Here is a 72089-nt window from a genome sequence, read left to right on the forward strand (position 1 = left end):
CTTTAATTCTACTCATTGTTGTTACACTCACCTTATAATGCTAGTTCCTTCAAGGTGAGAAAGGATGATTATGACTACTCTATAATGGAATCGGGGGTTCTCGACCTTACGTCACCCCGATAGAGTTATAGTTGGTCCTTGAGTTCTTATGCATGCATTATGATAAGTATATGATGATGAGATTACACCGTGCCTATATGGCCGGGCAGACACCGCTAAGGCGGGTGGCATATACACCATGTCTAGAGGGCATGGGCAGACACCACTAGTGGGCGGCATGAGATGTTACCCCAGACGCGGGAGGCCTGAACGCAGGCTAATGATGATCACACCGTACCTATATGGTCGGGCAGCTTATATATGCATACTTGATATGATGATGTTCATGATGAAAGTTAGTATGCATTATTCTGTCTTAAGTGACATTCGGCTACAAGTTGTTTTCTTATTTGATGTTTCCTTATCTCTTCGATATGTTACTATTGTTCATGCCTTACATACTCAGTACAATGTTCGCACTGACGTCCTTTCTTTTTGGACACTATGTTCATGCCCACAGGTAGACAGGAAGGTGGCCCAGAGTCCTAGGAGCTACTCAGCAGATTTACAGGAGCACTCCATTATTCCGGAGGTGCCATTTTTGAGATATTATTTGGTGTGTATATTTAGAAACGACGGGGTCCTATCCCGTCCTTATGTCTTAGTACTCTAGTAGAGGCTCGTAGATGCGTATGTGTGGGTAGTAGATGTCCCATGATGACTACATTATAGATTCTTGTATATTATTTTAGCAGCCGTGAGGGCCTATGTATATTTATATATTGCTTTGAAGAGTATATGTGTTCAGGTGGGGTATGATGATTAGCATAATGAGTGGTGCTCGATAGTCAGCTCCGGGTACCCGTCATGGCCCCCTAGTCGGGTCATGACAAAAGTGGTATCAGAGCAGCTCCGTCCTAAGGTGTGTCTACGAGCTGTGTCCAGCAGAGTCTCGTTTATGGGTGTAAAGCGCGCCACACTTATAAACAAGAGGCTGTGGGGCATTTAGGAAAAAATGACCATTCTTCTTCTTATTAGATCGTGCCATAGAGCCATGTTATAAGATTTTCTCCTCCCTAATTGTGTGTTATGATTTCAGCGATGCCGGTAAAGAGAAAAGCTACAGCCGCCCAGAAGGGAAGGCTACGACAGAAAGGCGGATGGAAAGGGAGCCACCAACAAATATAGAAGAAGGTGAATCTCATAAAGAGGCTCCATCCAATACCTCCTACACTCCGCCTATTCTAGAAGAACATGAAGGTGTTCCTGCTCCAGCTCCTATGCCTCCAGTTTCACCACCGGGTGCTTCGGGTCAACAAATGACCGAAGTTATTCAGCTATTGACACGGCTAGTTGCCGCTCGAGCACGAGCGGCGAGTACGAGTCCGAGGTGACAGGGCGGCTAGTGCTAGAGCCTGTGATTTCATAAGTTTAAATCCTCCAGAAGTTTTCGGGTCAAAGCCGAATGAAGACCCGCAAGGTTTTATTGATGAGATACTGAGGACGTTGAGAATCATCCATCCCTCCGATACAGAATCTGTGGAGTTGGCATCTTATAGGCTCCAGGATGTGGCGGTTCTTTGGTATAATAATTGGATATCTTCAAGAAAGGAAAATGCACCTACCCCAGTTTGGCAAGAATTCGTAGATGCTTTCATCCGCCACTATTTGTCACCCGATGTTCGTCGGGCCAGAGCTGATAAATTCTTGAATTTGAAGCAAGGGAATATAAGTGCCCGGGAGTATAGCCTTCACTTTAATTCATTAGCTAGGTATACTCCAACTATTGTGGCTGACATGGGAGATAGAGTGCACAGATTTGTTAGTGGCTTAGGGCCACATTTGTTCAAAGATTGTTTGACAGCTTCATTGCAAAAGAGGATGGACATTTCCCGTATTTAGGCTCACGCCCAAAATTTAGAGGAGCAGCAACAGCCGCAGAGGGGTGAGCGTGATATTGACAGAGAACAGAGCAAGAGGGCCAGATCTACCAGTGCTAGTAGTGAGTATAGAGGGGGTCAGCGGCAATAATATCCCAGATATTCGGGCTAGTCCACGACGAGTGCACCTCCACGGTTTGCTAGTAGACAATTTGATCGCCCTATTTATTCGGGTCCGGGTCAGAGTTCAAAAGTCTCCGGTTCTCAATTTGGAGGTGATCCTAGCCAGCGGCGACCACCAGTGCCGCGATGTAGCCAGTGCAGTAGATTACATTCTAGTTAGTGTCGTCGAGGTTCAGATGCTTGCTATTCTTGTGGTTAGGTTGGACATATGATGCGAGATTGTCCATTAATGAGTGGTAGAGTTGGGGTTCAGCCCAGAGGATCAGCGACTGGTTCTTCCTCGTCTGTGCGCCCGACAGGGCAGACTCCCCAGACTCCGGCAGGCCGTGGTAGGGGCAGAGGAGGAGCATCCAGTTTAGGTGGCACTCAGCCCCATATTTATGCTTTAGTCGAACGCCAGGATCTTGAGTCCTCCCCGGATGTGGTTACAGGTATACTATCCATATTCTCTCATGATGTTTATGCATTGATTCATCCGGGTTCTACGTTGTCTTATATTACCCCTTATATTGCTGACCTTATTGGGGTAAAACCCGAGCCAATTAAACCCTTTGAGGAATCTACTCCGATTGGTGACCCAGTAATAGCGAAGCAGGTGTATAAAAATTTTGTGATCATGGTATGCGATCGTCAAACTGAAGTCGATTTGGTTGAGCTAGAAATGTTAGATTTTGATGTTATCATGGATATGGATTGGTTGGCCTCTTGTTATGCTAACGTTGATTATAGAATGAAAAATAGTTTGATTCCAATTCCCGGGAGAACTCGTACTTGAATGGAAAGGTAATACAGCATCCCCAAGAGGTAGGTTTATTTCCTACCTTAAGGCAAGGAAGATGATAGCTAAAGGATATAATTATCACCTAGTCCGAGTTCATGACACCGAAGCAAAGCCACCAACTCTTCAATCCGTCCCAGTGGTGAATGAATTTTCGGATGTATTTCCAGATGAACTTCCAGGCTTTCCTCCGGAAAGAGAGATTGACTTTGCTATCGATGTGTTGCCGGACACCAAGCCTATATCTATTCCTCCTTATCAAATGGCTCCTGCCGAATTGAAAGAGTTAAAAGCGCAACTGAAAGATTTGCTCGAGAAGGGGTTCATTAGGCCCAGTTCATCACCGTAGGGAGCACCCATCCTGTTTGTGAGAAAGAAGGATGGTTCCCCATAGATGTGTATTGATTATAGGCAGTTGAATCGATGATCTGTTTGACCAATTACAGGGTGCCAAGTGGTTTTCCAAGATTGATCTGAGATCGTGGTATCACCAAGTGAGAGTTAGAGAAGAGGATATTCTCAAAACAGCTTCTAGAACGAGATATGGCCACTATAAATTTCGGGTGATGTCATTTGGGTTGACTAATGCTCCGGCGGTGTTTATGAATTTGATAAATAATGTATTCAGGCCCTTTCTGGACCTATTTGTGATCGTGTTCATCAATGACATCTTAGTGTATTCTCGGTCAGAAACAGAGCACGCGGACCACTTGTGTATTGTCCTTGAAATTCTTCGGACTCGAGAATTGTATGCAAAATTTTCAAAATGCGAGTTTTGGCTAAATTCTGTGACTTTTCTGGGCCATATTATCTCAGCGGATGGCATCCAAGTCGATGTTCAGAAAATTGAGGCTGTGAAGACTTGGTCGGTCAGCTTATATATGCATACTTGATATGATGATGTTCATGATGTAATTTAGCATGCATTATTCTGTCTTAAATGACATGTTACACCTTGGGAAATTCCCCGTTAGCGTACAGTGAATAGGCCACCAAAGGGTATAACGGATACGACGTTTTGATAAGCAAGAAATAGCATTTGAGGGTCCTAATTAAGATTTCCAAAGACATTCAAGATAAGGAGAGGAAGTTGTTAAGGAAAGCGAGTCATACGTCGTGTGTCGGACATGATTTACAAGTATCAAGTTAATGATGTTTTAATGATGCTTCGAGGAAGAGTTATAACGTCCCTTAGATTGGTATTGAAGTGTTAAACAAGTGTTAAGAAGGTTCCATAAGGATCGGAGATCAATGAGTCGACGAGAACAAGTCTCGGAAAGCTCGACAAACATACGGCCAGACATACTGGCCGTTTAAACTCTACGGACCGTATGTCCAGCCATAGATTCAGCCCAGAATGGTATGCTTCACTGGACCAAATATACGGTCCAATCATACGGCCAGTGAAAAATATACGGACCGTATGTTGGTCCGTATATTCTGGCCGAGCCTGAACTCAAATAATATAAGGGACCTCTCCTTCATTTCAATTCATTTCATTTTTTTATCTCCACAACTCAAGAAGCCTCTAGAACACTCCAAACACTTAAACCACAAGAATTCAAAGGAAATTGATGATCAACTTCATCAAGCCAACAAGAATCAAGTGTATGAAACCTCACTAAAGTCATCCAAACCAAGAAATCCCAAGAAAGGTGAAATAGGGTTTTGGTGCAAGAGGTGTATTACCATTCAAGGCTTATTCCTCCATTATCTAAGGTGCGTTTCATGATCTTTCCATGTTGTTTGAAGTATTAATAAGTTGAAACACTTGGATTGTAGAAGAGTATAGAAAATGGGTCATAAATGGGTGAATAGTATCATTATTGAGTGGTAGTTTGGTTTGAATCATGAAAATGGATATGTTGAGATTATAAACACGTTATAAATGACATTTAGAACATGGAATAAATATTGTATGAGAAAGAACGCAATAGTGAACTTTGGTCAAGATTATGGAAAATTTGGAGTGAAGTTGTGAAATGTGGACAATGCAATCGAATGATGCTTATTTTTTACGATATTGTGATTGTTGTTATGAATGTTGGGAGTTGATATGGAATGTGGAGGAAAGTAGTATAAACAAAGGAAATGCTGCCCAATTTTCTCTAGCTTTAGTAAGTACGTTCTTATGATTGTCTAGCTAATGTCGATACGAATTCCCTTGAAGGTACAAACGAGTGCGTTAAGGGAGAACGAGCAAGCAATATAGTAGCTAAATGACAAAGGTATGTGAGGCTAGTCCTTTCTTTCTAAGGCATGAATCTTATGGCATGATTTCCTCCTTTCTCATGAATTCCCTATCTTCAAGAAAGCCAAGAGCCTTGTTCATGAATAGCTATATGAGATAAGAGATACGTTACGAGTATGATAAGTTAAGTCTAAGAAGCTATAGCCCATGATATGATGCTACTCATAATCTAGTGATGTTGATTTTTATATACACTCACCTTATGCTTGTTCCTTCAAGGTGAGGCAGAATGCTTATGAATGCTCCATAATGAAATCGGGGGTCCACGACCTTACGTCACCCCGATAAAGTATGACTATCTATGAGTCTCTATGCATGCATTATGATAAGTATATTATGATGAGCATACCATGATGAGCATATGATGATATTACAACGCGCCTATGTGGCCGGGCGGTCCACCGCGGCGGGCGGCTATACACCATGGCCGGATGGCATGGGCGGACACCACTAGTGGGCGGCATGAGATGGTACCCCGGATGCGGGGAGGCACGGACGCGAGGCTAATGTTATTGATTATCACCGTACCTATATGGTCGGGCGACTTATACATTCATGCATATATGACATGATGATGATTATGACGATGGCTTCGGCATGCATTATTTCTTTTATGATTCGATCGATTCTGATTGCTCCTTAATTGATGTCTCCTTATTCATTGATGTCTTATTATTGTTTATGCCTTACATACTCGGTACAATATTCGTGCGACGTCCGTTTTCTTTGGACGCTGTGTTTCATGCCCACGGGTGAACGGGGAGGTGATCCAGACTCATATGAGCCATTAGCTGATTGAGAGCACTCCACTTTTTCGGAGGTGCCATTGATTATTCTTTTGGTATACATGTGTATATATTTTGGGCACGATGGGGTCCTGTCCCGTCCATATGTCTGGTACTCTAGAAGAGGCTCGTAGATACGCTGTGTGGGTAATATGGTCTCACAGTCTTCATGTATACGCATGTATATATATATATATATATATATATATATATATATATATATATTATTTTTATATAGCGAAGGGCTTATGTTATAAAAGTAAATATGTTTCAAATGTTATTAGCTTTTCTATGATCACGAGTATATATATATATATATATATATATATATATATATATATATATATATATTATGAATGAGAGCGAGGGTGAGTAACGGGATGAGCGGTGTTCGGGGGTTAGTCCGGATACCGTCATGGCCGTAGTCGGGGCGTGACAAAAGTGGTATCAGAGCCAGGTTCGGTCCTAGGAAGTGTCTACGAGCCGTGTCTAGTAGAGTCTTGTTTATGGTGTGTTGCGTGCCACGCTAATAAACAGAAGGCTACAAGGCATTTAGAAAAAATGACCATCTTTCTTCTTATGAAGTCTTGCGATAGAGCCGTGCATAAGCTTTTATCCTCCCTAATAGTGTGTTGTGATTTCAGAAATACCGCCAAAAGGAAAAGCTAAAATCGCCTAGAAGGGCAAGACTACAATGAAAAGGCGGGCAAAGAGAGAGCCGCCAATGAACGTAGATGAGGGTAAATCACACCATGAGGCTCCATCTAATGCCTCCTCGCTCTCACTACTCCGCCTATTACGGAAGAGCAAGAGGGGGCTTCAGCTCCAGCTCCTATGCCTCCAATTCCTCCACCGGATACTTCGGGTCAATAAGTGACCGAGGCCATCCATTTATTGACACAGTTGGTTGCCGCCCAGGCACAACGGCAAAATGCGGGCCCAAGTGATCGGTCATCTAGTACTAGAGCCCGAGACTATATGAGTTTAAACCCTTCGAAATTCTCTGGGTCAAAGCCGGATAAAGACCCGCAAGGCTTTTTTGATGAAATGTTGAGAACGTTGCGGATTATTCATGCTTCCAAGACCGAATCCGTGGAGTTGGCATCATATAGACTCCGGGATGTGGCGGTTTTATGGTATAATAATTGGATAGCATCGGGGCAAGAGAATGCGCCTCCTCCCGTTTGGCAAGAATTTGCAGAAGCCTTCATTCGCCACTACTTGCCACCCGAGGTCCGCCGAGCTAGAGCGGATAGATTCCTAAATTTGAAGCAAGGGAACATGAGTGCTCGGGAGTATAGCCTTCAATTTAATTCATTGGCTAGATACGCCCCGACTATGGTGGCCGACATGGGCGATAGAGTGCATAGATTTGTGAGTGGCTTAGGGCCACATTTATTTAAAGATTGCTTAACGGATTCATTGCAAGATGAGATGGATATTTCCCACATTCAAGCCCATGCTCAAAATCTAGAAGGACAACAACCTCCGCAAAGTCGTGATGTTGATAGAGGGCAAAGCAAAAGGGCCAGATCTACGGGCACAGGCAGTGATTATACAGGGGGATCCAGGCAGACACATTCTAGGCACTCAGGTCAGTCTATGACGAGTGCACCTCCCCGATTTGTAGGTAGGAGGTTTGATCGCTCCTTCCGTTCAGGACAGGGTCAGAGCTCGAGGACCTCAGGTCCACCGTTTGGGGGAGATTATAGTCGAGAGGAGACCTCCGTCCGCGATGCGACCGGTGCGGTAGGTTACGTCCGGACGATGCGCCGAGTTCGATACTTGTTACGCACCGCCGAAGTCAGGGAATTATCAGAAGAACGAGAGGAAGAAGGGGCTGAATTTGTAGGGCTTTGGGCAGACAAAGCCATGATTGAAGTTAAAGTTAGTACTCTGGAAAAGAGGGTTTGAATCCTAAGTATAGAAAACCTAAACTTCATGCAAGGAAAGAAATATTTAGCTCGAATGAGGAGATTGAGAAAAGAGTTGAGGTTTGTATAAGGAAGGAAATCTCTGAAACCCAGAAGTCGAGGAGTCATCAGAGATGACGAAACGTCAATGGTCGCATTCAGTGCCTTCTAGTGCTTCGGTGGATTGGCGCGATGTTTGAGGTCTTGTAGCGTTTCGGGATCCGGCGGGTCTTGAATAAATTTGAAATCTCTTCCACTTCCCGAGAAAATGTGGTCAAATCCCGAGAAGTGGAGGGGACTATCTGTATTGGGCTAAATGCGAAAGGTACAGCTGTATCAATACGGTTAGGACACGTGGCATAAAGGACGAGTCATAAGGTGAGTCAGCATTACTACCACCGGTGGTAGCAACATGGTACCGGAAGAGCGCCCAGACCGGTGGTGGAGTGTAACAGCTCCGGAAGCGACTCTAACGCTCTTCCGTTATAAGTCAGTCCAACCATTACAGATTCGGTGCAATCGTGCTTTATGGCCCTCATCATTGTTCATTATTGCCGTGTATTTAAAGCTCATTATGAGCAAGGGCGTAATACACGGAATATGCGCCCCTAGCTCTTAGTATAAATAGGGATTGTCACTTCCATTGTAAAGAACACGAAATACAAGATAATATACTCAGTTCCACTACAAATTCTTTGCTTAGCTTTTTACTTTATTGTGTTCATATTAAGTTCCGGTGCCACGTCGAGACCGGAATAGAGGAAGCTACGGGCCAATCGATTACTGCCCAGGCTTTCCCTTTATTTCTTGCTTATTCTCGCGTGTTTATATTATTTCTATATTAACAGTCTAATCTTACTGGTCACTCTGATCTACGTGTCCCTGTTCACATCTATAAATTCAATTGAAATAAACAATATTAACCAAAAAAAAAAATTAACGTGATATCAAACCAAACGACCTCTTAGAGTGGGGCTTCTTCCCATGAATCCGAATTAATAGTGCCCATTGCCCAAAGCAAATATGAAATTGGGTGGAAAATTTTTCTTTTTATAAATCCGGTACATGAAAAACAGAAATAAAAAATAGAAGAAGAGGGAAAAGGGACTAACCAAACAGCAGGGGAAGTGCAGAGAAAACGCCTAATAGAATTGTTCCGTTGGTGTGGAGGAAGTTGAAATGAGAAATGGGAATTTGGGGGATTAGTGGACGGAGGACGAATTGGCTTGGGCTCTGCAACAACATCATTGGTAGACAGTCATTCAACCAAATTGGTCGAAGACCATTTTCAGACTCTTACACTCTCAAAACTGATGATTCTGTCCTGCCCGTGTTGATAATCGGTGCTGGTCCAGTTGGCCTCGTTCTTTCCATACTTCTAACTAAACTAGGTATCTTCTTCAACCCCTGAAAAATACTTTTGTCAACAATGCTTTACCTTAGAAAATTACTCTCTCCGTCTCAATTTATATGGTACCATTTAACTTGGTACAAAATTTGACATTTACGTGGCTATAAAATCATTTCGAGCTAAGTTGTTTATAATTACACAAAGATGACATTCTTTTTAGACAAACTAAAAAGAAAAGTGACACATAAATTGGGACACATAGAGTATTTTTTTATTTTTTGTGAACAATATTTTACCTTAGAATTCACTTTCTTATAGTAGTATTAGCTTATTCTTGTAGTTTCTTAGTTTCTTGTTCTTCAATTTCTGGTATCAACTGTATTTCTTTTGCTTCGGTTATCACATTATTTCGCGAATGTTATTGTTCTCTCTCTCTCTCTTTTTTTTTTTTTTTTTTTTTTAAGAATGCTATGCACGGCTTTCTTACTAGTTGTTGTATCTTCTTCATTGGCGCATTTTCTTTCTCAAACTGTTTTGAAATATTTTTCTTGAACTAAGGGTCTATCGGAAACCGCCTCTGACCCTCCCCAGACCCCACCTGTGGGATTACAGTGGGTATGTTGTTGTTGTATATTTTACCTTAGAAAATTATTTTCCAGTGGTCGGTTGAATATAAAAGCTGGTTGTACAAAATGTAAGATTGAAGTAAGAAATTTGTTGGGATGTATGTGAAGGAAAATGACTTAAAGTCATAAGTGGGGTGAAAAATATTATCTTTGAAGAAATCAGTTTCAAAATCCCAAACTAACCTAACACCAAAGGAAAACAATTTTCTGGATATTAATTTTAATGCTTATTGTGAAGCTCTGGATTCTGGGGTTCTCTTTTTGAAATTTGTACAGTCAATTGTGTTGGTAATTTATTCTTGTTTGAATTTGGGATATTTTCGTTGGACTCGTTTAGGTGTAAAATGTGCGATCTTGGAGAAGAACGAGGTCTTTTCCACACATCCTCAGGCACACTTCATCAACAACCGGTCTATGGAGGTTGGTTTTGTCATGTGGAAGCATGCCATTTCGCCTTTTCTTCCATTGAGTAGAAAGAAGTTGAGATTTGAGAGTGCATTTATTGGAAAAAGTTTGTTTTGATGTAGCTATTGTTTCTAGGTATTTCGCAAATTGGATGGTCTTGGAGATGAAATTCTAAGGTCTCAACCACCAGTAGAGTTTTGGAGAAAGTTTATATACTGTACTTCACTGACCGGACCTATTTTAGGCGCTGTTGATCATATGCAACCTCAAGGTATAAGGGGTTTTTATTCTAGATCTTTTGCAAATGGTTGTGCTTTAAGTCAACATTGTAGTCATGGTTATTGTTATTGCAATGCAAATACTCTCTCTGTCAAGTTTTATGTTTAACGGTCTGAACTAATGCAAAATTAAGAAGTGACTTTGACCAACTTTTCAAGCGATTTTTTTTTTTTTTTTTTTGAGAAGCGATTTTCAAGCAATTTATCTCTAACAAAATCTTATAGTAGCTCTTCTACTTCTTAAAATGGACACTGCAACCTAGTTTTCACTTTCTTAACATGTCGCTGAATACCAAATGTTACATGGGACAATCTGCACTTTGTGGTTTCTTAAGTCGCCAAACTACATTTTGTCCACCTCAGATCCTCTTAATATATGAAATGGAATAATTGGGTCATATAATAATTGTACCCAATCCCAATCAGTGAAGATATTACTGAATCAATGATGTAAGTCCATATTAAAGATAGATTGCAATTTAGATTGAAATTTCAAGTGATCAAATCCATGAAAAATTCGCAGGTGTATAAACTGCTATTATTCCATTAGCGCATCAGACATTTCTACGTACCAATGGAAAGTATGGATCCTTGAATGAGATGGGGAGAGTAGTATGATATCCATCTTATTAGATACATTAATTGTATCACAAATTTATTGAGTTGCATCGTGGAAGATATGTCTTATATGCTTACTTATGGTTGTTTTGTTTTCTGCAAACATTTTCCCTTTTGTTGTCAGATTTTGATCAGATTGTGAGTCCTGTCTCTGTTGCACACTTCTCCCAGTACAAGCTCTCGAGATTATTGCTTAAGCACCTTGAGAAACTTGGTTTCCGTATGATGAACTCTAAAAAGCGTGAGCATGGCTCTATCGGCGAGAGGGAGATCTATATGGGGCATGAGTGCATTGCAATCAATGGTGCTGAGCGTGGTGTTACTGTAACAGCATCTTTCTTTACTGAAGGGAAGTATATAACGAGAGATATTCAGTGTCAATTCCTTGTTGGTACAGATGGTGCAGGAAGTAGTGTCAGAAATTCCTTAGGAATTAACATGAGAGGTGAAAAGGACTTACAAAAGCTTGTTAGCGTCCACTTCCTGAGCCAAGAGTTAGGGCAGTATCTCATCAAAGAAAGACCCGGCATGCTGTTTTTCATCTTTAATAAAGATGCTATTGGTGTTCTTGTTGCCCATGATCTCAAGCAAGGGGAATTTGTCCTGCAGGTAAAACTGTTCTGTAATATGTGAAAAATTGGTTGGTTCAATGCTATAATAGCCAGCTGCTTGTATTAATGAATCTAAATCTGTTGATAGTGGTTAACAGCATTTTGATAGCATTGATGAAAATTTTGTAGGTACCATTTTATCCACCTCAACAGAAGCTTGAGGACTTCAGTTATGAGGTGTTCTTCTACTCTTTCATTGAATATTTTGTGTACTTTATTAGTTCCAATAATTGCCTTTAGTGGAATTGAATGAATAAATGGGTTTATGTTCTCCTGATTCATTTATATGGTCGACTACAATATGGGTGCTATGGCTGCAGTGCATGACATTTGAACCAATATGGTTTATTTACCATGTTGTTCTTTGTACTTTATAAATGGTTGTAGATGTGTAAGAGATTGATCTTCAAATTGGTCGGCCTAGAGCTTGCAGACATCAACGTGATGGATATTAAGCCTTGGGTGATGCATGCTGAAGTGGCTGAGAAGTTTCTGTCTTGTAACAACAGGATAATTCTTGCTGGTGATGCAGCTCATCGATTTCCTCCTGCTGGCGGGTTCGGTATGCAATCTATTTGCGCATTGATTAAACTTTTTGTTATGTCAACTTAAAAATAGGATAACTATCTAAAAAATGGTATTATCTTGTCAAGTCTTGGATATTATTAAGAATAAAGTTCTTGCTATTCCTTTTCTCTTGGGAGAGTTGGGGGAGGGGAGAGAATAAATTAATGCATAGTTGTACAGTGTATTTTTGTCATTGAGACGTACAAGGCTACTTCCTTAAATGTTGATGTAAAGGTAAAATAGTGAAGTTATTTCTGTGTGAGGGAGATAGAAGATTTCCACGTAGCACAAAATATTGAAGGTATAATTATTCAAATTAAGCTCAAGAGAACATTTGTTGGTTGGAGGACATCTGAACTGCAATCAGTCTCCACATTATGAATTGTATCTGATTGTATGTAGAGTACTTGATTGCTATATGGTAATTTTTAAGGACATAATCAATTAAGTTTGTAATGGTTTTCCATCTCTAACAATTAAAGCTTTTAGATGGGATGGTCCACACAATTCAATACGTAATCAAAGCGTGTCCTTGTTCTTTCTCTCATTGCTACCTATCAAAAAAATATTTCTAACTTGCGTGGCGTCGAGATCCTGGCCAACACTTAAAGAGGAATGCTAAAAACACAAGGGCACCGAAGGGTGTTACCTAATGATTACTGGAGTGGAAATAAATTTTGGAGACCAGTGTTCAAATACCAGCAGAGAGAAAAAATGCTAGGTGATTTTTTCCATCTGTATAAACCTTGGTGGACAGAGTTGTCTGGTACCTGTGCTGGTGGGAAGTAGCAAGTAACCGGTGAAATAGTCGAGGTGCGTGCAAGCTGGCCTAGACACCACCATTATAAAAAAGACATAATTAGGTACATAAATAGTGTCATTTCCCCCTCTGTAACTGATTGAACATTTAGATGAGATTGTTCGAATATGAGAAAAAAACCTCGAAGAGAAAAAGGGGGGAAATAAGAGAGAACTTGACAAATAATTTTCTATCCTGCAGTGACAAAAGAACTGTGTCTGAAAACTTTTAAATTAGGCGGTGAAAGGTGTCATGTAAGATGCATCCAACTCCTCTTCATGGAATATATCTGCAGTTGTTTATTTTAGGATTTAATAGTTGAGACTGGGAGAAGGAGGCTCAAGATTCTTTCTTCTTTTATTCAGGGATGAATACTGGTATTCAAGATGCTCATAATCTTGCATGGAAATTAGCTTCTGTAATCAAGGGTGTCTCACCAATATCAATTCTTGACTCTTACGAACTAGAACGTAGTCAGGTATTCATTTCCTAATGATATGGTAGTCGATAATTACAGATTGCTCTGATCTTGTTTTTATGAGCTGAACACATTCCTTAAAATGTTTCAGATAGCCGAATTTAATACAGCACTTAGTGTCGAAAACTTTAAAGCGGCAATGAGAGTTCCTGCTGCACTTGGTCTTGATCCAACTGTGGCAAATGCAGGTAAAGTGAAAACCTGAAACTTAATCTTTATTACATCAATACTTAATTAAAGGCATTATGTGTTTTTGCCTGTAGTACATCGAGCTCTTAATGACACTGTTGGTTCCGTTCTGCCATCTGCACTTCAGAGGACAATATTAGATGGAATATTCAGTATCGGTCGTGCACAAGTCTCAGATTTTGTATTGAATGAAAATAATCCGCTTGGATCTGCAAGGTTAGCCAAATTAAGACAGATATTTGAAGATGGACAGAGCCTTCAGCTCCAGTTCCCTGCTGAGGATCTTGGTTTCAGGTTGCATATCTACTTTTATTTTATCTATTTAATGCAAATTGTCCAATCTGATTTTTTTTCATTATTCTTGTCTAATTCATGGGCTCCTATAAATGCTAGATGCTCTGTCTCAACTCTGAATAGTACTCCAAAAAAGCCATCTTGGATGTTTGCCAGATGATTGTTTCTATCTTAAAATCCTGTTGGCACTACTTGTTTGCATCAGTACTCTAATTTCAAGATGTTTACATTAGGTATCGAAAAGGAGCATTGGTGTCTGAAGATGATTGTGTGTTGAATGCGCATGAAGTACCTACAGGACGAAGAAGGGATTATATTCCTTGCTTGGAACCTGGATCAAGGCTCCCTCATATGAATGTAAAGCTGCTTTCTAACCCATCAAGTAAGGTACGGACTCTTTCAAGGTGATATTGCCTGGGTATATTCCTTGCTTGGAACTTGCAGCGATCTTGTTTCAAGTTTCCATTATTATTTTTTCAAACAGAATAAGATCTTATGCAGGAAATATTCTCTACTCTGGACCTTGTATCTGGAGATAAGGTTGAGTTCGTCCTTATAATAGCACCATTAGAGGAGTCCTACTGTCTGGCTCGAGCTGCGCTAGAGGTAGCCAACAATATTAAAGTGCCTTTAAAGGTTTGTATAATGTGGCCAAACGGAAGTGTTAATGGAACTGTAAGAAGTGAGGCTGCATTGACACCGTGGAAGAATTTTGAAGACGTGGAAGTGAAGAGCTCATCAGATTCGCCATCCTGGTGGGACATCTGTCAGATGACGGACAGAGGAGCCATATTAGTGAGGCCTGATGAGCATGTTGCTTGGCGTATGAAATCCAGAATTGCAGATCCTATCATGAAGATGAAAAACGTTTTCCACATTGTTACAGGAGTTGATTGCATCTGATAGCACATTTTATGAAACTTTTACCCCGTTAATGTATGGTAGGCTTGGCACTCCGTCTCTGATTTACATTAGCTAGAAAACAAGGTTGGAATACTTTGTTTTGGATGGGTAGAGTTACACACAGACCTATGCTTGCAGGTACTCACGGGAATAATTGAGGCGGCGCAAGTTTTCAAGCACCACCAAAAGATGTACCTTTATTTTGGTGAAATCACCCTGCATGGTTTTGGAAGTTTTGTTGTAGGCTTGTACATATGCAATTTTGCAGTCTGGTATGAGCTCAACTACTCCCTCCATTCACTTTTACTTATCACATTTCGCTTCGCGAGAGATAATTTGACTAATCTTCGAAGCTAAAATATTCTAAATTTAAAATATAGATGTTTGAAAACGATACGGAAAATATTATAAGTTGCAATTCTTCTCATATTGATATGATGAAAAATACATCTTAAAATGTTGGTTAAAGTCCATGCAGTTTGACTGTCGAAAAGCGAAACGTGACAAGTAAAAGTGAATGGAGGGAGTGTTTAAAAATAAATATGAGGTGCTTCTTATGATGAAACAGTGGAAAGGTGATTGCAACATCAAATCCCATAATTCCTCAAAAGTTTAAAGTTTCATCTTACTAGTAGACATTTTGTATGCTTTTTACATAAACTACAATGTATTTACTCCTACGCAAAACTTTGATGATTCTTCTCTTTTCTTTTTGTCCAACGACAATGCAAAAGAACAAAGATAGTAACGACAACTTTTATGCGGTTTTGTCAATTCAGCATGGCTATTGAAGGTAGTTTTTGTTTCATTATGAGATAAAGTATGTTCTAGATTGATGATAGGATTAACTTTCGAAGTGACATACAGTGGGACGTGGAGTAATGCTTTTTTCGGAAAATATTCATGAAGTCAAAGTATTGGTTTTATTTGATGACCATCATTAAAAAATCCTACAATAGACAAAGTTGTCATTTACTATTTCTCTCAAATTATTATTTTAATAATTTTTTGAATATTTCACTTATTTTATTTTTTGAAAAAGTAAAACTCCACCGTTATTTTGGAAAGTTAATAATTATATAAAAGTTATAGAAAAATACTACTGAATATTTAAGCCTAGAGACATGGTTTAAATCAAGTAAGAATTTACTTATATAATTTTTTCCTTATTTAAATTATGTAAAGCAACTGTATAAAATATATCTATTCCAAAGAGAATTTCGTAATGAACAAGTTCGTGGATCTTGATTTTGGTGTGTTTCGGTCTCGTGCTCTTGTTCTTTCAATATATTTATTTTTTGACAATCAACAATTTCCCTAGGAATTCTCCGGAAAAAAACCCCATAAAATAAACAAATAAAACAAATGAAGAAGAAGACGTGTATCATAAGTGTAGTTGCTTATATCGCTGGAACATATAATGATACAAACTTTTATTCCTGATCAGAATGAATTATAGTTAATTTAGAAAAAATAAATAAGGAAAGACTATATAAGTAAAATCTTATTCGATTTTAATTCTAAATATTGGAAGATTTTATATATATATATATATATATATATATATAAGTAAAATCTTATTCGATTTTAATTTCTAAATATTGGAAGATTTTATATATATATAGAATTAACGTCTTCACTTTTAGTTAATTTTAAAGTCCTAAATATTCGGAAAATAATTCAATGACAATTTTGTCCGACATAAAATCTATTTTTAAAGGGTAAAAAAGGGCGAACGACATTTCACTAAAGGCCTTCGTGCTTTTAATATAATAATTTTAGCGTGTGTCAATAAATAAAAAAATTATAAAAACAAAAAATATAGAATATCAATGGACGGTAAATAGATATAACATCATTTAAATAGTAAAATGATGTTATTACATTAGCGTACGTGTGTTGCATGTGTCAATAGGTATTCAGTTATACAAGATGCATTATCTCGAACTTTGGAATAGTATCATATTGAATGAGGGTAAAAAAACGTTGACATATATTACAAATAAGAAGCATTTGGTTTAGATAATTTTAGCATGTTCAATAACCCGTGGAAGTCACCAAATATTGAATTAATGATTTAACGATTACTGTATAAAAAATATACTCCTATACAAAAAAGTGTTTTACGAAAAAGATAAATGAGAAACCACATCATAAACAAAAAAAATTTAGAATTTTGAATGAATATAAAGGCATACCTGACCGGCGTTTCCTTTAGATTGCCAATAAAAGCAAGGAGAGCATAAACAAGAAATTTTACTGAATGTTTTTTCCACGGAACACTGAAATTGAAAACAAAAATTATTGTTGGATATTAATTCATGAAAATATACTACAAAGAATAAAGCCGAAATAAAAAGCTTAATCTAAATCAAACTAAAACAAATTGGAAAAGCATAAGTTTTCCTAGAACTATATAGGCAGCTACATATTGGACAAGCATAAGTTTTCCTAGAACTATATAGATGGCTACGTATAGGTCTCCATTTACTTGGAGATATGCTTATATGGGGACTTCTTCAAGTCTCCAAATTAGAAGGAAATCAAAGGGAATAAGAACGTCTTTTTAATAAATCTATGCGTAATTATTATATGGGAAAAACTATACAATTTTCAGCTTTTTTAAATCTTTTTTGCTCCCAAGTTTTTACTCTATTTGATATAATATAAAAGGAAAGAATACAAATAGTTGTAAGGAAAGAAAAGTTAGAGAATAGATCTATTAAGGACACGTTATTTCCAAGAGCTAAAAGGTCTTATTTTTAGGTGAAGTTTTAGCTGATTTGAATTAGGTACATAATTCAAATAAGGTAAGGTTTAATAAACAAACTTTCATGAATTTTCAATTTCTAAATATTAGAGAATTAAATAATAATTATTTTGATTGTAGAGTCTTTTAATGAAGGGCAAAAAGTTCAATCAGCATTTCTAAGGCCCTTCGTGCTTTTAATATAGTTAAGATTAAAATTTATGGAGACTCTTCATGCTTTCTTTTTCAGGCACTTCTTTTTGTGACTATTACAATATCAAGCACTTTTAAGTTTTGGTAATCAAAAACATTTAGAGAAGCACATTGACTTTAGAAGTTTTATCTTGGTGGGTAAATAATTTTGAACTTAACAATTTATATTTTGAGTGTAAGGGTTGCGTACACTCTTCTCTTTCCATACCCCACTTATAGAATTACACTGGGTATATGATTTAGTTTTGCTTAAGTACTGTTATCTCTTCAATTTTAATTGCTAATGTTTTTTTGTTTTTCTAATGTGGTTTAGTATTTAGTGGTGGAGCCACACATGATGAAAGATTTAATTGAATCCCCTTAGGGGGACATTGTAATGGCGCAAATACGAAAAATATTTATTTATCTTGTGTATACATATGTATAAACTTTTGATTCCGCGTGATTTACTTTATTTTGTAAAATTGATTTTTTTTTCTTCTGAAAACACAATTTTTAATATAATAATATTTATGTTCTGTTTGTAAAAATATATATGTTCATTGAGACAGGGCACGAGCAACTTGCGTAGGAAGACTCCAACGGCCATGGGAGGCAATTCGATTTGCATTTGGGTGACTGTTACAAAATTTTGTGGAGTATTTAATTAGTGTAAGTATTTTTTTTTTTTCTGAAAATCAGCATGTTCTCTCATTACTGTTTTATTTTCAAAGTCAACTATGAATCAAATCGAGAGATAAATCGAATTGTGCTGATTTTATCATTCTATATTAAACAAATTCATATGAAGGACCTCGGTTTGGTAGGCAATGTTAATGCCTTTTAAGCTCCTTTTTCTGCATCATTAAGGAAATAGCTATTTTTGAGCAAATCGTTTTTCTTATGTTTTACATTATAAAAACTGCTAATATTAAGGTAGTTAAATTCAACTAAAATTTTGATTGTTAAGTCTTTCCTTATTTGAATAGTGTATAAAATCATAATATTTCGAACTTTAAATCAGTTAAGACTTTACCTTATATAATTCTTTCCTTCTTTAAACGGAAAAAAAAAATGGAAAACTATATTCCATTATGGAGAAATAACGTTACAAACCGAAAGACACAACTAGGAATATTAGTCCATTTTGACACCAAGTTTAATCCCATATGGAATACTTAATTAGTTATTTTGGAAGACTAACGTCCTCCATTGTTGGAGATTAATTGGTCCATTGAATTAAAAAAAAAAAAACACGAAATTGTTGAAATAAAGTTATTATTATACAGTTAATACTCCCTCCGTCTGAATTTGAATATCTTACTTTCCTTTTTGGTTTGCCCCAAAAAAAGTGTCACTTTCAATATTTAGTAAGTTTTCCAATTTCAACATTCTACACTGTTTTTAAGACCACATATTTAAAGGACTACAGACATCTTTAATTTATGACCACAAGATTCAAAAATCTCCTACTATTTCTTAAACTTTGTGCTTAGTCAAACTAAGACACTTAAATTGAGACGGACGGAATAATTAAAACTTCAATAGAAAACAGCAATTACATATTGGATCTATATTTACAAAAAAAAAAAAAAAAAAAAAAAAATTGTATATACTAGCAGAAAATTTCTTAGCGATATGCCGTCCACTTCTTTTTACTTTTTAAAAATAGATTTGATATTGGACAAACTCATTATCTAAATTCCCCCCTAATGTCATTCAGGAGTTTTAAATAACCAAATTATGTGCATTAAATATTTTCTTATTTGAACTATATAAAATCCTAATATTTGATATCTTGTATAAATCCTTTACGGAATTGTATTATGTAACTTAACAACTTTGTGAACAACAAGTAATACCAAAAATAAATAAATTCACAGAAAACAAGTAAAAATATAGCTATTACTTGCTATAGGTTTGAATTATTTTGTCGTAGAATAATGATAACCACTTAATTTTATATAATTTTGATTATTTTAGTAAAAATAGAGAGAGTCATAACTTGTTGGGATTAGCTAATGGTAAATAGTTGATAAACATTACATATTGATGAGTAATTTTAAGTGCTAACATTAATTTTTTAAATAAGTCGTTACATGTTTGGATAAAAAATATTGAAACTGATGATAAGCATGTATGTGTTTGGTGACTGATGAGTTGTTCTTTTGGTGAAATGACTAATGTACCCATCTCTATTTTCACAAAAAAATATAAATTTAGAAGTATTTTGTGAGTAAACGGATATACGGTTGATGTTAATGGAGAGGAAGTTAAATATTCTGTTTTAGAAAAGGTATTTTGAGAATTTTTAAAAATATTAAGCATAAAATAGTAAAAAACATAGTCAGAGTAAAAACCAATTATGACTGTTCATATAATTAAAAACCAATCAATTAATATGATTTAGTTATCTTAGTAAAAAGGAAAAATCGAGAATGATTTTTGTGAAAAATGATCTTTGATTCTTTGGGTCCATTACCCTTTACCAAGCACTCCGTCTATAACATTTGTATACCAAAATATAAATAAGAGTTATAACAAATAATATAATTAGATATAAATTATTTCAATATCTAAAATTACTTTTGAAATAACACTTAAAAATTGTGAGTCGAGTATACATAGACCATAGTTTAATATTATTTATAATCTCATAATATCTAGGATATTAAAATCAATTATAATTTAATTATTAAATCTTTTCCTGTTTGAACTATGTAGATATTATTAACTTTTAAAATTTACTATAAATATAGCACTTTCATTTTTCTATATCTTTTTACCCAGAAAAAGACTTACTCCAACAATTAGTACAAAGCTAATAATTAGAAACTTGAATTCAACTGTAATTCATTCAAGTTGCGTTAGAAGGAGATTGTAAAAGGTTAATCTGCCTAACTCGTGTTTATTCTGATTTTTATTTAGTAATTATTTCAATATTTGATGCTTTGATTACAATTTAATGCAATAATTGGGTAATGTCGTAGCTAGGTTCCACAAAAAAAGGACGAAGATAGTTCAGTAGAAACCGATAACGCTGTGCAAAATCTTCTTCGTGTTTTTAGCGACGATGCAAATTGTCATTTAATTATTTTTCTAATATTTAAAACTTTGGAATCTACTAGAATTTTGATTATTCAATCTTATTTTATTGAACTAGGTAGAAAGTCCTATTTTAGGACTTTAAAATCAATTAAGATTTTTACATAAATCACGCCCTTAATTGAACTACATATGTAACACACACACACACACACACATATATATATATATATATACACACACACAGGCAAATAACTCTTTATATGCACCCGTATATAAAGAAAGACTCTCTATATGACATTTAAGATTTTTTGGAATCGATTTTTTATATTATATTTTACTTCTCTATAACAACATTTCACCTATAACAATGACAGTAGTAAAACACTTTATAACAAGCTTTTTGTAAAATTACCTCCCATATTTTTTAGTAATATAACCATCTTTATAAAAATAGAATATCTATGATTACCAATAATAAGAGTGGAAATTTTGACCAAATATTTGATCATTTAATACACTATTTATGACAAAAATTATCATATGAATATATATATATATTTTCATCATTAAACGATTTTCCTTCATTATACAAAGTGTGATTAAGTTTAGAATTTGACAATTAAAAATGAAAATTATATTTTATGCATCTTTTTTGCCTATAACAAAAGTATTATATAAATGTCAATCTTTGTTATAGGTGTATAACGGTCATTCTCTATAACAGCTGAAAAATTTCGTATATATATATATATTTTTTTGTGTCTGGCTAGAATATGTAACATATTTATAGTTCTTTTCATGTTACTTTCCACGGATGTGTATATATATATATATATATATATATATTTTATTTATTTATTTTTATTATTTTTTTTTATTTTTTTTTATTTTTTTTGTGTCTGGCTAGAATATGTAACATATTTATAGTTCTTTTCATGTTACTTTCCACGGATGTATATTCTGTAGACAAAAGAGTAAATTAAGCGTGTATGTTTAATGAAATCAAAGTGATTAATAGATTCTGCAAATTGACTACTCCCTTCCTTTCATTATAAGTGATTTTTTAGCTTATGCATACCCCTTAATAAAGTGCTCATTCCTAGAAAATTACGAGTCTTTTTACTAACTTACCCCTAATTAACTGTCTAGAAAAGAAAGCTACTTAATGATTTTTGATTATGTAAATAAGGGTAATTTTGAAAGAATGAGATTAATTTCTTCTTTGAAAACCTAAAGCACCACTCTTTTTTAAAACAAAATGAAAAGTCTAAAAGACCATATTTAGAAAACAGGGGGAGTAATATTTTAAAAGGGTACATAAGCATGGGTTTGATAAAAAGTACGAGCGCATCGATGATAATTCATATAGAGGTAAGAGGTAGGCATAGATTTAGACCTCAATAAGAAATTATGACATTATTTTTATTGGAATTTGGAAGTACATTCATTTTTTGTCTATTGCTAGTGTCAAATGAAATTAATTTAAAGTAAAAAATATCTAAAAATAATTAAATATTTTTTTCTAATGCGATAAAAGGGTAAAGAGGTTGATTAGTATTTTATACAAAGGAAAAGGAATAGGAAGATGACGTATTTATATAATTGATTATGTGCAAATGAAGTACCTTAGAAAGAAATCATAAGTAGAATAAGATGATGATCGAGTTAAAAATTATATCAGGACTATAATAATTATAGAGTTTGGCGCCACTAAGGCATGAGTTTGGCGCCACTAGGGTATGAATAGAATAACAGCAAGAGTTCTAGCGCACTTACGAAATAAGTAAAATATGGATAAAGAATTCTCAGTTGTTGGTAAGCTATCAGTATCAGGCACAAAATGTGTCATAACTGATAACAACTAAATCCACTCCTTAAAGAGAAAGTGTATATGGTCGTATGCAATATAATTTACTCAACTATGAGTAGCGGGTCGAATCCCACAGGGAACAATATGCTAGGCGATCAAGCAAGTAAGGAATTATCGCCAACTAAGCTAAGCCAAACACTTTTGCAATATTGATTTTTGATTTAAAATCTAACAAAGATAAAACTAACCTAGAAAGCAAGTAAATGATTAATGGCCACAAGCATGGATACAATGGAAATTACTCTTAAGTAACGATCCAATGTATTTTACGATTTTACAACTAAGAGCGAGTTTATGTTAATAGATAATGGTTTCTAAGATCTCATTGAAAGTCTTCCAACCAAATCAATGAATTTCACTCTAAGCTCTTCCAAGCCTTAGAGTGTGTAGTTAGCACAATCAATTTAACCTCAAGTTAACTTTCCTATTTCTAGCTCAAGTTATTAGATGGGGTAAAGCTCCAAACTTTAACAATGTATATTTTCATAAACAAGTTTAAAGTGATTGAATAAAATGCTACACACTTAGATATACAATACAAAGCAAGAGCTGAAGAAATGGATAAAGAAATTCTCATTGAATGCCTCCAAATCTTCAAACCCTAGGTGTAGTTTCTTGCCCCTAAACTTGGAAGAATGGCCAAACATGATAGATATTTGTCTCATGTCTTGCTTTTGTAGTTCCCCAATTTTCCCCATAGAAAATGACAAAAACAGCCTTCAAAATTCAGATCTTCAGATTTACAAATCTGGCCACTTTTTGCATTTCTAGCCAATTTTCTCATTTTCTTCAATTTGTTCCCTTTTTGACTTGTCTTCAACCAAAACTCTTCTCCAACATATATAACCTGAAATATGCAATAAAATTACAACAAGTGCACTAATTTAGTCACCATTATTCACAAAAGTCTTAAGTAAAAAGAAGAGATAAGTTGGTAAAATACCATCTTATCAATAACTAACTGAAATATACATGCAATGCATGTATACAAGTGCTCATTTAAGTTGAACAACTATTTTTTCAATACAACTACTTGTATAGTTTTGTTAATTTATATATTATAACGCAAAAATATCTTTTGAATATTATTTTGTTATTTTAAAAGTTTTTTTATCATTAATATGAGAGACACGCGCAAAGCGCGTACACTAAACTAGTTAATAGAATAAAGGAAGCAGAATTTAGTACTTACCCGACTAAAAATAGTACTACATCTCTAAAAAGAATGACACTTTTATTATTTGAGGAGTAATTTTTTCCCCTTACTATATGTTCAAACATTTTCTAATTATATTTAGCTATAAAGTTTGTGAATTTTAATATGTAAACTTTGTTTATAAACAAATTACGAAACCAATGTCTGAGTTTACAACAAAAATTAAATCCATTGAGTGTCAACTCTTAACACTCCCTTTTTTTTTGGGACGAAGGGAGTAGTGATTTTAGCTTAAAGTGAATAAATCTGTGATTTTTGAAAACCTTTAAATCAATAAGGTTACTTAAAAAGCTCTCCAAAATAGTGTGTGTATATATATATATAACTATATATATAGAGAGAGTTCTACATAAATATACATTGATTATACACATACACGTTGAATATATACTAATGGATATACATTACCCGAAAGAAAATAATCTAAAGTATTCTCTTCAATTAATTATATACACCCGTATACAATTGTACAACTCTGTGTGTGGGCATGTACAATGAATAAGTAATGTATAGATATTGTATATACAATGTATAATTATCAAAATTTGGTAGACTTGACAGGAAACATGCATTGGGTTTAACATAATTTTTTACGTCCTAATACATGAACTTTGCCAGAGATCTCGCAACTCCTATCAAAACTACATCCACTTTCTTGGTTGACAGATCTAAAGACAAATTTCGAATAGCTATGAATTCCGTTTTTTAATTGAAAACAAGGTAAAATCCTGATAAAGAACTTTTTTAATATAAACTTCTGCAATTAATTTGGTTGAGATTTAATTAAAGAAAGAATATCAATAATAATAAGAAGAAAGATGGATTTTTGGACGTTATTTGAGGTGGCGTCCATGCTAATATTGCAATTAGCTGCATCAATTTTATAAACAATTTGGAAGGATTTTTTTCATTTTAATACCAACAAAAAGTGATATTTATATATTTTTTTTCTTTTGAGAAAGATTAGTAAATATTCAAAATTCGTTCACATGAAAAATTGTATAGAATGTTCTCTATTGAATTGATATAAAAAATTCTACGATTCTTTTGCAAGTAATATAAATATCTTATGAAGTTCCATAATGCAGTTTTATAACTGACATATTTGGCATAATAATCACATTCTTCGTAGACTTCCAGATGTGGTTGGCCAAGATCTTCCTCTTTAAAACAAGCACAACATGTTTAACCTAAAAATAGAGGGAATAGTTAAATTTATTCAGGGGTTTAAAAGATACGTGATTTGTTTTGTAATCAAAGATGAAATAAATAAATAATAGGAATGGATGTTATATTAAGCAAATAAGATGACTGAAACAAATAATAATTGAGTGATTAAGCCTGAGATTGATTTATCCTCGGAGTAAAGTCCTTTGATGAGCTTTATCCGGTGTGACGATATTAAAGCTACAGCAGTATTCCGGAGCAAAAAGAACGACTAAAGAAAGTAAATTTTTGTAGCTAGAGCTTGGAATAGTAAAGTGTAGACTGTTGTATTCAATGATCCTTTTTCAGAATTCCTCATCTTCTTTTTATAGTACAAATAACCCCCTTCTTAAGCTATGAATATTACATTTTGATTAATAGCAATAAAGGCTAATAATTATGGTTTAATGCTGAATCGTAACGTCTGTTCCGTACACAGCTGGTCATGCAACGTTACTCTTTCATTAATGACCCGATGCCACTGCTTTTGATAGATTAACTCCGGTCCCCATCAGAGTTCTTCATCTCAATTAAATGAGTTAACTTATACTGTTACATCTTCTCCTGTCAAGTGTTCCAATACTATTTTGCCACGTGTCAGGCTATATTTTAGCATGTATACACAACATTGCTCATTTTTCCGTCAACGCAATCTCCATAAGTCGTTCAGCTAATCTCGGATATCCATCATCTCACCAAATTTATGAACCCACTTCCTGACTCCACATTGAATTGCAGCTAGGTAGTTAAGCCCCTTCATTCTTCTATTTTTCCATCAGAGGAGCACCTCTGGTTGCCTTTGCGTCAATCCCTTTTAAGAACTTTGTGAGACTGCCTTCATTGTCATAATAGTGACCCGCAAGCTTACCAACAAATATGTACGTTCTGAAGTAGAAGTCTCTCGAGTCAACAGTTCTTTTAACTTCGGCGTTGGATAAGAGTAGTGAGTCCATCTCCTGTAAAGTTTCCTAAAACGAATGCACGTGAAGCATATCTTCCAACAAAATGGTTGTAGCCACCCCCTACTCCATGGTAATTGTTTCCTTTGCTCACATCAAATACTGACCAAATATTACCAAGAAAGGTGGGCAAACTTGGATCAGACCCGTTGTACGGAGAAGGTTCTTCAATAGTGAAAAGTCTCAGAAAATTATATGGAATATAGTTGTAACAACACCTTTTTGAGCATTTGTACTCTATCCGTTATTTTGATGTTTTGGATATCTTGGTATCAAGTTTATAGACTTAGTGCGACGGTCCTGGACAAGGGCGGCTCGATAAAATTAATGGCCTAAAGCCAAATGTTAATATGAGGCCTTAAACTTGTCTAATAGAATTTATATTACTATTACTACTATATATAAGAGAGAATCTCATTTTTAAGATAGAATTTTTTTTTTTTTTTGAAGGGGAGCCTTCACGTAACCCAGTAAAGGATTCTTTGTAACGCGACCGGAGGTCACGGTTCGAGCCGTGGAAACAAATTTCTTGCGAAAGTGCAAGGTAAGGCTGCGTACAATAGACCCTTGTGGTTCGGCCCTTCCCCGGACCCCGCGTATAGCGGGAGCTTAGTGCACCGGGCTGCCATGCCCTCACATGATTTTTTTTATCTTTTTTTGTCTCTACTTGAAATTTTTATGACTTTATAAATTATCACACATTTTGGTAAATTTTAAGAACATTTAGGGCTTTTTTTATGCCACTAAAAATAATGATGTCATGGAAAATATTATAGTGGCCCCCACAAAGCATACTCATACATATTTGAGTCTTTTATGTGGAAATATTATTAAATTAAACTTGTTTCAAATTATATTTTTTCTTAAGAATTTATTATAGACACAAACAATTATCCTATCATTCAAATTCTATCTTAATATACACTTAATTATGGAATTAAAATATTATTATTATAATATTATTTATTATTTGGTGGTTTTTATTTATTATTCAAAAACTTGCACAAATATTTTACTTAAATGAATAAACACAAATAACTTATATCATTGTTAAATACTTTTAAAATGTACAAAAATGTAAATTATAGTCCTTTCATCTCAATCGAAAAATGAATTCCGAAGTACGGTAGTAATTAATCAAATTTTACGTGCGCGCACTTTTAGCATAAGATTATCTAATAAACTACTATATTAAAAGAGGAACTATAAGATATTATTTTTATATATGTATATTCTAAAAATGTTTGAAAAACATTGTATTTTAAGAAATATAATTTGACCTCGATACAGTATAATACTAGATAATTGCAAAGTATAAATTTTTTTGTATATTTTTTTTTTTACTTTTTTTTACTATTCAAATATTTTGTAAATACCTGATAATATATTTATTATATAATTTAGGAGTAATAACTTTTTCCTGTTGAACTTAACTAATTTTTCCTAAATTATATAAAACTAGTTTCTCGCCACGTGCGTTGCACGTGTATGCCGAGTCAAAGTAGTATATGGTTTCGTAAAATAATATTGATATTATTAAAACAAAAAGAAAATCTTTAGTAAATATTTGTGCAAGTTTTTGGAACGGTCAACGAAATTCATCCTATGGTGACTTGTTGTCGATGTCTATATGATCGAATATCGTCTAAACCAGCAAATGTACACAATCAAAGCTTTATTAGATAAATGTGATTATTTTTCATTTTTCTAATTTATGAGGCAGTACAAACATGTAATGAAGCGTATCTCACCTTGCTAATATATATTTCTTATAGACGATATTCTGGTGTTTATCCTTTCATCTGTATCAGTTGCTCTATCATGACCAGAACTCGTGTTGTCGATATTCATACCCCTGTTGAAAGTGCAACGTAAATCGGTCACGTGAGAAAACACGTTGTGGTTGATGAAATCAGACATTAAGGATTGACTAAACTTGTGCTTTATTTATTGTCATCGCAAAGCATAAATGAACAAAAAATCCTTGTAATTGACCCATGTAGTTTCTTGGGATAAACGCATTCTTTAGTAGCAGACTGGCCCATTGTAATTTATTATGTATTTATGACATTGTCGCAAATCATCTACACATTTGTACCGTTGCATTTGTCATTTGAAGGGGTCTGAATTTTTAAGTAGCATGATATGTACATTTCTTTTTCAAAACTGACATGTTCAAAAGTATGTTTAATTTCTTGTTGGTGTATGTTTAATTTCTTGTTGGTGTTAGTAAACACATAAGTATACACATATATGAATATAACAAGAAAATAAGAATAAGACAAATACAAATGACATGAGGGATTTGAAAATAAACTTATGGGGCGGAGGACCATTCGATGTTAAAGTATTCACATATTGTTCTCGATAATAGTTGTTAGTATCATTTTCTGTCTAGCCAAAACTAAGAAATGTTCTACTGTTACCAGGAAACTTGGCGATCAACATTTCATTTAATTGATTCTCACTATCACCGTTGCGTTTCACAATCATTTGTTCAGGAAGAAACATCATTGTCTTTTACTGTTTCCTCTTCCATTGCCAAGCAATACCAGTTTTTAGAATATATATGTGAGATATTACAAAAAAATTGAAGTAAAAAATGCAAGCTCAAATGTTGAATAAAATAAATGGTGTGAGTGACGTGGTAATTGAACTCAGAATAATTGATTATGATTTTAACTTAAACACCAACAAAAGCATAGTACAACCAAATAGTACCAAACTTTTTTCGAGAAAAGGAGAGCAAATAATCAACTATGTTATTACATGTGTGAAAAAGAACTAAAAGTTTCCCGCTAAGAGATGGCTTGATCAAAAACCAAACTCACGTATAAGAACATGATTGTAACTCTGCCGTGTTATTCAAAAATAGATGAGGGATGACAATTAGGAAAAGTAAAAAACAGAAGCTTAGAGAAAATACACGAAGATGAATCAGACAATAAAAGGGTCTCCATGGAAGCAAAATGTCTCAAAATTGGGTGTCCAAAGTTAGACCCAGTTCAGGTTGGAGCCCCCACATACCTTAAACATATTTGGTTTGGCAAGAGTTGTAACATTCAAGCATATAAAAGCATGATATGTGATCAATATAATCGTGCATCTTTTGATCAAAGAACGATCTTGAACAAAGCTATGGATAGGAAATTCAACTCTCTCCCATATATGATACAAGGTAAATCAAATAAGATAAATCATGGAGTAAAAGAATAGATTCATCATAACCAAGATTTGGTAGCAATTGCCGTTTTCCTATTAAATCTCCATTAGTTGAATTAATGTGTCAAATTGTTCTAATTACCAGAACACGAAAATCAAATGGAAACTGTTTATCATCCAATAATTGAAGTGATATTTTTTTAAGATATTATGGGGTAGATAGATATTTGTTAGTTCATCGCATTAGTGTATTCTAAGAATATACATTTGAAAACTTTTTTCCCGAGGGAGAGTCCTTTTAGCAATAGTTTCTAGCACTTAAAGATTAACCTCCTCAAGACACGTAGGAATATGGTGAATTAAGAATTTCATACGGGTCTACTTATTTACATAAAATTCATTTTTGGCTAACTAAATCAGATTCCATAAGTAACTTCATATATTCTGAATTTCTTGTTGTTTACATAAAATTTTACGAGAGTCATATTTAGCATTAAGAGACATGCAAATTTTCTCTCCAATACTGAATAACCAGAACAACTCTCTCAGAGATTATTAATTGTTAAATATTTATAACTAATAATCATGGACATGGAGTGAAGTTGAATATATGTCTTTTTTCAAATTATATATTATTAATTATTGATACATTTAGGTAACATCTCATAATAAAATACGTAGAAATATATATTCAAACAAATCATAAAGTTCTTTTGATTGTTTTTCTTTAAAAAATGTATCCTTATCAGTAGTTACGAAAAGCGAGTTAAATTACAACAAGAAAAACTTACTGGGCGATCTCGCATAGGAGAAGGAAATTAGAAGAAACAATTTTTTGATGGTAGAGTCACTAAGCTAGTCCGACAATGTTTAAAATTGGCGGGGCATTGGAATTTGGATTCTCACGATAATCACAAGTGAGAATAGAAGAACGAAAGAGTTATAGTGTCTGAATAATAATTTTTATCCAATAATTGGGGGTATAAATTCAGTAGTTGGAAGTTTGCTGAAGGATCACATCCTTTCATCCGAAGAAGCATATCCCTTCATATGAAATCGGGTTTGGGATAGTTGCCAAGCGCATGTTTTTACTATTTATTTTTAAGTGGGAAAATTAAATTTTTAAGAAGGGGTATTTTAGTAATTTAACTTTCAAGTTAGCGAGTTCATGTTTTTAATATAATATAGATATTAATTATCAGGTATTTTGTAAAATATTTTTTGGTAAAAAATAAGTTAGCCAATATGAGTTCAATTCAAAGAACTCAAATGAAATTAATTTAACACATGAAAAACTCAATTTGGATCATCGGGGACTTTAATCCCAAAAAAATTCATCAAATTAGAAGAACTTTCAATTATTGATTATTATTTTTTTTTAAATCTAATACATAAACTAAGAAAAATATTTTCCTTTAACATACGTTTTTGTATATTTTCCTTTAACATACGTTTTTGTACTTTAATATTTTAGTAATCTTTCGAAAATGTCTAACTGATGTTACAAGAATTCAGAATCAAGAGCAAAAAAAATCTAAAAAATATTATCGGACAATTTTCACTATTGCCCTTATTCAGGGTGGTCTTTAATTTTTGTCTCTCAAATTGCTGGTCTTTAATTTTTGCCCTTTGCCTAAAAACCCATGGGTTTAGGGTTCGAACTCCCGCTCAATCAAAAATTTTAAAAAAAATTGCTAGGCAGAATTTGATTGCAAAACTCTACCTTAAGGCAGAGTTTGCTACCTTATAATGCAGAGTTTGCCTTAAGGTAGTTTGAATCCAAAACTGACTTGCGAATTCAAAACTCTGCCTTGCATTTTTTTTTGACTGAATGAGGGTTCGAACACATGAATTTTTAGGCGAAGGGCAAAAATTAAAGATGAGCAATTTGAGGGGCAAAAATTAAAGACGAACAATTTGAGGGGCAAAAATTAAAGACCAGTGCCTTTGAAGGGAAATCTGCGCAAAAAAATGAAAATATCTACAAATTGAATTGTTAATGTCGGTTTGGGCCTGGGCTTAGCACGGGCCAAATGACACTAGTATACACATATATATGCAAAGAAGTATTGTCATTCCTTTTTTCGTAGTTGTTTATAGTGCATTATTCTTACAAGACATAAATCCTTTAACTAATTTTCTCTAATAAGATGTTAGTCATGTGATTACAATATATTACCTTAGATCTTGTTGTAAAAAGCCTAATTTACTAATCTGCAAATTTAAGTAGTTTAATTCAAAGTTTTAAATATTTCTCTAGTTAAAAAGTATATATAAAAAAAAAAAACTTTCTTTTCTTTCTTTTAGTTTTATACCTTTTTTCTATTAACTTCAATATTTTTTAAGCGAAAATCAAATCATAACATCCATTACTAAAAAAATTGAGGGCCTTAAAATTTTCAAGGCCTGAAGCAAAATGTTTGACTGACCTCACCTTTGAGATGCCCCTGGGTTCGGATTGAGACCAGAAAGGCTTGAGAACATTTTTTAACGCGATCTTATTTTAGAACCCGACCCCTCTCTTTGAGTATTAGCGTGTCGTTGGGTGATTTGAGACTTCACATATGTTATTTTGCAGCCACCTGAAAGAACCAGGTTACAATAAATCGAACACAGGGATTTTTACGTGAAAAACTCCTTGCTCAAAGGAGGCAACCCCAAACACTCCACTTTAATTCGAGCAACTTTTAAAGTTACAACACTTTATATACATAAGAAACTGAATCTAACAACCCCTACCTCAATCCTCAGCAATTCTCCCTAGTTGTTGGTGCCTTCTCCAATTCCTTCTAAGACTCTAACACTCTATAAACTCCTTTACAAAAGCAAATCAACACTTGATACAAATTACTAAGAATGTAAATAAGTGTACAACTTAATCTAACTATTACAACTTAAGAACAATATGAATAACACTTGATAGGAACAAGTTCTTCTCATTGTTATAGTTGATTCTTCTCTTCAAAACTCTCTCGTGTAGACTTTGCACTAACTCTGTAGTCTCTCTTTTTGCGGTAGTCAATCTTCAAAGCATCAATGTTGTGCTTTACATAGAAGTAGAATAGCCGCTTGTAGTTCTCCCAATCCAACCAAGACATTATTTAATTAATTTAAGAAACCAATCCTTGTTTGAATTGGATTTGAATCACGCGTACATGATCAACTTCTCCTAATTACAAGCTAATTCCATATGTTCAATTATGGTATCTTGAACCCCTATTTCTTGGAGAATTGGATTAAGCCTTTCCAAGGTTTCCTTTTGCGCGTGTGGAACAACTTCTTCCGCGTAGACCAAATAGTCTGAAGGACATGTTCCTCTTAGCAATTCTGTAGTGTTGCTTGCATCACCATTTCTTTTTGGAGATCTGTCAAGGGCTTGGTTCTTGTACACTTCGTCCATCCTTTTTGTACATTGATCATCACTTGTACAATGTTCGTCAATCATTAGAACTCCATAAGATCTTGAATTGATATTCAGATCAAAGAAACTCAACAAATTCTATGAGAAACCAGAGCAGCTTCATACTTCTTCATGTGCACACTATCAACGTGATGCTTAAAAAGCCTATTTCTATCATCATTGGTTTGGTCCATTGAAAAGATTTGAAAACAATCAACCATTTTTGAAATTGCAATGCATAGATTTGTTTGATTTGTTTATTGATGTTTGTTAAGAATTGTTGGGATCTCAAACCTATAATTTGAGATCAGTAGGGACTTAGTAGCTCAGTTGGTTGACTACCTGAACTTTCACCTTGTTAGTAAGAATTCGAATCCCCACGTTGTAATCCCCTCCCCCATTTCCCCTTCCCCTACCCTCTCCGCCCATGTAATAATAATAAAATAAATTTGAGATCACTCAATGTCAATTTTATAACGGATGAGGATGAAGAAGTTGCAGAAGAAGAATTGGTGATTAAAGAGTTCGTGGGAAGGGCGGGGGGTACTGAGGTCATTTTATATACAAATCAGAAAATGGGGACAAAATTGAAGACCATCTCCTTTCAAGGTCATTTATATTCTATTTCTACTGTGGAAGCGAAGATCTACAGTGGGTTTTATGAGTTTAATTGAACCCGATATGTTCGCCTCGAGCTATATATACATATACATAATAAATTAAAATAGATACGTATAATAATTACTCATTTTAAATCTACTGACTCTAAATTTTGGTTTCTCGTTTGCTTGGGGTCATGGCTGCACCTCTTTGAAAAAAAAAATGGCATAGCATAATCCAACTTGCACCATGTATAGTCAGAAAAAATGAACAGTATACATCTGCTTACCTATATTTAGGAACGGGAAGAAAGTTGTTTACAAATTAATTGGACAAGTGGAGAAGTTGGGTTAAAGAAGTAGGGTATGGGGTATTTGAGTTATTCAGGTAATATAGGGGAACATAAGCAGAGATGGCAAACACTCTTTTAACTACTTTCCGGAAAAGTGTGTAGCTTAAGTTACAGGTTGCAGTTCTTTGCAGCTAAAATTCAATAATCAATATTTATTTACATGGCGTATAAACTCATAAATGAATATTAGCAATTCTTCTGAACCCTCTTAGGAGGCGATGTGGTATCTGAAATACTAAATGTGCACGACTGCGGACAATACCTTCCAGCGCAATTCAGAGGTGAAATGAGATATCTGCAACTTTTGGCGTGGTATCACAAATGTCAAGTATTTCGGATACTGTAACATAGTCAGCAATAGCTTCTTTAATGTCATGCTCGATGTCCCGAGCCTGTGATAAAATGAATAGCCGTTGCAGTCGTCAATCCCAATAATCCACCAGCTAGTACCTGCAGTGGAAAGCCTTCCAAATTAAAGCTGTGTAGAATTCACTCTTGCAACTTGTTACAGTTTATCATGTCATATGTAGGAAACGTTAAGCATACATGTCCACTAATATAACATTGTCAAGTTCACTCTTATGCAGGATAGGTAACATTAGGTTGTTGACTAAGAATTTTTACCAATAGCATTATTCCACAAGACAATATTTTGTAAGGTTTTTTCATACAACTATTTTTAGTGTAATATAAAACGAGAAACGTCAGAAGTAAATAATGATCTTGTTAGACCTACTGTTACTAAAGTCTATAATCGCAGGAAGGGTGAAAATAAGGCCTAAATATTATTGTTTTATTTAATTATTATTATTATGCATATGTATTAATAGCAGTTACCTAGCAGTTACTTAGAAGTTAGGATGGTTATTAAGGGAAGATAGGCAGTTTATTCTGTAGTTTTTGAGTAGGTTTTCTCTGTGGTTAGTCTGGAGGATAAGGTTCCTCGAAACACCTTGTTGTGGGGTAAATTATCATTCTCAGATGTTGTTTGTCTATTTGTAAACTTGTTCTGTTTATTGCTGGAAATAAATAACAGTGAAGTGTGTTATTATTTTTGTGTTGTTTTGGGAAATTTACAGCTTAACGTTTGGAGAGTTTTCTGGGTTCCTAGCAATTTGGTATCCGAGCCTTCATTGTGTCAACCAGAATGGAGGGGAGGATTGAAGGATTAGAGAAGACAATGGACGAAGTACAAAAGGAGATTGGTTCAGTACGTGACTACCTGGGGCAGTTACGAGACTGGATGCAAAGAAAGGATGAACATGACACTGAAATTCTTCAACATATGAAGGGAAAATCAGCAGTTCAGGCAGATCCAATTAAAGATCCAGATGTGATGGCAGAGAACAACAACAATTGCAGAGGTGATGGATTCCGAGAAGAAGTTCAGCCACAATTTCGGGATGAAATACGTACTAGAAGATTGGAACTTCCCTTATTCTCTGGTGATAATCGATATGGGTGGCTTAACAGAGCAGAGCGTTATTTTCATTTTAATGGCATTGATGACAAAAATAAATTGGAGGCTGCTGCTGTTTGCCTTGAAGGTAGAGCCCTAAATTGGTTCCAGTGGTGGGAGACAAGAGCGTCGATTGTCACATGGGATGTGTTTCGAGTAGCGATATTCCAACGATTTACACCATCACAGTCAAGGAACTTCTATGAGGTTTTGATAGGATTGCAACAAACTGGAAGCGTGGGCCAATATAGAGAAGATTTCGAATTACTTCAGCACCTTTGAAAGATGCGGATGATGCAGTTTTGATGGGAATTTTTATAAATGGTTTGAGAGAGGAGATCAAGGCAGATTTGCGTCGTAGCAAGGTGGGAACTCTAACCCAAATTATGGACCAAAGCCAGCGTATTGAAGAGAGGAATTGGGCTCTCAGCCAAGCCCACTTGCCAAGACATATGCGTACGACTCTTTCCAGGGGTTCTCCAGTGACTGACAATAGCCGAACAGGAAGTTTTACAAGTTCCCCTGTGCGAGTAGCCACAACAGCTTATCATTCTGCCCGCCCAACAGCAGTACCACGACGTTTTCAAGAGCAAAAGCGAGGAGAAATCGCGCAGTCAGGACCTGAAACTTTTGCAAGGCATCGAGGAGCATACAAAAGGCTATCTGATGCAGAGTTCAAGGATAAATTAAGAGAAGGACTTTGTTTTCGCTGCGATGAAAAATATGGCCCCAATCACCAGTGCAATTCAAAACAATTAAATCTGCTTATTGTAGCAGCAGAGGACGACGAAGATGGAGGCATAGAAGAATATTCAGAGGAAATAATTAACGCAGGGATGGACCAATTAGATGTTCAAGGACAATCGGAGTCACAAAAATTAATGGAGTTGTCTTTGTACTCTATTGCATGATTTACCACAAAGAAGTCCTTGAAGGGATGGGGAACAATACTGGGGAAGAAGGTTATTGTATTGATTAATAGCGGAGCATCAATGAACTTTATCTCTCGCGCAGTGGCTGAAGCATTAGGGTTAAAACAAACAGAAACTAAGCCGTTTGTGGTGGAAGTGGGGAATGGACAACAAGTAAAGAGTAGGGGAAGCTGCAAAGGATTGGAATTGTGGGTTGATACAGTGCGGATAACACAGGATTACTTTCTTTTTAATTTGGGCAGTGCCGATGTAGTGTTGGGATTAGAGTGGCCGGAGACTTTGGGGGATATTCAAGCTAATTTCAAAACGTTGACGCTGAAATTTGAAATAGAGGGGCAAACACGAGTTGTTCAAGGAGACCCCTCATTGTCCAAATCAGTGGCTTCACTCAAAGCTCTGTTTAAAGCCTTGCAAAAAAATGGAGAAGGGTATTATGTTGATTTGAATGAGTTAACAGCAAGGGAAGAACAAGAGAATTTGGATTTGCAGCAATTACTAGAAGACTTTGGAACTTTATTTGAGGAACTGAAAGGGCTGCCACCTAGTAGGAGTCATGATCATGCTATCCGACTTAAACAAGGATCTAATCCACCCAATATTCGTCCATATCGTTACCCTCAATACCAGAAAAATGAGATTGAGCAAATTGTACAAGAAATGCTGGTAGCTGGTATCATCCAACCAAGTACAAGTCCATTCTCTAGCCCAGTGTTGCTGGTTTTCGCAAAAAAGATGGCAGTTGGCGATTTTGTGTGGATTATCGGGCTCTTAATAAGATTACTGTTCCCGATAAATTCTCAATTCCACCAATCGACGAGTTACTGGAGGAGCTTGGAGGTGCCACAATATTTTCGAAGTTGGAGCTAAGATCTGGGTACCATCAAATCCGGGTTTGCAAGGAGGATGTAGCAAAGACAGCTTTTCGTACACATGAAGGCCACTATGAGTTTTTGGTCATGCCATTTGGGTTGTCTAACGCTCCATCTACTTTTCAAGCCTTGATGAATGAGATATTTCAGCCTTACTTACATAAGTTTGTATTGGTCTTTTTTGATGACATATTGGTTTACAGTGCAAATTTTTCCACTCACTTGGATCATTTGCGAGAGATGCTCAAAATTTTAAAACTTCATAACTTGGTTGTCAATTGAAAGAAATGTCATTTTGGACAACAACAACTGGAGTATTTGGGACATATTATTTCTACGAGTGGAGTCTCAGCGGATCCTGCCAAAATAACAAGCATGGTTAATTGGCCAAGTCCTAAAGATGTTAAAGGTTTGCGGGGATTTTTGGGACTCACCAGTTACTATAGGAAATTTCTTCGTGACTATGGGAAAATAGCCGGGCCGCTCACACAATTGCTAAAGAAAGATGCTTTTTGTTGGGATAAAGAAGCCCAGTTAGCTTTTGATTCTCTTAAGATGGCTATGGTCACTTTACCGGTTTTAGCACTACCCGATTTTAACAAGGTGTTCGTCGTTGAGACAGATGCTTCAGGATTAGGGATTGGTGTTGTCCTAATGCAAGGAGGTCATCCCATCGCTTTTCTTAGCCAAGGACTTTCTATTCGAGCTCAATCTAAATCAATGTATGAGAGGGAGTTAATGGCCATTGTTTTTGCTGTACAAAAGTGGTGTCATTACTTGATGGGTCGACATTTCATTATACGAACAGATCAACGAGGTCTCCAGTTTCTTATGGACCAGCATGCTATGGCAGAAGAGCAACAAAAATGGATCACCAAGTTGATGGGATTTGATTTTGAGATTCAATACCAACCAGGTAGTGAAAATAAGGCAGCTGATGACTTGTCCCGCCAATTTCATTTCATGGCTTTTTCTGTTTTACGCAGCAGTACCTTAGATGATCTTTCCATAGAATTTCAACAAGACAATCAACTCCGTCAATTGACACAAGATTTGCTTCAAGACTCGGCTTCACGACCGAATTATGCTCTAAGAAATGGCTGCCTATTTTTCAAAAGTAGGCTGGTGATTCCCCGGTCATCATTATATATTCCTATGCTTCTTAGGGAATTTCATTCCTCACCTACAGGTGGTCACTCAGGCTTTTTCCGGACATAAAACCGCATTTCACACAAGTGTTGTATTGGAATGGAATCAAAAGGGATGTACAAAACTTTGTGGCTAGTTGTGAAGTTTGCAAGCAGAACAAGTATGAAGCCCTTAGCCCCGCTGGCTTGCTGCAGCCATTACATATTCCTACTCAATTTTCGGATGATATTGCTATGGATTTCATCAGCGGGTTACCAAAAGCAATGGGACATGATACTATACTTGTTGTGGTGGACCGTTTCACTAAATATAGCCATTTTCTTCTCTTATCTCATCCATATACAGCAAAGAGTGTTGCTGAACTATTTGTTCGTGAGGTGATACGTTTGCATGGTTTTCCCAAGTCTATTGTTTCAGATCGAGATCGGGTTTTTGTCAGCCACTTTTGGCAAGAATTATTCAAGCTGTCAGGTACTAGCCTCAAATTGAGCTCAGGTTATCACCCTCAAACAGATGGTCAAACAGAGGTTGTCAACCGCTCCGTGGAGACTTACTTACGTTGTTTTGCAGGGGCACATCCAAAACAATGGCCAAGATGGATTCCTTGGGCTAAATTTTGGTTCAATACCACTTACCATGGTTCCACCAAGATGACCCCTCTTAGAGCTTTATATGGACGAGATCCTCCCTCCGTGTTGCGGTTCACTAATGAAATTTCTGCTGTTGAAGAGGTCAACCAGTAGTTCGCTGCTCACAACACTATCTTGGATGAACTCAAAGCTAATCTGACCCATGCTCAAGCTCAAATGAAATTCTATGCTGATGCTAAGCGACGTGAAGTTGTGTTCCAGCCCGGTGATTTGGTTTATCTTCGCTTGCAACCTTTCAAGCTTCGTTCACCTGCTAAAAAGGTTAATGAGAAGTTAAGCCCTCGTTATTATGGGCCATATACTGTCTTAAGCAAAATTGGTGAAGTCGCTTATCGCCTTGATTTACCTCCTCATTCACGGGTGCATCCCGTATTTCATGTTTCTTGGCTAAAGCGTGCTGTGAGGGATTCTACTCCAGTTCAACAACTCCCTCCTATCTTATCTGAAGAACTTGAAATGCTAGTACAACCCGAAAGTGGGATAGATTGTCAGACACTTTTGAATGGCTCCAAAGAGATTTTGATTAAGTGGAAGGACTTGCCTAATTTTGAGTACACTTGGGAAACCTATGAAGTTATTGATGCTCAGTTTCCTCATTTTCACCTTGAGGACAAGGTGAAACTCGTTGTGGCAGGTATTGTTAGACCTGCTATTACTAAAGTCTATAATCGCAGGAAGAAGGGTGAAAATAAGGCCTAAATATTATTGTTTTATTTAATTATTATTATGTATATGTATTAATAGCAGTTACCTAGCAGTTATTTAGAAGTTAGGATGGTTATTAAGGGAAGATAGGCAGTTTATTCTGTAGTTTTTGAGTAGGTTTTCTCTGTGGTTAGTCTGGAGGATAAGGTTCCTCGAAACACCTTGGTTGTTGGGTGAATTATCATTCTCAGATGTTGTTTGTCTATTTGCAAACTTGTTCTGTTTATTGCTGGAAATAAATAACAGTGAAGTGTGTTATTATTTTTGTGTGGTTTTGGGAAATTTACAGCTTAACGTTTGGAGAGTTTTCCGAGCTCCTAACAGATCTACTGTTGGATCAACAGTAAAGTTGTAGGTCACGGGTTCGAGCCGTGGAAGCAGCCACTAATGCTTGCATTACGGTAAGCTGTCTACATCACACCCTTTGGGATGCAGCCCTTCCCCGGACCCTGCTAACACGGTTGTGCACCGGGCTGCCTTTTTGTTGGAAAGTCGATAGGAAAGAGGTACTATCCATAGTCAGTTTGCCTTGAAGGATTCCGAACTAAGAAGATTTTTCACAAGGACAGACTGCATACACACACATGTACAGCATTGTCATTCATGTGCTCCCTGCCCCTCCACCCCTCAGACAAGAAAATGATCGAGTACTTAAATTAATTATATTTTGAAGGTGAAACTGATATTCCCACAGACATAAGGAAAATAAAGAGAATACAGAATGACGTAAGCCAAAGAAACAAGACTAAAAGAAATTTGTGAACAAGGCAAAATGGGGCGTGATATGATCCTATTTGGCACACTTCACTTTAAGACATCCACCCAAGGCCAAGTCATGGAACTTCAAACTCTACAAGCGGCGTGGATGACAAGGATGGCATGGAAGGGCTTTGGAGGCTCCTATAAGCCACACAAGATGGCTTACAATGTGTGGAAGGTATCTTGGGCGAGGCTTGAAGAAGAAGCTACTAGAAAAGAGGCCAAAAGCTCAAGTGGCTAGAAGTGCAAAGTGGCCAAACGTGCAAGAAGGGACATTTCTGCAAATTGGCTACGCTTGCAAACTTGGATAAGATCGGGAGTTGGCTATTTGTGCAAGGAAGGTTATGCTTGCAAGAAGTCCATGCATGCAAGGTTGATTAGAGGGCCATCTATGCAAGGAGGGGCGTGTTTGGCCATTGAAGGCCAATTCTTGAATTGAAGACTACACTAAGAAGACTAGCCAAACAAGGCCCTTACTTCATTAAGGGTAGCATTGTAATTACCCATTAGTCTTCTTTACTTAGCTTGTATATATAGCTGGTCTTTCATTTCATTACTTAGATTTTGATGATGAATATTTGAGAGAGACTCATATTTTGAGTGATAGATTGTTAGGTAGATTTTAGGGCTATTTTAGTCAATATTATGGTGGAATCCAATGTTGGTTGGTGAACCTTTTATTTCCAATGAATTCATGGAGATTGTTCATTTGTGAATTTCAAGTGAACTTCTTGCCTTGATTCATATTGATTTGGTTCTTGTGGATTCGAGTTCATATTAGAAGGATTTAGGTTTCGTATACCTAGGTCTGTCTATAGAATTCTACCATTCGGGTCAAGTATTTATCTCTACTCCTCATCTCCTTTCTTTCTATCCTTAATTTCCGCATTTTGAGTTGATTTGGTTTCATTCCCAAATCGATTCGTATCAGGGCGGGGGAGGGAGTTCAATTTCAGAAAGTTCTTTACAGTGGATAAGGATTAATGACATTTTACAAGTATTTTTTAAGCAAAGTTAAACAAAGAAACCTGAGGAGGAGTGTGACCAAGGAGTTCTCGTAATGGTCTGCTATCTGCAAGAGGATGTTCAGAAGGAAGTTCATATAAAATTTGATTCAGGACCTGAAAAGAAAAAGAAGAGAGAGTTATAGCTAAATGTTTTTATATGTTTACTGAAATTTCTGTGCAATTGATTAGTGCTATTCTAAAAGTACTGAAGGATACAAAGTTTCTGCTTGGAAATTCCTGTAGACAAAATGTAAGCAAGGGAGCATGCATGTGAGTTGATAGAATGCCCTCATGTTTGCACATCAAAGCAGATATCCAAATAGCAAAATCAACAGAAGAATCACACCTCTGCTTGACGCCCAGCATGTAATCTTACACCCGTGGCATCATACATTACCTGCCACAAGAATTTATGACATTAGAGATCTCTTGGTTACCAGAAATGCAACAAAAGACCAAATTCTCAGTTTCTTCATTAGGGAATAGTATTAGATTTTTTTTTTTTTGAAAACTGGTAAATTTAGGGAATAGTATTAGATAAGCACGAAAGAGGACATCTTTGGCCAAAAGCAAGGCTGTATCAGCCCCTAGACTTACTCTTGGACAATACATAAAAAGGATCTTTTCTTACTGTCAGGATTGGATCAAATGTTAAAAAACCTTCTAGTGGTTATCTATCAAACAATCAAAGTATTACATTAATCCCACCTTCCCAACAAAACAAGATGAAAGGCTACTTTTGGAAAAAATTAGATGGGTGGTTTTCATATGACATCTTGACCAACTCTAAGTGTAACTATGTCTCTCAAACCAAGAGAGCACACAGGAACAAAAGGACCCTTCCGCTTACCAGCAGTCAGGGCTGCATTCATTTTAATCACAGGATCAATTTTAATGAAGAAGGTAAATCTAATGGTGTAACAAACAACCCCTCTTTTTGCGTATTTGCATCCCGTTCCTTGTTTTGAGACTTCTCATAGGCCCATATAATGTTTTGCGACTTGGTTGGGATGGTTCGAGTAGGGACTTGATGGCCTCGGGTGAGTTTTGGGAAAGAAATCGATTTTCAGCATGTTGCAGATTTTATTTTGGTCTAGCTCGTTGCAATTGAGGATGTAAACACCGCAATTGCGGACTGACCATAGCAATTGCAGAAGTGGCTAGAAGTGGACCAACCACATTTGTGATGCCGTAATTGCAGGCTAGCCACCACAATTGCGATGAAACCTGAAGTATAAAAGGGCTGTTTTTGGGAATGTTGACAATCCAACACAATTTTGGACGACCTAAACTACGGGTTGAAGGGGAATTTGACTTGGATTTGACTTCTGGTTTTGAGGTAATGATTCGACATTTATCCTAGGCTCCTAACGGTTATGCATGTTTTTCTGCTAGATGTGGGTGTCTAAAACATGAAATTGAATGTAGAAATTCGGACTTTGGGCCTAAGCCCTAGAAACACCAAACTGGGGATTTGAACATCGAATTGACGTCGGAGTAGAAATTTAATCATAAATTTGGACTAGTGGATTATGGCTAACCCAGGAACATAATCTATTTCAGGGTTTGACCACGGAGCTAGGGGTTGACTTTGACTTCGACTAAGAGGGTGTGAGTTTGGATTGGCTTATTTAAAATGCTTATTGGCTTTTAAGCTCTTTTCTATTTTTTGTGGTGTTTGGTAAAGATAAAAAGGGCTTAAAAGCACTTACTTTTAGGCCAAAAAGTACAAAAATATAAGTTACTTTTTAAAGCCAATCCAAACACCCTAAATCTAAAAACATGGAATTGACATCAATGGATTCGTCTAACCTAGAAGGAGTATTCTTTTAAATAGACCGAGCTTGTGTGATTGATTTAGAGCGTGAGAAAGCGGTTCACGAAGGTTAAAGTTACCCCGGACCGAGATAAGTTAAGATTTTGACCTCAATTAGGAATTTTTCACAAATTGATACTATGTTTATGGGGGTACCGAATATATGCAGATACCGGGGTCGTAATTGCTATACATGATTTCACACCTAGATGGCACGTGAGCTATTCGTGCTGGTTATGTTATGGCACGTGAGTTGTCTGTTCAACGTGTGGATATGGATCCATCCCTCATGAGTCACTGTATCACCCAGGTCACTCGGGCAATGTACACGCAGGATTGTTAGCGCTGGGAGCGCCAGTGTTTGGTAAAGGTTGAGTCTTTATCATACATACTTGATTTTTGACTCGTAATTGGTGCATATCTTAATATGTTGTATCCGTGCATATCTTAATATGTTGTACTTGTACATACCTTATCTTGTTGTTTTTGTGCTTTACTTCTATTGAGATTATATATGCATTGCACATGTTATTTAAGTTAGTATTTTCAGACCAACCCCCGCCACTATCTTGATGCGGGTGGTTGATTATACTTACTGAGTACGTGTTGGTATACTCATACTACACTTCATTCTGCGTATATACTGATCCGTGCACTAGTAGAGCCCAGGAGCTGATTGGAGACTGCCTGGTGAGCTACTTGGTCCTATTCGCAGCACCTTGGAGTCCACTTTCTACTCTGTTCTTCTATTCCAGACAATATTGCTATGTTGAATCAGATGTATTATTCTATTATCTTAGAGGCTCATGACTTGTATCACCAAATTCTGGGGGTTGTAATGGTTTTCCGCATTCTACTGGTTCTAGACTTGTGTTCGTATGACATTTTACTGCTTTTAGACTTATTCTTGTCTCTTATATATCATGTTGACTTGTTATTGCTTTTCAGGTTCGCCTAATGGGTTGGTTTAGGTGCCATCGCGGCTTAGGCAAATTGGGTCGTGACAGATGGCAAAACAATGGTATCAACCACGAGAACCATTGTTGTGTCTTTCACAGATAGCTGATTAGACTTGGCCGATATTAAGGCAAGATCCACATCCTAAATAGTAAGCAGGCAAAAATTAACTTCAGGACTTGTGATCTTAAGTCAAATTTGATGGATTTTGTTGAGTACAAGTGAGCTTTAGTTACTTTCTCCCTTACTATCTCTTTTTTCCAGAAGTAGACATCCCCAATGATCTTTCTGAGTGGTGGTATTTTAGATTCTTTTATCCTTAAACATTTCCCAGTACCTGTCACCATAACAGCGTAGATTCTGTCTATCAATCTCCCTATTTAACAAGTCTAGCACAACTCCTACTCCAATCAAATTTTTTCTTTGAACCATAGTTAAAAGCTTCAATTTCTTTGAACATTTCAACTACTATTCAATAATTCAACAATGATACCACAAGCTTAACAAGGTAGCACTAGGATAGAGAAAATTTATAGTTGATTTTTTTATTTTTTTTTTTGATAAAGTTGATGTTTTTATTTTACTTTTTATTGACTTTATTTCCTTCGAACATCAAAAATAAATTTGTTCTTCTTCGAAATTTGTTTATGTTAAATGGTCAAGGTTTGATGATGTATATTAATATGCAATGTAGTAAAGAAACAAAAATTCCTATCAAGCATCAAAAGTTCTAAATTCTTGCACTTTGTCTTTACAAAGTAACAGAATTCTAAATTCTTGCACTTGTTAACCACTTTATCTTTTTCATTTTAACTCTCTCTCTCTCTCTGCAAAATTTTTAAATAGATGCACCTACCAGTAAAAGTTGATTTTGACAGAAAAGTAGTATTTTTTTTTTTTATAACCGTGGTGTCCGGGCCAGCTTGCGCGCACCTCGACTAATTCCTAAGGATGCCACCCCCCACCAGCAACAGGTACTAGGTAACTCTATTGAGATTTGAACCTGAGATATCATGGTTCTCCTCCCACTTCATTGACCACTAGGCCACACCCTTAGGTTCCAAAAAGTAGTATTTTTTAAAAGCTACAAGTGTAAGCAACTGCCAACATCTTTCAAAACTTTCAGCGCAAAACGCAATTAAAACATTTCATTTACCGATGTATGTATGTAAACGAAAGAGAAAATAACTATAAATATGAGAACTGGAATTGAAGCATCTACAACTAAGGGATTATGAAGTAAAAACCATGCCAATCGTGTCAAACAGTCATCTATGTTTTTGGGTTCAGATGCAAAGATGCAATTTTAAGTGCTTAAATTAGATTGAGATACTAGTTTTCTTATACTAATTTCTAGTTTCCTACTCCTTATGATCAATATTTTTATCCATAAACATTTTCCTAAAAATTCATCTATTGTTTTGACCATTAGATTATTTTTGGTGCTCCCTTTTCATACTTGAGCTCATGGGCCACATAAATTAATCATTTCTTCTTTAATATGTGGTTGCCAAACATTTGCTACGATGCACGCCTTAGTTCTTCACACCTTGCTTCAGGGCTTAGGCTTCATTCTTGGTACTTCTAGTGAACACGAGAGATTCAAATCTATTCATAATCTAGGCATTATAGTGCCGTTTCAACTTTGCTTTACTGCATAAGAAAGTGTAGGATTCAATAGTTAATCTTAAAAAAGTGTTTGAAAGTTATAAGGTTAGATAAAATTATTGTGACTGTCGCAGGCAACAGTCCCATATTCAGGTTTAATATTTAAATAGACTGCACCATAATCCTATATAACTAATTCCAGGAAAGCTCCCTCTAACCAGAGGTGATATGTTGTGCGTAAATAACCTAACCAGTAAAGAGTAACAAAGGCACTAATACATAAAATTTGAGTTTTCTGAGATGAGGCATGTACAAAATCTTACAGGCACAAAAAAATTAACATTCGAATTCTAGTGTTGGGACATGTACAAGCTGAGAATTGTATCTTTCTACAGTGCAATAAGTTTATTTATGGAAGAGGTCGAAGTTCAATAATGATACATCTAATTGAGAGAGAGAGAGAGATGATACCACACATGCTAAAACTAATGCACAAGCAAAGAGTGGTCCCCCGAAGCCGTCCTGCAAACCAACAGCTGCAGCTAGAGCAGTTACAGTTGCTGAATGCGATGATGGCATTCCACCAGATCCAACAAGTTGCTTAAGATCCCATCGTCTTTCCTTGTACCTGTAAGTAATCCCTTTTCACTACCACATTCATAATGCCTCATCTCTCATTAAATCATGTAATCAAGAGTTCTTTTTGATTTTGCATCTTCATGTGACTCAATAGGAGACACTTGTAATATAAGCAGATAATATACCTTTGAAATGCCAATAATAATGAAAAATACCAATGTGACAGTTAACTTTCCATTAGTAGAATCCTTCTATTGGTTGTAAACATAACTAACTCTTCTGTCTAGGAAAATCGTATTTCATCAAATGAACCCAGACAATAACGTGGAAGAGGCGGAAAAGGACAGAAACTAGATAATTACAGAGCAGATTCAGATCCAACCAGCAAAAAAATTCGTTCTTAGACACTTAACCGAGCTCTTGATGAGTGGCATCAATCTTCACATCATTCTACTCTCCTTTGCCTCCTGCTTGGGCTTTTGGTGCCCTATTTTTTCACCTTTGTCAAGTCCATGACACTCTTCTTTAGTGCGACTTCCCTATTCCTAACACGGATACCTATTTTAGAGAAAATGTCCCTGAAGTGGGTGCGATCTATTATTTCATATACAACAACACCAACAACATACCCAGTATATTTCCACAAGTGGGGTCTGGGGAGGGTAGAGTGTACGCAGACCTTACCCCTATCTTAGGAGGTAGAGAGGTTGTTTCCGATAGACCTCGGCTCAAGAAAAGGCCTTTCAAATAAGGTCAGACAAGAATTAACAGAAGTAAAGAAGTCATTGCAAAATATAAAAGAAAGCATTATGTAGAAAGGAATCAGTAACTACAACAACTAATACGATAATCAAAGCACAAGAGACAACAGATAGTAGCAGAAATCGATAGGCAATAAGCTACAGGATAATGCTATGCCTACTAATATAGGAAGTCCGTGAGACAACGCTCTACTACCTACTAACCTTCAACCCCAATCCGTGTCCTCCACAGCCTCCTATCTAAAGACACAAATTAGGGTAGAAGGTTAGTAGGCAGTAGAGCGTTGTCTCGCAGACTTCCTATAGTAGTAGGCGTAGCATTATCCTGTAGCTTATTTTTTGAAACTGGTAACTGTATCTATATTTCATCCGAGCAAAATAGTACATGGGTTGTACTGAAACCATATTTACATAAGAACTCCATTACTCTACTGTCCTGTTCCTATATTAAATCTAAAACATCAATGATGGAAATAGTCTCATTTGAGTAAACCTGATTACACCAAAAGCATAAGATCAAAAGACAATTCAGCTTGATCTTTTGCATACTATTCTGCTTCCTTAGCCAGCAACCATACAAAGCAAGCAACTTTGTGTGGGATTTTTGTTTTCCAGATTTGTTTCCGTGGCCAATTGTGTAGCTGTAGATTGGACTGATTCATTCTTCTGTAGGCTAAACTCACCTTGAAAGATCCCCTGCTACTATTCTGCCACCATAACACATCTTGACCTGCTTCCAATCCACTAAATTGTTCTATTGTGCTGAAAAATTCAGCCACTCGTGGAATTTCCCAATCATTTAGTTGTCTTCTGAAAATAAAACTCCATTCTTGAGGTGCCCAAAGTTCTGCTATAGTCCTCTGCTGATGTAGGACTAGATTATGAATGTCTGGAAAGAGTACTCTCATGTTGCCTGCTTCATGCCAATCATCTATCCAGAAGTCGGTCTTTTCCCCATTGCACACTTTAATTTTAGTTTCAAGCTTGAATTCATCCCATAAAACTCTGATGCACCATATGGTGTAGTAACAGTCTTTGTCATCCAATTGTTCTCCTTCTCATACTTAGCTCTGATGACATTCCCCCATAAAAGTTGATTTTCATTGTTGTACTTCCATAGCCATTTCATTCTAAGGGCCTTGCTATGTATCTCCAGGTTCTTGATTCCCAGTCCCCCATATCTCTTTCCAACTAACAGTGATTTCCATTTTACTAAGTGGTATCCTTTCCTTTCTTTATTCCCCTGCCATAGGAAATTCCTTCTGATACTATCCAGCCTCTTGATAATCCCTGCTGGAATTGGGAACAGAGACATCATGTATGTTGAAAGGGCATCAAGGACAGAGTTAATGAGAGTCAACCTACCCCCAAAAGACAAATATTGAGACTTCCACCTTGCCAGTTTCTTTTCACACTTCTCAATCACATTATTCCAAATTCCTGTGGATTTAGACTTAGCTCCCAAAGGCATTCCAAGATAGGTGGTTGGTAGAGCACCAACTTCACCTCCTAGGATTGCATTTAACAGCTCCATGTTTGGTACTTCATTGATAGGATAGAGGAAACTTTTCCTCCAATTGATGTGGAGGCCAGATAAACCTTCAAAAAGAACCAGAATCACCCTCAAAATTTTGAGTTGTTCTTCTTCTGCATCACAGAATATAAGGGTATCATCTGCATATTGGAGATGAGTTATCTCCAAGCTTTCCCTACCTTCTCTAGAAACATCAAAACCTCTTATCCAACCATTAACATTTGTTGTTTTAACCATCTTGTTGAGACCCTCCATGTCCATTAAAAACAGAAAAGGTGATAAAGGATCTCCTTGCCTAAGACCTCTTTGTGCTCTGAAAAATTTTGCTGGTGAACCATTTATCAGAATTGAGAAGCTTACTGTTGATATACAAAATTTGATCCAATGCATCCATTTCGGCCCAAAACCTATCCTCTCCATAAGACTCAGTAAATAGCCCCAGTTAACATGATCATAAGCTTTCTCAATGTCAAGCTTGGATAGAATACCAGGTTTCTTCTGCTTTAATCTGGAATCCACAGCTTCATTTGCTACCAAGACAGCATCCATGATTTGCCTTCTTTTGATGAAGGCCATTTGTTGCGAGTCTACCAGTTTAGCCATTACCCCTTTCAATCTTTCCATTAGTACCTTGGAAAATAACTTGTAAATGCTGCCTATCAAGCTAATAGGCCTGAAATCCCTTAGCTCTTTTGCCCCTTTCTTTTTTGGTATAAGGGCAATAAAGGTGACATTAAAGCTTTTTTCAAACATTTCTTGTTCTTAAAGTTCTGAAAGGCCTTCATGATATCCTGCTTTAACACCTCCCAACATTTGATATAGAATCCCATGGTGAAACCATCTGGACCAGGGGCTTTGTCAGCTGCACACATTTTTAAACACCTCAGCACTTCATTCTCCTCAAAGTTCTCCTTCTCTTCCTATGTCAATACTGAACAATTAGTAAACTGACTGGCTGGTCTCCACTGTGTTGTTTCAGAGTATAAATTCTGATAATATTCAACTATTTCTTCTTCAATCTTAGTCGGGTCTTGAGTCAGTTCCCCGTCAACAAGTAGTTGATCAATGTTGTTATACCTTTTATGAGCATTGGCCATTTTGTGGAAGAACTTTGTGTTTCTGTCTCCCTCTTTTAGCCATAGTGATCTTGATCTTTGCCTCCATGAAACTTCTTCATTTTTAATCAGTTCTTCATATTTCATTAGCATTGATGCCTTTCTAACTGTCTCCTCTTCTGTTAGCATTCTATCTTCTAGAACTGCATCTAACTCTGCCATCTTCCTTAGCAAGTTCTTCCTCTATGAACCCAGCTTTCCATGCTCACTTTTACTCCACTCCTTAAGTTTGGTTTTTAAAGCTTTCAGCTTACAAGCCAGTATGAAGTCAGGTCTTCCAGTGAAGTTAAATATGTTCCACCACTCCTTGATTCTGTCAAAGAAACCTTCAGTACCTAACCACCAATTTTCAAATTTGAAGTAGTTTGTTTTTGTTCCATGAACCACCCTGTAAAGCAATTGGGACATGATCTGATATCAATCTTTGAAGAGGGACTTGTTTCAGGTTGCTAAAGCTATCATCCCACTCTTCAGAAATCAGTATCCTATCAATACTAGAGGTTATTTCTTGATTGTCTCCTTTAAGCCAAGTGAAAGTGGCATCCTCTAGTTGAAGGTCAACTAAGTTCATGTCTTCTATGAAGTCAGAGAATTCCCTCATGCCCCTTGCTCTTCTAACACAATTTCTCTTTTCTGATATGAATCTGGTTGCATTAAAGTCCCCACATACAGCCCAAGGTCCTTCCATTAGTCCCCTGACTGACCCAATCTATTCCCAAACTAACCTTCTTTCAATACAGTTATTAGGAGCATAAACCCCTGCAATATGACAAGAAAAATTCTGAAGCTGTGCCTCAAATTTGCAGGTCAGAGTATAAGTACCTACTTCCAGAATTTCTCCCTTCCAGATTCTACTATCCCACATCATCATTATCCCTCCTCTTGTTCCACTAGCCTCCAAACAAGCACTTCTTACCCATCTTCCTCCCCAAATCTACATCACCATCTCTGTTATATCCCCCTCTAACTTGGTTTCCTTAAAACATATGATGTCTGCATACCAATCTATCACCAAGCTCTTCACCAATCTTCTTTTGTCCCTGTCATTCAAACCCCTTACGTTCCATGACACAAGTGTGAATTGCATCAAGAAATAGATAGAGTGTTCCTCCCCTTGCTCCTACTCCCACTATCTTTGAACTTAACATCAAAATCCACCAGATTTTTTAATTCATGTGCACCTTTGAATCTTGTCTTCTTGCTTACAGGTTGAGACTCCATTTGTCTAGCTTGTCTGGCACTATCAATTTGCAGCAATAATTCCAGTGCCTCTTCTTCATGACCCTAAAAATCAGCCCCCAGCATTTTCCCCAGTTTAATTATAATTTGTTGTACCCAGATTGAAGTCCTTTTTTTTTTTTTTTTTTTTTTTATATCCATGATCGCTTGTTGCTGAAGAATAAGAAGTCGTTCAACCTCTTCTAGCTCCCAATTCTCGATAGGGTTGATCAAATTTTGATTTACTAACTCAATTGACCCTTCTGCCACTGTCCCCCTTTCATGAACCCTTTCCTCAACTTGAGTTTCTGCCCCCACTGTCTTCTTCGAACTCTCCCCAATCACCAGCTCACTAGAATTCATCACCATCTCTGCATAAGTGTTTGTTTCTTCTGTACCTCTTGAGTTTGCATATGTAGAACTCTGAACTGGAAGTTCCAGAGCTTCTATGAAACAGTCCTTATGTCACCAAGTGGCAATAGAGAGATTTGGGCCTTGTAAGTCATTAAAAATGACTTGGCTTGCAAAATCAGGCCCAATTTTTCTTTTTTGGAGAGACCCCTGAGGCCTAAGACTGCAAGTTCATTTAAAAATTGCATGTGCAAGTCACATGATTCCCCCTTATTTGAGCCACCAGCTGTCACTACAGTACAGCCCATGTGCTGTCTTTCAGTAAAATCCCTATATTTATGGGATTCTTGTACTTCACCACAGAGATTACCCCTCTTTACCTGATGGACAAAAGTATTTCCTGGATCCTCCAATGCTGCTTCTTCTCCTCCACTGGATTCTCCAATTATCCTGTAGCTTATTGCCTTTCGATTTCTACTACTATCATAGGAGGCGGATGGGGAAGTGAGGATTGACAAACAAGTCATCCCCAAGAGAGGGAGCTTCAAGTACTTTGGGTCTATAATCCAAGGAAATGGGTAGATCGACGAGGATGTCGCACATCGTATTGGAGCGGGGTGGATGAAATGGAGCCTCACATCAGGTGTTTTATGTGATAAGAATGTGCGACAGAGACTTAAAGGTAAATTCTATAGAGTGGTTGTTAGACCGAATATGTTGTACGGAGTTGAGTGTTGGCCAGTCAAGAACTCTCACGTTCAGAAGATGAAGATAACAAAAATGAGGATGCGTAAATGGATCTGTGTGCATACTAGGCGAGACAAGATTAGGAACGAAGATATATGAGGCAAGGTAGGAATAGCCTCCATGATGGACAAGATGCGGGAAGCGAGACTGAGATGGTTCGGGCATGTGAAGAAGAGGAGCACAGATGTCCCAGTGAGGAGGTGCAAGAGGTTGGCGGTGATAGGTTTGAGGAGAGATACAGGTAGACCGAGGAAGAATTGGAGAGAGGTGATTAGACATGACATGGAACATCTTTAGCTCGCTGAGGACATGACCCTAGATACGAGAGCATGGAGACCGAGTTTTAGGGTAGACGGCAGTAGGTAGTCGAGCGTTTTATCTCTTCCCTGCGGTAGAGCTGGGCTCTAGCCTGAGCACCGATCTGTCCCCTTACCAGTAGTATTATTATTATGCTATCTTTATCTCAGTCTTCAAATTTTATTACTACCGTTGTTTCTTGTACTTTGGTTATTTTTACTATTTTCTTGTCAGTACTTTTCTTTCTTCATTATTTTCATTATAGCTTTCTACTCTGGCTTTTCTTTCAAACCTGCTCTGAAAAACGATTTTCTGTAGCCGAGGGTCTATCGGATACAACCTCTTTATCCCACAAAAAAGGTAGGAGTAAGGTCTACGTACACCTCACTCTCCCCCAGACCCCAATTGTGGGATAATACTGGGTATCTTATTGTTGTTGTTGTATTTGTTTAAACACATATATACCGGAAGAAGGCTATGTTGAACCAGGTGCGAATGGCAAGATCCTCATCTGAATGCGGGATAAGGTCCTAAAGCATTTAATATAATAAGCTAACAATCTGAATCAGAGTTAACAATGCCCAAGTTTACATTGTCAAAAAAAAAACAATGCCCAAGTTTAAGGACCAAATAGTATCAAACATCTTTACAGACAATTCTGTTATTGAATCCAAATCACAAGATTTCTTTGAACAAAATAAACACACACATGAATCTATATAATAATAAAAAGTAAAAAAGGGGACACATACCATGAAGTGAAGAGCTTAATGGATTGGGCAAGAGCAAAGGCAATTAAAGCAGACAAAAGTGGATAATTTGTGAATATTGAAGATGACCCCATTGTTGTTGTTGTCGTTGTTGCAGACGTTGTTACTGTTGTACCCGTCATCTTATCCATTTCCCTCTTAATCTAGCTGATTCTTGAATTTCTAGCAGATTTAATTCCACGACTCAGATTTACAAAATTTTATTTTTTGGGAAAAAAATAATAATCTAAGATTTGGGTATATGGAGGAAGCAACAACAAGGGATCTTGTGAATTATGCTCTTTTCTTGTTTGTGTAAGAATTGAAAATGGAGCTGAAATGAAGAAGGCAGCCACATGGTTTGATCATAATAATAATCATAGAATATTCTTTTGCACCATATTGAGCCTAATTTCAGTTTATGGAAGGGTAGGTAGGTAAAGCAACGTAACAGGAAACATTAAGGGGTAGTTTGGTCGGGCAGCAAGTTCTTCCGGAATTAATTATTTTGGGATTAGTTATTCCAGGATTATGGTAAATATTTATTCACATTGGGTGTTTAATTAATGCAATTTATCATGATTAAGTAATTTAATGAAATGACTACAGTCAAACCTCTCTATAATTGTCATTCGTTATAACAACATTTCACTATAACGGCCTAATTTTCTCCGAAACTGATTTTTCATGTTATATTTTACTTCTCTATAACAGCATTCTACTTATAACAGCGGTAACCTTCATTATAGTGGTACACTCTTTGTAAAATTACCTTTATATAACAGTCATACTCAAATATTGTGTAATAATATTTTGTAAGAAATCAATTATTATAAAAATAAAATATTAAAATATTATGATAATCATCAAGGGAAAATTATTGAATTCCTTTTTGCTGAAAGTTTTGACAAAAATCTTCGTTAATTCAAGCGCTATATTATCACTAAGAGATAAGAATTTACAAAACAACCTACAATTGTAGAATTCTTACGTCAAACTTGAAATGTTTAAATTTTAATTAATTTTAAATGCATATGTTCCTTACATTGTAGTTCGGTGCGGTATAACTAGGTATGAATTTATTAGTCACTTCAACTTTTAATTAATGAAATATGAAAATCAATTGGAATTTTCAAATTAAGAAGTATTTTATTTTATTCTCGTTTATAACATAAAGAGTACAAAAAAAAAAAAAAAAAAAAACTTTTTGCGTACTTTTGTTTATAACAGCTAAGTGCGATCCAAACATCAAATCTTGGGTATACATACATAATAGTACCTCACTATATCACCCATGAAATTTTCGAACAAACGCTGCTATTATAGAGAGGTTTGACTGTATATATACTCCCTCCGTTTCAATTTATGTGAACTTATTTTCTTATTAACTTGTGCCAAAAATAATGATCCCTTTCTATATTTGGAAATAATTCACCTTTATGCAATGATTTATAATTACACAAAATATATGTGACTCATTTAATACCACAAATTTAAAAGTTTTCTCTTCTTTCTTAAACTCCGTGCCCACTCAAATGGGTTCATATAAATTAAAACAGATGGAGTATTAATTAACCATGGTCAAGTGGTATATACATATATATGCAAAAATCTGTCACACATCCACCGGTTTGGTGTAAACACCCGTTGTGGGTAAGTTTTTACCGACACTATTATCCCACCTTATCCCGAAATAACTAATCACAAAATTAGTTATACCGCAATTTTATCTTAACAAAACGTAAGATAAACTCATCTCAAATTTAAAAAGCAGAATTAATTATCTCTATCCCTCGTACCAAACTCTGTAAATAAGAATTTATAAATAATTATATACTAGAAGTAATTTTACTGCTCAAATTTGACTTTGGGACATGTTTGAGATGTTAGTGAGATGTGACATTGAATGTGGAAGTGTCCCAATTTGAACAGTCATGCCACTTTGTCCAAAGTTTTAATTTGTCCAAACCAATCGGTAGCCTCATGGTCGTAGATTTTTCGGCAGAACATCTCGAAATACTTGCATTCTACATCTGAGACACTTCATGTGGGCATTGTTAATTTAAACAATTTTTGCACCGTTCACATGTATTTCACACAAAATACGCGCGCGTAAAGGCTTTTTTAAGGTGATGTGGCTTCCGACGGATATATTAACTCCACGTTATATATATATATATATATATATATATATATATATATATATATATATATATATATCTTCACCTCAAATTTAGATTTTTTTTCTTCTACTGTCTCCTTCATCTCGTTTCTTCTTCTCAAATAGCCCTAATTCAAGCTATTATATTCTCCTTCTTCTCTTCTCGTTCCTTCTTCAATTGCTATCAATGTCAAGCTTGTCGACTCTTTCATGGAGTTTTTTTTTTTTTTATGAGCATGCTTGATGTTGTAGATGTGGTAATAAAACATTATTGAAGATTTCTTGGACCCAATTAAACCTAGGTCGTAGATTTTTAACTTGTAAAATCCCAAAGGTAAACTTCTTTCTTCATTCATTCTATTATTAATTCTTTATTAGATGATTAATTGTTGGCTTGAGATATTGATTTTGTAGAAAATGGGTGGCTGCGATTATTTCTTTTGGATTGAAGATCGGCACCCTGCTCAAGAATAGGATGATGTGGGGTTTGTTGAAGAAAGTGAAGGCTTTTGAGGAGAAAAGAATTCGAGCAAGAAATATGTTCATTGTTGCTGCCATTGTTGTTGGTTTGGTGATATTTCAGATATGGAATTCAAGCCAAATTGTTAGATGCAGCAATACAATATATATTCCTTAAGTACTTGTATTTAGGTTAGTTTAGTAGTTGTTGTTGCTAGGTAAAATTGTTAGGATTATGTGCTGTTATGAATGTATTTTGGCTACTGCAATGTTGTGACAATTTTGTATTTTGGTATGGCTGAACTTTGGCCAATAGTCACTCATGTAAACCTGCATTTTGGATGAAATGAAATGTTTCTTTGGCTGTATACAATTCTCAGTTTTGTGGTCACACAATTACCATAAAACCCGACTACCAGGAGTTTAACATTATGCTACATTGTAGTGCAAAAAACAACTATAATTTAACACCAACATCACCTATATATTAGACATAATTAAACACCAACAACAGCCATATATTGAGCACAATTTAACACCAACACCAACTAATATATTAACATGCTCAATAATGAGCTCAAAGTTAGCATTATGCTACATTCTAAATGCCAAAAGCAAAGATCCAAAAATGAATTGTTTACTGCTACATACAAGTAGCAGATTGCCAAAATAACCGTCCAAAAACACAAATTGTTTGGTGCTCTTTACATTCCAAAATAACTACTAGATCCTATCCTAAGATGTTGAATTCTTCTTCTTGTTGACAACTTCTTTGTTTTTCCATCTCAAGCTAGCCTTATAACTAAGGTCTATTCCTGTCGGAGTCTCATCCTTGTAAGCTGAATCACTTGCTAGAATCATTTGACTTGATGTTCCTGGCTGTATTTTTTCAAAAAATGAACCACAAACAGTTTTGTTACATTTAGTTGTCTATAAGAGACCAAATTTAGAATTCACATACATTTAGTATTGGGTTCCACTTGTACTTGTGTATATGCCAAATTTAACATTAGCTGCCCTCTTTTGTCCCCCACTTGAAGGTTCTTCTCTAGTTGTAACCCTGGCTCTCTTCTGTCCAGCAGCTTGACTTCTTTCCTAGGAGGGAGTTGACTGGTTATTCCTTGATACGCTCAAATTACACCTACTTAATGACGCATAGCGGACGTTGCCAAATATAGTAACCCAACTAGGTTGGGGTCAAAATCCACAGGGAATAGGGTGTGAAAAGGTTATTAAGGTAGTTGAGTACTTACTTGTGGTCTAATTTCGTATCCTGTAGAGTTTGTAAAAGAGTGTTTTGTTTACTAACTATTTTTCTTTGATTCTAATTAATTGGAATAAAGAAAACCAAGGTTGTGTCCCCTTTTGGATGAAGTGTAATGCTACAGGTGTTGATATGATATAGTTCTAATGGATCGTTGTACGAATACACTTAACCTCTAATTGACTTTCTAATATTTCCCGATAGTTCGAAAGTATTTCTCTTTATGATTTTCCCAAATATAAAAGAGTTGATATAAAGAACGGTTAATATGTGCCAAGTAAATTCCTTTTATTCCTAAGTGAATATTAAATGAGAGTTAACGCCTCGAGTTCTTGTTACTTATCCTTACCAAACCCTAACTTATTTTCTCAAATAAAGTAAGGTTTATGGCTTAAGTTAATGTTTGGAACTATCAACTAACATTGAAGAATAAAGAATAAGTAAACCCTAACAACCCATTATGCATATATCAATCACAAACACCCAATCACATAACACCCATCATTGGGTTCACAACCTCAGTATTAAATTTAGCTACTCATAATATTTAATGCAAAACAAGATATTGAAGAAGTCATTGATGCTTACTATTGAATGAAGAAGATTAAAAGTTGTACTCTTGTCCTCAAAAGCTTCAAAAACTATAAAGTATTCAATGTCAATAAGAAAGAGAGTAAAATCTGACTAAGAATCACCCACAAAAATCCTACATCAGGTATTTATAATAGTCCAAGTCGTGAAAAATATTTTGACAAAACTGCCCCCATCGAAACAAGATACAGACCGTAAAATCTTCAACTCCCACCGTAAAGTTCAACTTCTCTTCCAGTATTACGCTTCCTTTTAACGGACCGTAAACTGATTTATGGTCCGTCGATTTTTTGTTACTGGTCTACGCTAGGATTTACGGACCGTAAAATAATATACGGTCCGTAAAGTCTTCCGTGAATTTCTATCAGCTGAGACCTATACTGTGATGGTTTTACGATGCAATTGTGGGTCGTAAAATGATATACGGACCGTCTTTTATACCGTGAATCCTTCTCTTTAGCAGATTTCTGTTTTTTCACTTCTTTTTGAGATCCTTTCACATTACTCCCTGACTTTCGCCTTGTGGACACTAAATACCTGAAACATTTCAAAAACACATCACAACGACGCAAACTTTCTTGAAAACAAGTAAAACTGCCATTAAAAAGCATTAAATGTTCCGAAATTACGCGGCACATCAGCACCCCCAATTTAAAGTCTTTGCTTGTCCTCAAGCAAGGAACATAACACATACGACTCTGCTAAAGTTTAGACATAACAAAGTAACAATGTCTACAATGGTTTTGGCTGAAAACTATCGGCATGCATATATCTCAAGATCCGCCCCCTTATATTTTAAGCACAATGTATCACTCACAAACGGTTATGACTTACAATGAAGCTTCAATCAATGACATCATATTATTGGTAGTTCCTATGTGCATACGAATCCATTTCGGGTAATAATTTATTTTTAACGATTTCCTCAATCCCCTATGCCCTCACAAAGACCAACGAATGTCCCAACACACATGTACAAGAATAATAGAGATAGAGACAAAGGAGAAGAGAAACATTCACACTCGCAAAGAAGTTCTACATGCTATAAATGCAAATGCCATAAGCTTGCCTTTATTTTCAATGCCTTCAACTTGACTTTTCATGGGTTGTAATATAGGCTTGGGACGGGTAGGATAGATTTGGATCATAGTGACTAACCCTCCTTGAACACTTTCAATTACTTCCCTTATTTCCCTTTCGACCCTCTTTTCATTCCTCCCTTTTGTTCCTAAAATCCCGATGCGATCTATCAAACTGCTCATTTTTCATCTTTCTGTGCAACATTTTTTGATTTTTTTGTTCAACCACATCGGATCATAGACTAGGTAACTCGCGCTCACCCCAAACTTAGGCTTTTAAGCCTCAATTCTCACACTTCTAGCGTTTCACCCCCAACTTAGGCTTTAAGCCTCTTCTTTATCATTCACATTGTCAAGGAAGGAACTTGTGCCAAAAGTGGGAACAATTTCAGAACGGGTCCAGGTTAATTAGCTGCTAGTTAAGAAAACGGTTTAAAGGCTCAAAATGGGTGACTAAGGATCATATATGAGACAAGGTAGGTATCAAGGCTTCAGAGTTTCAAAATCATATCAAACACAGCCTAGGATCGTATTAACAACCAATTATCCTCAGAAGAATGACACGACTAACCAGGCAAGTTCTAGATTACAAACATAACACATGAATATCATACGAGTACTCTAACATACATTGGCATACGGAATTGAGTATCTCGTGTTCAAATTATTTGACTTGCCAAGCAGGTATTCAACACACACACCCAATCCAATACTCATGATGTCATTATGCATGTCAATCATTAGCATATTCGGAGTATACAAATTTTGGAGGGTGCTCATTTTAACAAACATAAATCATACATGCCATAAGTTAGTTCAACCACTACCACATAAATCATAATCACTCTATTTTTTCCAAACAACTACCTAAACATTCCAGGTTCAATAGAAATAAAACCCCTTAGAAAAAGAACCATGGCAAAGAAAAGTCAGGGGGGGGGGGGGGGGCTCCTAAAACACATATATACAAATAGAACAGAATCAGTCAGCCCACCCCCAACTAAAAATCATGCATTGTCCCCAAGGCATGTAAATAAGTAAAACAGAGGATTAGGACTACCTGAGGTGCACAAGGTGCTCTGCTTATCCTGAGGTGTCACCACCTTATCAGTACGGACTGGTGCTAAATCATCTGTTGGGCCAATAGTATCGGTGGGTGGCTACGTGAGCGGGTCCTCCACGAGGACAGTGGTAGTATCCTCCACCAGTACCTTGATACTAGGCACCGTCTTCTCAACGGGGGTGTCTTTGCTGGTAGACGCCCCTGTGAAATGTGTATCAATCATAGAATTCCAGGTGGCCTTCTTCAACTGGCGCCTTTCTTTTTCTCGTGAATCCACCCCCTCATGATCATCCTCAGATTTTAGTCTTTTAACTTTATTTGGGGGTGGAGAGTCATCCTTCATCAATCGTATAATTAGCACCAGTGATGCCAAATCAATTGGTGGTGCTGGAGGAGGGTCTACAGGTGTTACCCCTTCATTTACTTGTAGTGCAAGGATATCATCCTTCAGCTGATATATATCCTTTTTTTACCATCCCCAAATCAACAGCTGACGGTACTTTCTCCAACTCTAGCACACGTCTCTCAGTGCCATCGTTCAGAGAGTGAATTTGACGGTGTGAAATGGTGAGTGATTCCTTCAACAGGTCTAAAGCCTTTTTAACCGCTTTCACCACTAACCCTTCCAACTCCTCTAATAGGCTAACAATCTATCAATCAGCCCAATCTGCTTTGACATAGGAATCATGGAAGTTCTATTTAGTGAATAGGATAAGGCTACCCTCTGGGAATACTGTGGATGCAGGAGAGGCCATGGAAATAGCTGGAACAGTGGATGTAGCTAGCTCTGTGGAGGTAGCTGGAGTTGTGGAAGTAGCTAGAGCTGTGGAGGTAGCTGGACCCGATGAGATTTATAGAGCATTTGCTACGGCTGGTGCTGCCTTGCTGCCAATCTCGGGAGCCTCGTGGGTGACGTCAAGCATTGGCCTCTCTTGATTATGTGGCTCAGATTCAGTCGGTAAACGTGCCAATGTGAGTACTACCGTCAACAATGCAGCACAAAGCTCTTTATCCTTACTCTTCATTAAGCTATAAAAGTGCTTAGCCTCAATTTTGTGATCCCAATAGGGGAACCTCTAAACTCGCGCTTTGAGGCAAAGGCCTGTAATAAGACATGGGTATAATAATAAAAGCCCAGACTGATGTACCCTCTGGTGCATCTTCTCCACGACGATTTTACCTATATCAATGACATACCGGGACATGATGGGCACGCCACAAGAATTGCTATGTCAATAGTGAGCTGATTATCGGCTTGAGCGGGGTAAAACTTGTTGATCAGCACACTCTACCAGAATTTGGCCTCCAGAGAGATCGACCTTTTTGATTGGAACATTTTTGTCGGTGCGCCCTGGGTTCTCCTCGTGCAATAACTGAAGACACCCACGGTAACTCTCTCAGCTGATCGTCCCTGTTTCCTTTCAATCTATAGTCAAGCTCATCTATGTTTGCAGGAGGCATGAATTCATCCCCAAAATAGAAACGGTTGATAGCCCAGCTGGATATATCAATTCTTAACCCATTTACGACCGTTACTTTTTGAAGCCTCACTGGGTTCTTTGTTTGTTGGACTGTCTTGAAACAGTTGTTTAACTCAGCAGCATAGTTGGCATAAAATTCTCGCACAAGGATCGAATAATATTCTCTAGGAGGATGGCTAAGAAAGTCCTATTTGTGGTGAGCAATGATGGAAAGGATGTTCGGGAATCACTCCAACCCATCAAAACTAATCACCTCTCCTCATAGATGCCCTCCTGTTTTGGTTTGCTCTATCCCTTTTTCAAAAAATTCCTTTGAACCTTTCACAGAAAACAACGACAGCATTATTCGACCTTTCCTTCATTTGCAATTCATTTTGCCTATTGGCTTCCTAAGCATCTAATTCCTCCTGCCTATTACTCGCTTCAGTCTCCGCTCCTTCTTGAGTTTGCAGCTTCGGAGAGCTAGAACTTTGCTCTCCTTTATCATCGGAGCTACTATCAGTTGAGGATGAATCCCCCTCTTCAGACTGGGGGCTACTGGAGTTTGTGGTGTCTGTCGCTGCCTGGTGACCCTGACCAGAGGTGTGTTATCATTCATTCCCTCGTTTTTAGGGTCGAGAGGCAGGTCACGAAGTATCGATCTTATCAGTGGCTGACCTTGGCCCCTACCCTATCCTGTTGTTTGAGCGCGAGCTGTTCTCACCTGATTTTTTGGGGCCATACCTGTGGAATAAAAATTAGTACACATGCTAAACGAAACAAAATCAAAATATTTTTGGGTTTTCTTTTTATCAATTAAAGCAAGAAAGAAAATAAAAAGATACAAGTGTGCTAGAACCATGTATACATAATTTGTTCACAGTGATTACAGTGGACCGTAAAATATTTCACAGATCGTGAAATGTTTTACGGTCCGTATATGGTACCATCAAATGGTCACAGTGAACATGGTTTGGAAGGGCCATTTGATAGTAGAGGTTTACGGTCCGTAAATCTCTCCATAAAATGGTAACAATTATCCAAGACTTGGGGAGCCTATTTTAAGATGCAAGTTACGGTCCGTAAAATATTTCACGGTTCGTAAGTTTCATTGTAGAATAGGAACAATGTACTATTGTTTACATAAGGCATTTACCACACATTTAATGGTCCGTAAATAAATTTACTGTCCGTCAATCTGGTCGTAAGATCCCCTATACATAACAGTGCAATTTTGTCCCCAAGTCTTGAAACCTATTCCAAGTTCGTTTTTACACATCATACATGGTCATGATTAATTATATCACCTCACACAACAATGTTTACACTCACATTAACTCGGGGGTTACTCAGACTTCACCCCTTTAACATTTAGGTTCATTCGGGCATTTAATCGAACAGTTGGTGGGCATAATGAATTACGACTTCAAAGTTTGAAATCGGCGATCAAAATTCCCTCCGACTCAATGGAGGTTTCGATTTCTTGTCCCCACATAAGTCCAATTATAACCATCACCAATACCCTCACCCCCAACTAAAATTTCGAACTATCCACTTACACAAGATGAAATCACATTATTTTGCACGCAAGTATCATTGGAAACAAACCTAGGTTCATTACCCCTACCGTGATGCATCACACATACAAGAGCAAATAGTGAAAGACTCAACATACCTGAGAGACGACTTTGTGATCAATTGACTGTGAACAAACTTTGACAAAAAAGGAACTCGCACGCTCTTGGGTTGTGAATGGGATTTGTTTTTTATAAGAATGGCTTTTATGGGAAGGGTTTTGATTGGTATTGATGGTAGGTGTTAATGGTATGGTTATAAAGGGATATGTGGAGAAATTTGAGGGATTCGAATTTGAGTGGGAGCGGGAGTGAGGTGCGTGTGTGTGGGTTTGGGTTTTTAAACCCTAGTCGTTCCATCGCTTTCAGTTATTGTTCCGTATTATTTTTTTTACGCTCTACTTTGCGGACCATTCTACGGTCACTTACCTAAAAAGCATGCTAACATGGAAGGCCTTTTGGTATTACAATTTATGCTTCCATTTGCGGTCCGTAAAATATTTTACAGCCCATAAATTACGTGTAAAACCATAACAGTGAGGTGGTTTTCACTACCCCATTTTACGCTTCCATTTACGGTCCGTAAAATAATTTACGTGCCATAAATTTTGGCGTAAATGAGGAATAGTGAGCTCATTTTCTTTCTTTCAATCTACAGTCCGTTAAAATTTTACGGGCCGTAGATTCGCTCCAGGCTTTTCTGTAGTTATCTCTCCACTGCTTCCATTTTCCAACTCTTTGTGAATCCTAGAAAATAACAAACATTAAAACAATCTAAAAATCAAAAGTGCATGAATGTAAAACATGGGTTTCCTCCTAAGAAGCGCTTGATTTAATGTCGTGGCACGATGGTGTTACCGATTTACTCTAGCTTAGGAGTGTAGCCATTCTTTAAACGGTGCCTATCAATGATCCTGTCTCCATTAATGCACCAATGGTAATGCTTCACCCTTTGGCTATTCACCTTAAAGGTCTGAGTTCCTTCTCCAGACTTCAATTTAAATGCGCCATTGGGTGAAACACTTACTACTTGGAAAGGCCCGGGCCATCTGAATTTCAATTTGCCCAGGAAAAGCTTCAGCCTTGAGTTGTACAGAAGGACATCATCACCTTTCCCGAAGTCCCGCTTGTGGATATTTTTATCATGATACTGCTTTATCCTCTCCCTGTACAAGGCTGCACTCTCATATTCTTGGTACTGAAATTCATTCATCTCATTTAGTTGAAACAACCTAAGCTTGGTTACCTCCTCCTAATCTATATTCAGCTTCTTCAATGGCTACATAGCCTTGTGTTCAAGTTCGACTGGTAGATGGCACGCCTTTCCAAAAACCAGCCTATAAGGGGAAGTTCCAATAAGTGTTTTGAATGCTGTTCTGTAGGCCCAAAGAGCATCATCAAGTTTTCGGGACCAGTAGGTCCTATTTGCATTGACCATCTTGGCCAAAATGCTCTTTATCTCCCCATTGGAGACTTTCACTTGGCCACTAGTCTGAGGATGATAAGGAGTGGCCACCCTGTGCTTGACACTGTACTTTTCAAGCTATGCGTACCGCCATCACTAACAATAGCTCTTGGGGGTGCCAAAACGGGTGAAGATGTTCTGCTTTAGAAAGCTGGTGACACTCTTCCCTTCATTATTGGGTAAAGCCACTGCTTCTATCCACTTTGAGAGGTAGTCGATGGTCATCAAGATGTATTTCATACCACATGAACTCACAAAGGGCCCCATAAAATTAATGCCCCAACCATCAAAGAGCACTACCTCTAACACAAAATTCATAGGCATCTCGTGCCTCTTAGCAATCTATCCTTAGCATTGGCATTGGTCACAAGACCTTGCCATCAAATTGCATTATGATAGACAGTAGGCCAGTAATATTTGCACTCGAGAACCTTAGCCGCTGTGTGATTTCCACTAGGGCGACCCCCAACAGGAGAGTCATGACAGGCCTTCAAGATATCCATCACCTCAGAATCAGGAACACAACACCGAATGATGTTGTCGGGGCATATTCGGAACAAGTATGGTTCATCCCAATAATATTGCTAGCAATCTCTTAAGAATTTCTTTTTCTGGTACACCTTGATCTCATTAGGAATAAGCCCAGTCACCAAGTAATTTGCTATATCAGCATACTATGGTACATGATACTGCTAGAAGCCTTTAATCCGGGAACGTATCATTGATCTCAAGTTCCCCCATCGGTTTGTCGGCTTCCTCAAGCCTCGATAATGATCTGTAACCTGGTTCTCTGACCCTTTTCTATCTTTGACCTCAAAGTTGAATTCTTGTAATAAGAGAACCCAATGAATCAACTTCAGCTTAGCATCTTTATTTGCCATTAAGTACCGTAGTGCTGCGAGGTCAGTATACACCACTACTTGGGACCCCAACAAATAGGCCCTGAACTTCTCGAAAGCATAGAAAATGGCAATTAGTTCTTGTTATGTCACTGTGTAATTTATCTGGGCACCACTCAATGTCTTGCTAGAATAATAGATCGGGTGTATAATCTTGTTATGACACTGACCAAGCACTGCTCCATTTGCGAATTCGGTAGTATCATACATCAGCTTAAACGGAAGTGACCAATCAGGTGAGACAATAACAGAAGCAGAAGCAAGTCGCTCCTTCAATTCCTCAAATGCCTTGCAATACTTCTCATTGAACTTAAATTTAGCCTCTTTTTCAAAAAAGCTTTCATATGGGATTTGGTATTTTCAAAAAATATTTAATAAATCACTTATAGAAACCGGCGTTCCCTAAGAAACTTCGAACCCCTTTGGCTGAGATGGGTGGAGGAAGCTTTGCAATCATATCAATCTTGGCTTGATCAACCTCAATTCACTTTTCAGCTACTGTGTGGCCAAGAAGAATTCCTTCCTTCACCATAAAGTGACACTTCTCCTAGTTAAGAACAAGTTTGGTGTCCTCGCACCTCTTCAACACTCGGCCCAGATGGTCTAAACAATCATTGAACGAATCACCGACAATAGAAAAGTCATCCATGAAGACCTGTGTTCCACCATATTAGAAAAGATAGACATCATGCAATACTGGAAAGTGGCTAGAGCGTTGCATAGACCAAATGGCATTCGGCTGAACACAAAGGTCCTATAAGGACACGTAAATATAGTCTTCTCCTGATCCTCAAAGGCAATATTAATCTGATTATAGCCAGAGTACCCATCCAAGAACAATAATAAGACCGCCTCGCTAACCGATCAAGCATCTAATCAATAAAAGGCATAAGGAAGTGGTCCTTGCATGTTGCTGAGTTAAGCTTTCGATAATCCATACACACTCTCCACCCTGGAACTGTTCTTGCCAAAATTTGCTCATTCTTTGCATTGGCCACCACTGTGATGCCACCTTTCTTCGGAACATATTGCACTGGGCTAACCTATTTGCTATCTGCAATAGAAAAAACCACTCCAGCGTCTAACCACTTAACAATCTCCTTTTTGACCACCTCTTGGATAGGTGGATTCAGTCTCCTCTAATGTTCAACATTCGGTGTGCTATCTTCCTTGAGTTGAATTTTATGCTCACAGATGCCAGAGGGAATCCCCCAAATGTCTACAATGGTCCACCCTATAGCTCGCCGATACTCTATTAAAATTTCAAGTAACCTCTTCGTCTGCTTATCAGTTAGTAAAGCAGAAACAATAACTGGTAATGTACTATTCGGACTGAGAAACTCATACCTCGGATGTGCTGGAAGCTGCTTGAGCTCAACCTTTGGCTGCTCAATAATAGATGGTCTTACTTGAGGAATTTTCTGATTCTCAAGATCAAGAGACAATTTCTTTGTCTGATAAGAATAATATCCCAATCCTTCAAGCGAATTTACAGTCTCTAAATATCTCTCCATATCATTTGCATCAAAATTGACTAGGATAACTGCTAATGTTTCCCGAAGGCACTCTTCTTCGATCTTGAATTCAAGAGCCTCATCTACCACATCTGTAGCATCAATAATTGAAATGCTTTCGTAAGCACTCGGTAGTTTCATTCCCTTGCTAGCCTGAAAGGTTACCTCTTCATTGTTAACACAAAATTTGATCTCGTTCTTCTCTGAATCCATGAGAGCCCTTGCAGTGGCAAGGAAAGGTCTCCCCAAAATAATAGGAATATCTCGATCAACAACATAATTAAGAATCACAAAATCTACTGGTAGAAGGAATTCGCTAACTGGAACAGGCACGTCATCAACAACCTTAACTGGCCTCTTTATGGATCGATCAACAATCTGCAATCGCACGCTAGTAGGTCTAGGAATTCCCAACCCCGATTGGTTGTATATAGAAAGACACATTAGGTTAATGCTAGCCCCATTATCATAGAGAGCACGAGCAAGATCATGATAGCCAACAGTACATAGAATAGTAAAAGCCCCTGGATCCTCCTTCTGAACTCTAGTTGTACATATGACAGAACTAACACGGTGAGTCACACTCACAGTGTCATGCTTTACTGGCCTCTTCTTCATCAATAGATCTTTTAAATACTTAGCAAAACCCGTTATCTATTAGTAGGCATAAAGAAATGGAATATTCATCGATAGGGTCGCTTCAGTTGATCATAGAAACATTGACACTTAGCATCCTCAGTTTTCTTCACTAAACTTTGAGGAAAGGGAGGTAAAGATTTTATCAATTGAGTCAAGGGACTGAGTACCCCAGTAATCTTACCTTTTCCTTTTTCACTGCTTACATCTTGAACCTTTGGAACATCTGACACAAGATCAACTTCACCACATTCAGAATTTCCTCTTGCACTTCCTTAATCTCACTTGGCACCTCAAATGGCACCTCTGTATCTGCTTCTTCTATAGGTCCCTTTTTAGCTGCTTTTGCACCCACACCTTGTAGTTGTTTCCCACTTCGGGTGCTAATGGCAGCATACTTCTCAATATGATTACCTCCACTGTTCTTAGGATTTTGAATTATATCACTCGGGAGGCCTCCCCTTTATGGAGGGTATTTCTCTCTCGAACTGTCTTTCATATGTGACTCAAACTTTTGAATGGAAGCAGTGTGAGAGCCCACAGTTTCAGTCAAACCCCTTAAAGTTTTGTCGAACTTTTCTTGGTTGGCTAGCACCCTCTCAAGTATGCTCTCTAGCTTAGAACCTTCTTGCTCATTCGACTGACCTTTTGGTGGAACATAGGGATTGGAACTCCTATTTTTGAAATATTGCTGTTGTAGTTCCCTTGGTTCGAACCACCATACTTATTGTTGTAGTTACCTTGCCCCTGTTGAGGTCTTCACTAATTCTGATTCTGATAACCCCCTTGGTAATTCTTCCTTTGATAACCCCCTTGAGAGTTATTCACATATAGCATCTTCATACTGTATATGAGGTCCCTCTTGATATGGACCCTCGGGAACTTGGTACATCCCTTTCGGCATAGTCTGCACATCTTTAACTGCATTCTCTCTCTTAGTTTCTTCTTCATCTAACCTCTTCATCAACAAAGTAATATTGGTTGCAAGCTGGGCCAGAGTTTGTTGTGTCTCTTGGTTCTCTTTCACAATATTTTCGATTAATGGAGTCCCATACGCTACATCATCAGTACCACCCAAATGCCATGTTTGATTATGAGTAGTCAACCTACCAAGCACTTGAGTGACTCGGGCATATATCTTATCTATGAAGCACCCACCAGCTGCAATATTTTTCGCTGCTTGTGTCATCGGATCTAACCCTGTATAGAACTTCTCCATCAATATAGGCTCTGGAAAACCATGATTTGGAGACCGCTGCAAATACTGCTTGAACCTCTCCCAAGCCTCATATAATTGCTCCCCCGAAAGCTGCTTGAACTCATAAATTTTATCACGAATTCAGCTTTCTTGCTCAGAGGAAACTACTTCTTGAGAAAGACATTCACCAGCTCAGCCCAGGTATGAATTGTATTGTGGGGAAACTTCTCAAACCAATCTCTTGCTTCACAGGCTAAAGAGTATTTGAAAACTCATAACTGAATTGCATCAGGAGTAACAACATTCTGCGTACGTGTCTGGTACACTCCAACGAAATTCTTCAAGTTTCGATGAGGGTCATCATCGGTAGAGTTCCAAAAATATACCTCAGTTTGAGCAATTGGTAGATAGTAGCATCGATCTTGCAACTTGCAGCATTAACCCTAGGTGGAACAATAGCAGATGCATATTCCACCTCTTGCATATAATCCGCAAATATTCTCCTCTTCCTCAATTTATGGGGCCGGGGGCGCTAATTGCACACCCCTACCACCATTTTCTCCACGTCCTCCTTTGTTGGACATTATCACCTGGTTCACAAAAAACATTAACTGTTATATCCCGTATTTTTATACGACGAATTATTCGAAAGCTAATCGGCATAAGTCCAAGGACAAGATTACGTATGGATATGAGACAAGGACTTTTAATCCCCGATTTTTATTAATGCAAGAATTGCTTATAAATTTTAATTGGCATGGAAATATTAATGGAGATTAGGGATTAATTAACTATGATTAGATTATTAAGTGGGGATTAGGGATTTTTTTAATATTAAATTAATGTTAATTAAGTGTTAATGGCCGTGTGGGTCCCACCCATGGCATGGCCAAATTTGATTGGCTCAAGCCTTGAGTGGGACACTTGTCACTCCCTAAGGCAGCACATAAATACCAAATTGATGACTAAGAGCTCATTTTTCATCTTCAACATTGCAAGAAAATCTTAGAGATAGAGAGAGGAGCTCTCGGCCATGGTTGACCATGGAGAGCTCCAAATCTTGTGATCAATTTATAATTTTTCCAAGGTATTTCAACCCTTTGGAAGGTGCATAGCAACGTGGAGTAGCCATTGGAGTAGCAAGAACAATTATGATTTCAATTCACAAATTCTAGCCAAGTTAAGAAGTCAAGTTGCTAAGGTAAGAGCTGATCATGTTCTACATGTTTTAGTAAGGATTTGGGCTTGTTGTAACTTAGTAAATATGAATTGAGTCTATGAAATCATGAATGTTGGTGTTAAAATGTTGTTAGAGCCGTAGGGGCTGTTTTGTGAGAGATGGAGAATTGATTTTACTTAGCATTTTGGTTGTTGTTGTTATGGATTTTATGATGAGAATGAAGGTATTAAATGTTTCAAGTTGAAGTTGTAATTGTTTGTGGGCTGTTGTAGAAGTTAATATGGTGTTAGTATAGTTTCTTGCATTTAAATGAATAATGTTGTTAACGTGTGGTTGTTGGTATAGTTCATGAATTTGGATGAAAAGAATGTGTTAAGGAATGTATAATAAACGTAAATGGTTTGTTTGGCATGTCAGTAGACGTTCGTAAAGCTATCGGGCATCCTTACGTTACTAGTTAGGGCCTGTCTAATGTGTTGTTATTGTTCTTGTTGAGCTTGGAAGGTTAATGGTAATTAAGATTATATGTTGTATTGTGTGTTGGTTGGGCTATTTGGAATATTGTGCGGGCTGTCCGGAGTGTTCTCAAGTCTTGTTTGAATAGTCTTGGATTGGTACTTGAACGTATGGTTATTGATGTTGGCTTTGTTATATGTGGTTGGTTTGAATATAAGGGATACATCGTCTAATTATCTAGAAAGGAGTTACTAACGTTAGAATACGTTTTGAATCTCCCCATAGCTTAACCGTAGTTCTTGACGTCTTAATATAGGTTGAGGTACTATTGGGCGACGTATACGTGTTGTGTTGCGAGTAAACGCTAAAGGTATGTAAAGCCTATCCCTTCTTTCTTTGGCATGTCCTAGACGTAAGTAAGATATGATATGAGCTTTGGGGTAATTCTATTCATAAGTTCCGAGCATGTTTTATGATTCTTATTCACTTCTTGATATTAGAATTCTTAAAGTAATCGAGCTACTGCCCTCGAGCCTTCTATATGATTGGATGGTAAATGATACATAAAAGTTCCTATTCTTAAAAGGCTCTATAATTACTAATGTCCTTAACTTTCATAAGCTATTTCTCGTATTAATTTGATACATGACTATGATCCCCGAGACTTTACTTAATATAGTTCATAATGACATTTAGAGAGAACTTAACATGACTATCGTTTGATACTCGAGTGTTAGTTAGTCTACTTATCTATTGAGTCTCGGATGATGATTTAGTTGCCTATGGTTACTCACTACTGTCGTGCATCTTTTGTTACATCTTTCACCGAGTCCCGGGCCGGGTATGTTATCACGTACATTTTACTACATTATCCACCGAGTCCCTCACTAGAGGGCCGGGTACGCTATATGATGATATGATGAGATGATGACATGATGATATGATTATTCACCGAGTCCCATAATGGGCCGGGTACGCTATATGATGATATGATGATATGACTATTCACCGAGTCCCATGATGGGCCGGGTACGGTATATGATAATGATATGCATGATTTCATTCGTAAGGTACAGGTACAGTGACTTCTTGACTATTATACTTGTCTCCTGGAATCTCTACTTCAGTTATGATTTTCCTTAATGTATTTCATGCTTTATATACTAAGTACATATTTTGTACTGACCCCCTTTCTTCAGGGGGCTGCGTTTCATGCCCGCAGGTACAGATACTCGATTTGGTGATCCCTCAGCTTAGGACTTCTACTCAGCTGTCTTGGAGTGCTCCGTTGTTCGGAGCCTAGACTTTTGGCACGAATCTTTGATATATGTATATGTTTATTCGGGGTACGGCGGGGCCTGTCCGTCATATATTCTCGTTGACACTCTTGGGAGGTACGTAGACATATGTGTGGGGGTTTGTATATATGTGTTGTCCGGTTGTGTTAGTATGACTTATGTTTTGGGACGTTCCCGTTTGTAGTGGCGACCTTGTCGGCTTGCGTATGTATATATGTTGGGGACGTTCCCCATAGTATGATAGCCTTGTAACGTTCCACGCTTATGTACGATGTTATGCGATATTATATGATTGTGACTACGGAAGACGGTTGTCTTGATATTTATATATATATGCGACAGTTTTGAGACGACGTCTTGCCTTTTTATATATAAGTTCCTTATCATGCTAGTTGTGGACTGATTATAGTTAACAGGTGTGTATACGAGTGTCCAGCTCGGGCACTAGTCACGGCCTACGGGGTTGGATCGTGACAAAAGTGGTATCAGAGCAGTTTGTCCTTGGGGTGTCTACAGACCTTGTCTAGTAGAGTCTTGTTTATCGGTGTGTTGTGCACCACATCTATAAACAGGAGGCTACAGGGCATTTGGGATGTTACCTTTCTTTCATATCTAAGATCGTGCGATAGAGCCAAGCCATAGGAAATGAGATTCCTTATACTAACCCTTGATTTCAGCAGAAGAACGACATCGACAGAAGAAGGTGACTGACGATATTGGAAGTTACAAAGCACGCAGGTAAACAAAGGTATAAAAGATCTATGTCGGGTAAAGTATTGAAGTACGATTGAAATGTAAAGTTAAAGATTGAAAGGGAAAGTAAACAGG

At 37.0% G+C, this 72089-nt stretch overlaps 2 protein-coding genes and 1 pseudogene across 6 annotated transcripts; 1 reads left to right on the forward strand and 2 right to left on the reverse strand.

Annotated features, from left to right (window-relative positions):
• Positions 1-8799: 8799 nt before the first annotated feature.
• LOC132059710 (uncharacterized) lies at positions 8800-15756 on the forward strand. 5 transcript variants are annotated; one of them, XR_009415712.1, is made up of 13 exons: positions 8800-9220; positions 10144-10226; positions 10347-10482; positions 11232-11716; positions 11848-11895; positions 12106-12280; positions 13450-13562; positions 13654-13750; positions 13826-14045; positions 14279-14432; positions 14547-14986; positions 15087-15220; positions 15418-15756. XR_009415712.1 is itself a non-coding variant. In XM_059452437.1 (12 exons), the coding sequence occupies exons 1-11, from the start codon at positions 9016-9018 to the stop codon at positions 14946-14948; spliced, it is 2118 nt and encodes a 705-aa protein (XP_059308420.1). In that variant the 5' UTR covers positions 8800-9015; the 3' UTR covers positions 14949-14986; positions 15087-15756. The 5 variants fall into 5 exon arrangements, 3 of the variants coding, with proteins under 3 accessions (XP_059308420.1, XP_059308421.1, XP_059308423.1); XR_009415713.1 differs by having other exon boundaries at positions 15427-15756; XM_059452437.1 differs by having other exon boundaries at positions 15087-15756.
• Positions 15757-23468: 7712 nt separating this feature from the next.
• Positions 23469-32448, reverse strand: LOC132061311 (membrane-associated progesterone-binding protein 4-like; annotated as a pseudogene).
• A 1313-nt stretch (positions 32449-33761) lies between these two features.
• LOC132059711 (uncharacterized) lies at positions 33762-53408 on the reverse strand. Its single transcript, XM_059452441.1, is given in 6 exon segments — positions 33762-34116; positions 34119-34152; positions 41254-41346; positions 41579-41629; positions 46085-46241; positions 52968-53408. Coding segments are annotated over 6 exon segments (663 nt in total). The 5' UTR covers positions 53117-53408; the 3' UTR covers positions 33762-33937.
• Positions 53409-72089: the final 18681 nt, after the last annotated feature.

Source organism: Lycium ferocissimum, chromosome 6 (assembly GCF_029784015.1).
Source record: "Lycium ferocissimum isolate CSIRO_LF1 chromosome 6, AGI_CSIRO_Lferr_CH_V1, whole genome shotgun sequence".
Lineage (NCBI taxonomy): Eukaryota > Viridiplantae > Streptophyta > Magnoliopsida > Solanales > Solanaceae > Lycium > Lycium ferocissimum.

Bases quoted from the DNA above. Each gene is read 5' to 3' on its own strand.
- LOC132059710 (XM_059452437.1), top strand. From the start codon at position 9,016: ATGGGAATTTGGGGGATTAGTGGACGGAGGACGAATTGGCTTGGGCTC. The intron at 10,227-10,346 runs GTTGGTTTTGTC...TATTGTTTCTAG, and splicing joins TCAACAACCGGTCTATGGAG to GTATTTCGCAAATTGGATGG. The intron at 13,563-13,653 runs GTATTCATTTCC...AAAATGTTTCAG, and splicing joins ACGAACTAGAACGTAGTCAG to ATAGCCGAATTTAATACAGC.